Genomic DNA, 72089 nt, shown 5'->3' on the forward strand with positions numbered 1-72089 from the left:
GGGGTGCATCTGTCTTTTTCAAACTGGAGTGCTGCATTCTTAAGGTAAATTCCTAGAAGTGGAATTCCTGGGTCAAATGGTATTTCTATTTTAAGCATTTTAAGGAACCTCCATACTGCTTTCCACAATGGTTGAACTAATTTGCATTCCCACCAGCAGTGTAGGAGGGTTCCCCTTTCTCCACAACTTTGCCAACATTTGTGAGAATCTGGCTATCTTAACTAAATGCAGCCACCGTATGGACTGGGCACCCCAGGGTGCCTTCCCATGTGGACCAGACCTCTCACAATCATTGATTATTTCCAGTGACATCTGCACACCCTCCGTCCTCAGACACAGCCACATTGAAGTGTCTGCCCCCACCCCCATGCCCGTCTCTCTGCTGCTGTGCGGGAAGTGCCCTCCTGTACTATTGGGAGCAAATCTGTGGGCCTTTAAGCAGATTCGGTCACAAAAGCCTTAAGACAACAGCAACGTTTTGAGTAAAAATCTTTCCTGTAAAATCAGCTAGAAATCTTTCCTGTAAAGTCAGCAACAATGAACCCATCCACGCGTTAGAAACAAGTTTTCCCCTATTACTAAGAAGCACATTTAGTGAACTTCTAGGTTAGAGCTAGGGGTTAATTTACCTAGCAACATTTGCATTTCTAAGTTAGAGTTAGTGGTTAGGCTACTTCACAGCATGTGCCTTTTCTGTCCTTTGTTAAGCAAGAAACACCTCCCCCGCCCCCAACACGGCGAACTCCCCGCTTCTCTTCCGGGTCCTCCGTCCCCGCCGGCGCCAACCAAGACCCAATCACCCTTCTACACCTCCCCGCCGGCACCACCTAAGGTCCAATTATCTCCTGACCCACCCCTTACTTGCTACTTGTATAAACTGAGCCTGCAAACAATAAACTGTGCCAGCTTGATCAGACATCCTGTCTTGCTGGTCGTTCTTTGTGTCCCTTGCCCCATTCTTTTTTATTTTTCAATTCTCTCCTCCAGGTCATCGACCCCCGTTGATAGTCCTGCAGGTCGGGACACTGTACCACCCAGGAGTCCGAGGGGTCCAAGGCTGAGGCCTTGTCTCCTGATAGTGTAATCACGTTTCTGTTCATCTCTGCACTTGACCAGAGTTCTGGAGAAGTGAGTCTCCACCACTGGAGAACTGAGCAGGCTCAACAGGACACTTGACAGTCTCTCCATGCAAAGGCCTTGCTTGGGACAGAACCACCTGGAAGGCACATTTCTAGGCAAAGTCTCAGGTCTCATCTCCACACACAACCAGAAGAGCCTTAACTCAAAGCCTCTCATGTTGGTGGGTCCAGTGCCTCCCTCAGCACTTCTCCAGGGACTCCCCCATAAGATGCTCCTTCATCCCACCAGACAATCTGGGGTCAGAATAATCATCTGCTCTCCCATCCTGAGGCTTTAGTTGTTTCTATGGCAAAACTTTACAGACCTGACTCAGTGGGAGACTGGGTGACAAGCCATTGTGCTGGCCACTGGTCCTGCAGCAGGCGTCAGCTAGGAGCGGCTGGCCCCAAGCTGAGCAAAGGTGTGTATTCAAAAGGAAAAGAAATATTGAAAACCTCTATGATTGTGTGTATGTATGCATGTATGGGTGTGTGTGTAAAGCTAAAACAAAGCTATAATTTGGAGTCCTTTATAAGAAACCCTGGACGAAGCTGTGCTTCCAAACCTAAACCCAAAGGCTCTGAATGTGACTTGAAGTCATCCCGCAACAAAATGCATCTTTCAAAAACAATTAGTCCAACAGAGAACAGGACATTCCACATAATGAGGCAAAGTAGAATTAGAGGACTAAAAATAACTTCAGGCGTATTTGGCCAAGCATTCAAAAGGCCATTCAGTCCACAAACCTCCGCTGAGCACACATTGTGTATCTACAGTGCTGGAAGCCCAGGTGAATGGCAGAGTGTTCCTGCAACTCTATTCCCTTAGAAATAAAAACGGAGCAGCCTAACTTAATAAGAGCCATTGATCAGCACCAAGATCAGGGTACTAAGTAGGTGCTAGCTATCCATAGAAAAGACTTCTACAGAGATCAGTCACCCTATTCTTTTCTGAAGCAGACAGGCTAGTAATCCCCAATCAAATGTCAGCAAGTCCATGGGATATATTGAGAATGATAGACACCGAACGGGTGAAACCACCCTGGAGATTTGAAGGGATGAAAAGCAAAATACTAGTAGTATCTTCCAAAACATGTCCCCTATTATTTAGCTCAGCCACTAGAACAGAAGAGCCCTAGGTCCACTTGTCTTGATTGTGGCCCTGGAATTCGACTACCAGGGTCATGGCCAGCTCCCCTCTTACTAGCACTGGGACATCACAGACCCCTTTTTATCTGTCTCTTCACCTGAAAACATGTTTTATAAATAGTCCCTACCTCCTAAAGTGGAAATAATATAAAGTCTATTCAGCACTTAAATCAGTTCTGCCACATGGCAAATGCTCAACAGAGGTTATTAATTGTCAGTGAAGCCTGGGGCTCATCAGTACATTGAAAATCAGGGGGCACAGCTCTGTGGAGGAGGAACCACTGAAGGCCAGTCATTCAGACCTACCACCTCCTCCACAGGGGATCATGCCACAGTCCCACTGCTCTGGGAGATTACATTTCCACGTTTGGGGACCTCTTCTTTGGCCCAGCTTTCAACAGGGTTTTCAGCACATTCTCTTCAATACCTGTAATGGTGGCATATTTGCACCCTAGATAGAATTTTTGGAAAAAGATAAGTTGTTTTTAGCTGAGGCTTGTGATTAAAAAGGCAATTGAGAGGAGTCATATTGTCTGCCCAAAAGTAGATTATGATAATGGCATAATGAAACCAATTCTTTTGGGTGGCTCCAGAGAGCATAGGTTATCTGAGATCTGACCCCAACTAGGCACCTGAATGACTGGTACAACACTGCCACCTGGTGAAGCGTTGGGGAACCACAGGGAAGTTCTTAAAAGGCAATAAACCCTTAGAAGCGCAGAACCAAAGGTGAGCTCCTGGATGGCAGGGGTTCTGGAGTCCCAGAACACTGCGGAGACCTCCTGTTTCACCCTTTGGCCAAAGTGTTCCCCTAAAGTTAAATTAATGTGATCTACTGAACTAAGTCTTTGCCAAACGGTTAATATTTCCTTACATCCCTTTTTTTCTTTTTAAATTCAGACATGTATCATACACATTTTTTAAAAAGTTTATATTCATTGCATGCATGAATCTTAGCTGTACAGTTTGACAAACTGATACACACTTGCTTAATCCATGCTCCAGTCACAATGACGAACACACTTCCATCACCGAGAACGTCCCGGCCAGCCCCCTTCTGGGAGCAGTGGCTCTTCCACTTCCCTTCACTATAGATGAGTTCTGTCTCTTCCATCAGATAGATGGAACCATAGGATGTGCTAGACTTAACTTCTTTCACTCCATACAGTGTGTCTGAAATTCATCCAGGTATCAGTAGCTCATTCTTTTTATTGTTGAGTAGTCAGTCATCCATCATGTGAATATGCAGTAATTTGTTTTGTTTTACTGCTGATGGACATTTGGGCTGTTTCCAGTTTTTGGTTACTAAGAATAGCACTACCTATGAGGAAAATTCTTATGTAAGTCTTTTTGTGGGCAAATGTTTTTATTTCAAGAGTCAGATTTCTGGGTTGATGGGTAGGTACAAGTTTATGAGAAATTGCCAAACCATTTTCCAAAGTGGTGGTAGCATTTCTTTCTTCCTACCAGCAGTGTATGAGTTTCCTTCTAAAGTTTGGAGGAGTCCAATTCTATGTGAGCAGCTAAACAAGGAGAGTAAGTATTCTTATAAACTATTATGTCAGCATTAGGTGAGGCAGATGTTCTACAAAAATCCCCAAACTTCAAAATGGAAATGCTGGAATAAGACATACTACATTTGCTCATAAAAATGTAAGTGCTACCTCCAGGCATCATAATTAAAAATAATAATAGTTCCTCACTAAAAGGAACCAGGATCCTTACAGAATGGCTACTCCAGATTTGGTGCCAGGAAAGAACAAAGTGAGCCCAGAACCCCTGCCATATGGGCAATACTCCAAGGAAAAGGTGGGGAAGCCAGCATGAGGGGTTCCCACTTTCCATATTTCATAACCAAATGATGGGAGGTAAAATTCCAAGCACAGCTATCTAACAAATGACTTGTATCAAGAATATATATAAAGAACTACTACAATGAATTAAAAAGACAGAATTTTCTTAATGGACAAAAGACCAGAATAGTCACTTTTATAAAGGTAGATACCAAATGTCCACTTAGCATTTGATAAAGTGATAATTAGTTATCAGAAAAATGAAAATTAAAACCACCATGAGAGATCACTATTCATTAACCAGATGGTTAAAATTTAAAAGACTAATGTTACAAAGTGTTAACAAACTGGAACTCTCATGCTTTGCTGAAAGAGGGGTGGTAAATTGGTAAAATCATTTGGAAACTGTTTGATACCATCCATTAAACCTAAACATACGCCTGCTCTATGACCTAAGAATTCTATTCCTAGACATATATATCCAAGAGAAAAGCATATGCCTGCCAGGAATGTTCATAGAAGTTGCATTCATAATAGCCAAAACCAAGAAACAATTCAAATAGCCATCAACATTAGAATGGATAAACAAACTGTAGTGTATTTATACAATGAAATACTATACCATCAGTGAAAGAGAACAAATTACATGCAAGATAACTGAAACACATAAGATGTGGAGTAGTGAAGGAGCCAGATACCAAAGAGTACTTACAATATGATTTTATTTAAAAGATGATCAGGAACAGAATAGGTAAAACTGTTGGGTGAGGCACTGTGTATTTTCCTCGGCTCTTGTCCCTGGTGCAGCAAAGAATTGAAGGGCAGAGATACAGTAGTAAAGTAGAGTAAAAGTTTTATTTAAAGTTACTTAAAGAGAGAAAAGGTGTAGGCGACCTCAGGGAGGAGAGGCACCTTGAAAGGTTGGAGAGAGAAAGTTTAAGTTTAAAAGGTTGGGAAAAAGTTAAAGTCATGCACTTATAAAGCACGGGAGACCTCCGAGAGAGGTGTGCACTGAAAGGCTGGGGGCTCCCCCTTTAAAGGGTTTTTCTGGAATGACAAAGGGCTAGGGGTGTGGACTTGTTAAGTGGTCTCAAGATGTTTATTATTTCTGATGAAACGTAAGTTTCTTCTTATCAGTATTCCAGGTAGTTCTGCAAAATTAGCTTAGCACAAGAAATTTACTGCTCTGGTCCCCTCCCAGGATAGCAGCTTCCTGGTTTGGGAGCATATCGATTAGGACTGCCTGCCCAGCACCCCAAGGTGGGCTGAGTTATTGTCTGTTTGCTAAAGAGTAAGTTTCTTAACTTCTTGGATTTTTTTATTTAAATGCAATTTTAGCTTTAGATGGAATCTTCCTGTCTTTATTATGCTGTTTATAGGTGGGCCTTTTAGCAGGCTAGAATAAATCCTACAATGGCATGATCTAATTGACACAATGAAGATATAGGCTGTGCTCAGATACTTTTCCTTTCTGGGGAATACTCAAACATTCAAGGCCAAGTTGCTCCTGACCTTTTGAGCTTTAACTGATGAACTCATTAACTCGGAGTCTTTTCTGGCTTTCTAGTTTTAACTAGTTAACTCTGAGTCCTTTCTAGTGTGCTTTACTGCCCTTATTCTATTTCCACCCTGCTCCTATCTATTTTCCTAACAAAATTAGTTGAGGATAACAGAAATCCAGAAAGTAATTCCCTAAGGGGGCAGGAGGTGAGAGGTTGGGAGGACGAGGTGGGTGGGGTGGACTGACTTAGAGGAAATGAGGAGGCCTCTTCAGATCTGTATCCTGATCTAAAGCTGGTTGGTGTTTACATGGGTTTATTCATATGTAAAAAGTCTTCAAGCTGCATACTGAAGATTTATGCATGTTAGGAAAGTTACACCTCAATTAAAAGAAAACTTGAAAAGAACTCCATGTACCCATGGCGATACTGAATAAACTGCATGGGAGGTGGAGTTGGGAAGCTCTTCTTTTTGTAAGAATGCCAGCTAGTAAATGTAGCAGGTGCAATAGAATTAGAAGTACACCATTTCGTAAACACTCAAGTAATAATTGATTCAGGCAAGGATCATCAATAAAATACAAAAACACTAAGTGAAGGTGATGCCGGGGTTCTTGTGCAGGAAGCCGGAGAATGAGCTTCACACTGAAGGGAGGAGAGCAAGGTACAGGCTTTTATTTAGAGAGAAAGTGAAAAGACAGAGCTCCAGGCTCAAGCCAGGAGGGGACAAGAGAGTCCCTGGTGGTGCGGTGTCTAGGGGTTTTATAGGCAGTTGAGGATTTTTGAGAACATGAAAAAAAGCTTAGGGGTGTGGACTTATTAAGTGGTCCCAGAACATTTAGAATTAAATTAACACAAGCAACTTCCTGCTTTGATGATTTTTACCTGAGATACCAGCATCTTGGTCTGTGGGCATATAAAGTAAGGCCACCTGCTCAGCCCCCAAGGTGGACTGAGGTATTGTTTGCTAAAGAGTAAGTTAAGAATTTCTAACGTCTTAACTTCTTAGGTATTAAAATGCAATCTTATCTTTAAGGTGGAATCCTTCTTGCCTTTTACTGTGTGTTTATGCCTGCGCTTACTTGCTAAATTAGTTGCCCAGTTTGTAAAATCACTTCATCAGATCTGAAGGAAGAAAGACAGCACATAGGCCTGGGCCTTTTAGCATGCTGAGGTGAATCTTACGCACGATTATAAATGCTTAGCATAATAAAGACATGTGCTACTCTTCTTTATCTGGGGTATATTAACTGATCTCACTGAAGAATGACTCTAGAGCTGAATGTTCAACAGTTTTGGTAGGGGGTTTCCTTGCATGTAGTCACATTGCTCTGACTGCAAATATCCTGCCTTGCTTCTTCCGGAGGCCCTCACCCTACTCTGACTATACCCACGGTCCCTGTCTCACAAGGTTGTTGGGAAACAAGATACTCATACATTACTTATTAAGTCCAACAGGAGAGATTAATGATAATGAAGGAATTTGGACATGGGAACAAAATAATCAAACTTAGCATTAGGAATAATAGTGAGACAGGGACTGTGTTAAATTAATTCTAAATATTCAGAGACCACCTAACAAGTCCACACCGCTAAGCCTTTTTCACAGTCCCAAAAATACTCAACTGTCTATAAAACCCCTAGATAATGCACCACCCCGGACTCTCCTGCCCTGTCCTGTGAGCCGGAAGCTCTGTCCCCTCACTGTATCTCTCAGTGAAAGCCTTTCCGTGGCTCTCCTACCCTGGGTGTTTGCTAAGTTGATTCTCTGACTCCATAGCCAAGAACCCCAGCTTCAACAGGACAAATCCAGTCTCGATTCTCATTTGTCAAACTCACTGGACACTTTAAATGGATTAATTTTATTTATGTAAACTATACTTTGATAAAGTTGATTTAATAAAAGGCCCTGTAGGATCTGAAGAATCAAAAGTTAGCAAAAGTACAGCCATCTTAAGGCCTAAATACCACCCCCTAACCCAGAAGAAGGAAAATCATTAGAATCTTGAAAAACAAGTTAGTTAGCCTGTGTCAATTGTAGTGACCTTTAGTTAGCCAACCGTAAATCAGTTAATCATACATGCCTAGCTTATCTTGCTAGAACCACCCTAGACATTCCGAAGGTGATCTCATCTAACCAGACCCCAGGATGTGGCGCCAGCAAAAGATTTATGAGCCTATAGAAAAAACCCTGTATTGTAATTATGGAAAATTTTACCCCTTTTGAAAATGCTATAAAACCTTCTGGCTTTGTGTGCTCTGGGTCCTCGTTGAGACCCGCTGCGACGGGCTGACTTGGACCCCAACTAGTTGGCTTCCGAATAAATTCCTCTTGCTTGTTGCATCAAGAAACGTCTTTGGTGAGTGATTTGGGGCGGCGCCTTCCTCAGGGGAATCCAACAGCCTCAAAGCCAATAAAAATACCAGTAAAATTGACAAATCTCTGGGAACACAATCAAGAGGAAAAAAGAGGTTACAAATAAGCAATTTTAGGAATAAAAAGAAGATAGAACTACAGATAAAAATGGGATATTAAAGAAAATAAAAATATTTGAACAATTTAATGGCAAAAATAAATTTCTAGAAAAGTCTAACTTAAAATTTTTCAAAAAGAAATAGAAAATCTGAATAGCCCTCAACACCAATCAAAACACACACTAGATGCACAGTAATTCCAGTTTTCCAGGTGAATGCAACTGAACATTCAAGGAACACAAACTCTTCCAGGTGTGGGAAAAGTCATTAAATTGGGTAAATCCAGGAAAGCATGTATTCCTTTACATTAGAAAAATCTATCAGTGTAATTTACCACATTAACAGGTTAAAGAAAACCATACAATCACTTCAAAAGATGCATATTTTACTACTGTTTAAGAAAATTTATTTAAAAAAAAAAGATAAAAAAGACACATTCTATTATATTCATTGTAATTTTTACTGGGCTACACCATTATAAAGCTTACATGATGGACAGGTCACAGAAACAACTATGTCTACAATACCCAACAGTTATATAGCACTTTGATGGTTTACAAGTCACTTTGCATCCATTATTAACCTAATCTAGTCATTTTCAAATAGATACTACATTTTAAAAATACATATAAATGAGGAAACAGATTTAAAATGATGAAGTGATTTGTCCCAAATCCCGATTATTTCATTCTTTATTTTGTTGGTTCTCTGTGATATCCTGTGTTATACATAAAATTAAAATGAACAGATACCTACATGTGGATAATACACAATAAGGGAAAACCCCCCACAAAATTTTAAACCCAATTCTCCAGTAGTTCTCACATGCTCTTGGAACAAAGATACTAATAAAAATGATTAACCCTGTAGTTTATATTCTTCATCATACCTATCTTTCCTTCTCAAATTTGTAATCTACAATTAAATTCTGGTGTTTCTTCAGCAACCTAAGTGTGTCCATCAATAGACGAATGGATAAAGAGGTGGTACATATACACAATGGAATATTATTCAGACATAAAAAGGAAAATCCTTCCATTTGCAACAACATGGATAGATCTAGAGGGTATTATGCTCAGTGAAATAAGCCAGGTGATAAAGACAAATACCATATGATTTCACTTATTTGTGGAATATAAAAACAAAGCAAAACAGAAGGAACAAAACAGCATTACACACACAGACACTGAGAAGTGACTAGTGGTTACAAAGGAGGAGGGGACTGGGTTAGAGGGAGGGGAGCTGTTGAACCACTGTGATGTACATTTGATTAAAAAAAAAATCTGGTGTTTCCTCAACTTAAAATCTGTAGTTCATTCAAAGCTAGGTGAAGCTTACAGCCTGGTGATTTTGACCTAGCACTATGGCAACTTATCTTTGGGGAACAAGTGAGCATTCCTTTTAATCCTAACAGGTTATAAATGACTTATATATGCCACAGATCTTTGACACACTTGACCTGCTATTTCAGTGTCAAGTGGAAGGATGTCATGGGAAAGATGACTTTTCCCTATTTCTCTTAAGTACAGCTAAAAACCCTGGATATTATATACAAAACAAGAGAAGTTTCTGAAAGATGGAAAGAATACAGACTGGCTAAGGACCTGGGACCTGAAGAATGACATAGCGCTGAGTTCCGTGGGTCTTCCTTGGGCCTCATCTATCCCAGACCAGGTTTGGAGGAGGCTAGCTACCCAGAAATGCCAATGGGCACAGACAAAAAAAAAGACCCACGGAAAGTCTGCTGTCTCCAGCCTTCCAACCAAAGGACTAAGAAAAGAGCAACCTAGCAAGATGGAAAACTTTTTAGACGATCACCACCCTTCCTCAGCCAGAGACCATAGAGAAAAAAACTATGGCCCCGTCCGCACCATAAAAGACCAAGTCAGGAGCCTATACTTACACCCTCACCAGGTATAATGAGACCCCTCAATGCCCTACCTCCACCCCAGAGTATGTCAGAGAGGGTCAAGGAGGGACAGGATTTTCAAAACCGACCTCTCCCTGCATCCCCCCCGGCAATGTCATTGGAGACCATGTGGAGACTAGGCTTCCAACCCTACCCAGAAACAAGACGTCCTTTCCCTTGCTTACTGATGTGGTGCCAGTGGAGGCCATGAGGGGATCTGCACCTCCCACTCCTGCCCAGCAGTGCTGAGCACCCATCCCCAGGTGTCAGTAGGGGCCAGTGACAAGCCTGCATGTCCAGCACAAATCTACAGTGATAAAACTGTCCCCCCAACCCTTTCTCCCCCAGAGCAGTGTCAGAGGAGGCCTGCTCAAACCCAAGGTTTAAACAGGATACAGTATCTCATAACATAACACTCAGAATGTCCAGACTTCAGTGGAAAATCACTCATCACACAAAGAACCAGGAAAATCTCAACTGGACTAAGAAGACAATCCACAAGTGCCAACACTGACAGAGATGTCAGAATCACCTGACAAGGATTTAAAACAGCCATCACAAAAATGCATCAATGGGCAACCACAAACATGCATGACACAAATTTAAGAAATAGAAAGTCTCAGCAAAGAGATAGAGTACATAAAGAATTAAATGGAAGTAAAATGTACAGCTGAAATAAAAATGATGGGCTCAATATCAGAATGGAAGGGACAGAGGAAAAGACTCAAGTGAATTTGAAGATAGAATAGGAAATAATCTGAAGAAAGAAAATTGCTGTGGACTGAATCGCGTCCCTCACAAATCATATGTTGATGCCCTGACCCCCAATGTAACTAGATTAGAGATAAGACTTGTAGAAGGTAACTGAGATTAAATGGTCATAAATTTGGGGTCCTGATCTGACAGGATTGCTAGGCTTATAAAAGGAAGAGAATTCTCTTTCCACACGCATGCACTGAGGAAAGGCTGGAGGACACAGGAAGAAGGTGGCGATCTGCAAGCCAGGAAGACAGCCCTTATCAGAAACCAATCAGCTGGCACCTTGATCCTGGCCTCCTGGCCTCCCAGCCTCCGGAACTGTTGAGAAATGAAATTTGTTTAGGCCACCTATGCTACAGAATATTATGGTGCTCCAACCACATTAACAGGTTTTAACCCCTAGAAGTGGTGTACTGCTCTAACAAATATCTGAAAGTCTGATGTAGCTTTGGAACTGGGCAATGGGTGGATCTGGAAGAGTTTTCAGGTTCATGCTAGAAATATGGGTGTTAAAGGTCATCTGATGAGGTCTGGTGAAATGAAGAACACAGTACTGGGAACTGGAAGAAAGGTGATCCCTGTTGTAGAGTGGCAACAAACTTGGCTTGAATTGTGTTCCAGTGTTTTGTGGAAGACAGAACTTGTGAGCAACTAAACCTAATATTCAACAAAGGAGATTTCCAAGCAAAGCACTGAGGGTGCAGCTTGGGTCCTCCTACTGCTTACAGCAAAATGCAAGAGGGAAGAGATGAATTAAAGATGGAATTCTTAAGCAAAAAAGAACTAGAACTCAGAGGTTTAGGAAATTGTCCATACTGCCAAATACGATGAAGTGTGTTCTAAAGAGAACTCTATGGGTGTGGCATTTGAAAAAGAGATCATGGGTGTGACACTTAATCAACTCTCTCAGCAGAAGTCAGGGAATAGAAATGGGATTATTTCTACCAGCAGACACACTGCCAGAAGGGATGAAAAAGCACAGAAAACCTAGACAAATGAAGGAAGACTCTCAGACTTCTGAGATCTTACTGGGCCAGACAACAGAACTATTCAGCTACAAAGGTGTGCCATGCTTCAAAAAAATAATGACTCCAAAGTTAACTCAGAGATGTTAGGCTGCTGCCTGTTTCAAAGGGTAGGTATAGTGTCTCACTTTCAATAGGCCAGATGGCTTCCAACCAAAGCTTTGGAAGTAGGGCTGGTCCCTGGAGGCCTGGCAGTGGAACTGCTGTAACAGTGGGTCTGGAAGTTGGAATAATTGCCTTAGTGGATCCAGAAGATAGGGCATCAAGCCAGAGGATTATTCTCAAGACTTAAGATATCATGGAATTTGACTTACTAGGTTTTGTTGGCTGGGGACCCATCACCCCTTCCTTCTTTCTTATTTCTCTTTTTTGGAATGAGAATGTCTATCCTATGCCTGTCCCACAGTTGCATTTTGGAAGCACATAACATGCCTTGATTCACAAGTTCACGACTGGACAAGAATTTTGACTCAGGATGAATTATATCTTATATCTCACCCATATCTGATTTATGTGATATTTAGATGAGACTTTGGACTTTAGACTTAAGAGTTGCTGCTAGAATGAGTTAAAACTTTTGGGGTTATTGAGATGAAGTGAATGCATTTTGCATGTGAGAACATGAATTGGGGGGCTCAGGCAGAATGCTATGGACTTGTGACCCCCTAAAATTCATTTTGAAGTGCTAACTCCTAATGAGACTATTTGGAGATAAGGACTTTTCAGAGGTAACTAAGGTTAAATGAGGTCATAGACTGGGGTCCCAATCAGATAGGAGTGGTAGCCTTATAAATGAGCAAGAGGAGCTTTTTCTCTTTTTCCACATACATGCGTCAAGAAAAGACCTTGTGAGGTCACAGCAAAAATATGGCCTCTTGTAAGCCAGGAAGAGAGCCTGCCCCAGAGACCAGAGCCAACATCTTGATCTCAGCCTTCCCAGCCTCTAGAACTGAGAAATAAATTTCCACTGTTTGAGCCACCCAGCTAGTGGTTATTTTGTTATGGCAGCCCAAGCAGACTAAGACAAAAATATACTGAAACACAAACAAACAATGGAGCCTCAGTGAGGAACATTCAAAGACTGAACATTTGGGTCATCAGAGTCCTTGAAGGAGAGAAGGGGTTGGAGGTGGAGACTGAATATGCATTCAAAGAAATGGCTGAAAATTCCCCAAATCTGGCAAAAGACAAGCCCACAGATTCAAGCTCAGAAAACAGACTAAACTCAAAGAATACCAAGACATTATAGTCAAACTTGTGAAAACTAAAAGCACGGTACTCAAAATGTTTGCAATAACCTTCACATCTTCAGTAAAAAACCTGTACATACAAAGATGCCATCTGCCTGTACTCAAGAGTAAAATGATAAAGAGTAAGTATTTCAAAGTCTTTCCAAGTTTTTCACAGTATGCAATGTCAGTTTGGGTCTAAGGTACAAACTACATATAACTGACGTAAAACTTTTTAAATAAGCACATTCTCAAGTAACTGTAGACTGAAACAGATTGGAAACATCAAGGATCCCTTCTGACTCTGCCTTTCTAGGCTGTCAGTCTTGACTCTTGGAGTTAATGTGATTCTTAGTAGGTGCTATCTCAATAAGCATGGTCCAAAAAAACAAAAAGTGCAGAAGTGTACTGCCAGGATAGCATTCCTTGGCTAAAGGTTGGGAGCTTTTCAACCAACCAACCAACAAGTTTGACTAACAGTTTCCCTGTTGTGGGTACTAGCTGCAGTGGTTATCTCTATCAACAGTTGCTGACTTCATTTCCCCAGGCTTTTTCTCGCCCTTTCCATCTCCCTCCTAAGTGTCCTTCCACTGCCACTCAAACTCAGTGCGGAATCTCAATCTTATTCCTACCCCTGCGATTTCCCTAAAAGAACCACGTATCTCTTTAACACTTCATCTCCTTAGCATTATGAGACTACGTAGCTCAGCTAGTATGTCCTCTTCCCATCATGCCCTATTCTATTTCTCTCTCAAGGATTTGGCAGCTTACATATAGAGTGTTAGAAATAATTTTTGTCTTTCCCCAGGGAAATTCAAAATGTCCTCCATTAGGACATTTTGAAAAAACATAAAGCCCCTTGTTCACATTTAAAGTAACTGTCATATATTAACAATGACTTCCCCATTAATATATTTTTTGTAACAGTCTTAAATTCCTCTGTAGCCCTCACACATGTATAGTAATTGTTCAATAAATATTTTCTAAATGTACTATATCTACATAGTCTTTATCCAGTATGAATTCTCTTTTGCTGGCCAAAGGCTGAATGCTCACTAAAGACTTTTCCATATTCCTTGGTGCTCCCTCCAGTGTGAGTTTTCTGATGTTGAGAAAGGGAAGAACTCTGGCTGAAAGCTTTTCCACATTCCTTACACTTATAGGGTTTTTCTCCAGTGTGAGTTTTCTGATGCTTTGTAAGAGATGAGCTCTGGCTGAAAGCTTTTCCACAATCCTTACACTTGTAAGGTTTCTCTCCAGTGTGTGTTCTCTGATGACGAATAAGGGCTGAGCGGTCACTGAAGGCTTTGGCACAATCATTGCATTTATAGGGTTTCTCACCAGTGTGAGTTCTCTGGTGTTGAGTGAGAGCTGAGCAGTAGCCAAAGGCTTTCCCACATTCATTACACTCATAAGGCCTCTCCCCAGTATGAGTTCTCTGGTGCTGAATAAGGCCTGATCGATCACTGAAGGCCTTCCCACATTCATTACACTTATAAGGTTTCTCTCCAGTGTGAATGACCTGATGCTGGGTAAGGAATGTGCTCTGGCTGAAGGCCTTCCCACATTCATTACACTCATAAGGTTTCTCTCCAGTATGAATTCGCTGATGTTGAGTGAGATATGAACTCTGATTAAAGGCCTTCCCACATTCATTGCATTCGTAGGGTTTCTCTCCAGTGTGAATTATATGATGCCGAATCAGGGCTGAACGGTGACTGAAGGCCTTCCCACATTCATGACATTCATAGGGTTTCTCTCCTGTATGAATCCTCTGGTGTAAGGTAAGGTGTATGCTCTGGCTAAAGGCTTTCCCACATTCATTACATTCGTAGGGCTTTTCTCCTGTGTGAATTCTCTGATGCAAGACAAAAGCTGAATAGTAACTAAAGGCTTTTTCACACTCATTACACTTCCAAGGTTTCTTTCTTGCACAAATTTTATCATGCCTCATTAGATCTGAATTTTGTTTTAAGTTCTTTTTAAATGAATCACAATTATATAATCTCTCTTCTTGCTGTTGAACAAGTAAGGACCTCCGACTAAAATTTCTTCCAATTTCATCACACTGGTAACTTCTCTCCCCTGAAGATTTCTTCTGCATGACAACCTCTTGTATTAAATGTTTCTCATGGTTTTCCTGCTGACTCTCCAAAGAATCCTCACATTCACTGGAAGTTACCTTTGGAAATCTTCCTATTAACACCCCAGAGGCTGATTCTTCAGAAACTTCCTGCTCTGGAATTAGGACCTTGCTTTCTGGTGTTGTCTGCCAGTCTGAAAGAAACACAAACATATATATGTCATTTCCTACACAGAGAGAAAAATGATTTCTGCTGTAGGAAAATAATGCAACAAAAATGCTTACAGGGAATACAAAAATTTGAAGGCTCTCTAAGAGAAAAATGAGGGAAAAAAAAGAACAATGAGAAGCAGCAGAGCTGCAAAAAGGGAGAGGGTGAACAGGTATTCAACATACCTTTGTCTAGCAGGGTAGGAAATGAGAAAGAATAACAGAGAACAAGACTAAACAGAGTGGGTGTGTGGAAATGGAAGATAAAAAACAGTCTCTGGTGGAGACAGGTCTGGGATCAGAGAAAGATGGTCTCCCAGGGATTGTCAACTGTCCCCATGAGAACCTCAGCACCACATGCCATGAGAATGACCATCATTAGCTCATCTCCCCACATCCTAGCTACCAATCTTTACCTTTTCTAATATGCCCCAATCACTGGTAACAGATTAACCTTTAAAAAATCTCTTACACAAAAATCTCTGCTGGTTCCACTGTCTCAAGATGAGACACAAATTCTAGAAGCTAGCACTCAAAGTGTCCAGATCTACATATACAAATCACCACAAAGCTTAGTAAATAAGAAGCAATCGATCATTTCTGACTGCTTTACACCCAACAAACTAGAAAGAGTAAAATATAACCAAGTTTTTAAATAAATGAGTAGTGTTTAAACATGAGGGAAAAGTAAAATCTCCATGTGCTCAGATTGGTTTCCATCCTGTCAGGATATCTGCCACCAAGTCCTAGGCTTCCTAGTAAGAGTTCAGGGGGAAAAGCTTCACTGCTAAAAATGTTTAAATATTTCCAGGCTTAAATAGTCTTCAATATCCATTCCAACCATGACTCTATATGAAATAAATCAATACAAAGACCCCAACTACATATAATTAGACAAGTGTCTGGGATTTTAAAAGACAAACAGCCAGAAAGAGATTAAAGACAAATGGACTTTCAGCTAAGGGGAGTGGAAGAATTAAAGCCCCAAATGTTTGTGGAGAACACATGGTTAGTGGAGGATAGTAAGAGACTTGCCTGTCTGGGTCAAGGGTTCAAGCTGGAGAACAGAGAAAGTAAAGTGGTTGGGCAGGTAGCGTAACAAAGACCTTGAAAGCAGGTAGAGGAATACAGAACTGGCAGAGTCAGCAACTTACTGCAGGGAATCTAGCAATATTATGCTGCCTCAGTTAGACAAGGGTAAGACTAAAGAAGTTATAATTAGCTGGTAGTCTGTTGCAGGAACCAGTTTGACAGAACTGATCGGGTCAAATCCATGACATCTTTTAAAAACAGATTTACAAGGATTTAATCAATAGCTATCATTTGCTTAGCATTGCAGCCAGGTTTTGTTCTAAGCATTTCTCTTGGATTATTTCATTTGATCCTCAAAACAAGCCTATGAGTTAAGTGCTATCATTATCTCCATTTTTACTGGGGAATTTGAGACACAGAAAGGATAATTCACTTGTTAAAGCTCACAGAGTTAGTTAAGTAGTTGAGACTGGCTTTGGACCCAGGAAGATTGGTTCCAAAGTCTGCACTCTCACCCATTATGCTACACTGCTTCCACTTAGGTAGAGAGGAAGACAAGGGGAAGCTCAGAGATCAATTTATAGGCACTGGTCTCATACAAAAAGTCACCTTACCCCACAGAGATAAAAATAACATGAAAAGGCTGGTTTAAAACTTTGCACCCATGAAAATAACAAATATTAAAATGCTGATTTCATTTTACCTTATAGGGAAAAAAGAATTAGTTTGAAAGGGCAGGAAGTACTTATTTTCTAAAAAAAAATTATGAATTTATTAACAGATTGTCATCCACAGAGCATGGGAGTGTGGCATGGAAGAAAGGGACTTCACCTCAACTTTTTTGTGGGTCTAGCAAAATCTGGAAAGGTTCCTCCACAAGCATTTCAAAAGTGCCTTTCCTACTGGCTGTCTGGGTTTTATGTTCACTATTTCCAACAATCACTCACCTGGACAAGTTGCTTTTGAGACTTGTCTCTCCAGTTCTTCCCCACACTCCAACTGAGAGATTACATCAGGCTTGGAAATTGGAAGCCCTTTTCATGGGGAAAGAAAAAGGAGTTTGGTAAAGACCTCAGTATTAGCTCCTTGGTCATTAGGGAAGACAGTATAAAAGAGAGGTTAGTTCTGGATTTCTCCCTCTACAGTGCTCAGAAGGTAGGAAGATTCATATGGGGTGTATCTGAGTTCAGAACAACTGAGTCACTTGATTTTACCTTTCCTTATGAAAACAATAAGCACCCATTTCTTAAGAAGTGCTTTCACTAGAACTTTGTCTCAACATCCTTGGTCAGGGAATAGAGAAGAAGGATGGTACCACCTAGGCAAATGTGATAAAAAAAAGTGTCCATTTCTAACTCTGGGAGTGGTAAACCTATATCCAGAAACAAAAGCAGGAATTGCCTGTCTCAGAACTTACACAGGGATTAAGAATCTTCGCATCAAAGAACCACCTCAGAGCTCCTAAGAACTGAAGAAGCAAAGGTATCATACTGGGTAAATTCACAGGGAGTCGGGGAACCATTCTTACCCAGCAAGACCAGATTCCTATGCTTCTCAGGCACATCTCCCTGAGGATGGTTCAGCTGCTCCCACTGGGTGAAAGCCTCAGTCATGTCTCTGATCATCAATGACTCCTGAAAAACCAAATATGTCAGTGCTCACCAAGGGACCTCCTTCCAGAAGCCTCCAGGAAAGACTTAAACTGACAGCCTAAGAGAAGGAAGATAGGAAGGACAGGAAGGTTAGACAAAATGACCTCTAACATCCCCTCTGACTAAGATTCTCTGGCATATAAGTCTGTGGCTACCCACAGACTTGCCCCTTGCCTCCAGGCATCAGAACTTCATGTTACCTGCAAGTAGGAAGGAACACCTTCAATGTAAAATCTGAACATGCCAAAGTTATTTGTTTTTATACCAATAAATTATATTATAGGACTATAAAAATCCTTACTATTTAGAAATGGAAGAGTGGAGAACATACAATTAGGAACTAAGTATTTTCTTTATGGTATGGTTTTAAAATATAAAAGTGTTCAAGAAAAATGAAATATTGTTCTCTCTAGTTTTCCTTTGAGAATAAAATCAGTCCAGTATATATTAAAAATTAAGATGTTTGATATTCATGTCACAAAATATGTTTATTTGTAAAAGAGTATCAAGTCCAAATTATTAAATTCCCAAAGTGTTCTTGCCATTTCTCCTAATGGCTCTGATCAGCCTGACATCCACCCCTCTCCCAATCTACTCTCTACCCTATCATACATATAACATATTATTCCTCCTGATTCTCTGTGCTCCAGCTGGTGGCTGCCTTTAGCTGTTTGAAATGTGTGCCACATTCCCTTCTGCCCCTTTATAAATGCTGTTTCCTGTTCCTCAATGTTCTCCTTCTGTCCCATCCTTTCAGCTATTTCAATTCTACCTACATTTCGGTTCTCAGCTCAGGTGTTACCTTCTCAGGGAAGCCTTCCCTGGCTGTCTGGGTTGTAGTGCTATGTTCCTTCCCTTCTCTTGGGTTATGCACATACGGAGGGACTTTGTGATTAATATCAGTCTCTCCCATTAGACAGTAAGCTCCACAAGAGCAGAGGCAAGGTCTATTTTTCTCACTGAAGTATCCCTAGTCCCTGGCACAGAGCAGGAACACCATAAATATCTGTCAAATATTTGAATGAAGGAAAGAACACCTGATCAAGAATTAGTAGAAACAGTTTAGATGGGATAGTCTATAAAAGTGTGCATGGGAATAGGAGTGGGGAGGGCAACAGTAATGTATCAGACATTGAAAACATTCCAGGAGTGTTTACTCTAGCCTAACCTTGACCTAGATGATAGGCACAAAGTTTAGACTATCTACTGCAGTGTAAGGAGAGGAAGCACAGTGGGCAATCTCCTTTGAATCTATAGCTGAATCTGTTTACTGCTGGTAAGACAGATATTTAATAATTTTTCTAATTCTATAAAAAAATTTTCTATACAACTTCAATTTAATAAGATACATTAAAACATACCAGGAGGCGGAGCCAGGATGGCGGCGTGAGTAGAGCAGTGGAAATCTCCTCCCCAAAACACATAGAGCTATGAAAATATAACAAAGATAAATCTTCCTAAAATAGAGACCACAGGACACAGGACAACATCCAGACCACATCCACACCTGCAAGAACCCAGCGCCTTGTGAAGAGGGTAAGATACAAGCCCCGGCCCGGCGGGACCCGAGCACCCCTCCCCCCGGGTCCCGGCGGGTGGAAAGAAACCAGAGCGGTTTTTTTTTTTTTTTTTTGGCGAGTGCTTTTTGGAAGCCTTAAAGGGACAGTGCCCCCGTTGCTAGGGAGGCAGGGTGGCAGGACCGGTGAGCAGGTGCCTGGGACTGGCGCCTGAGGACAAAGAATATCCCGCATTTTTCCCTGCGGGACCGGTGGGCAAGTGCCTGAGACCGGCGCCTGAGGACGGAGGAAATCGCGCGTTTTTCCCCTATTTTTTTCTCTTTTTGGCGAGCGCTTTTTGGAAGCCTTAAAGGGACAGGGACCCCGGTGCTAGGGAGGCAGGGCGGCGGGACTGGTGAGCGGGTGCCTGGGACAGGCACCTGAAGACAAAGAATATCCCGCGCTTATCCCTGTGGGACCGGTGGGCGGGTGCCTGAGACCGGTACCTGAAGACAGAGGAAATCGCGCGTTTCCCCCCCCCCCCCTTTTTTTTTTCTCTGTTTGGCGAGAGCTTTTTGGAAGCCTTAAAGGGACAGGGACCCTGGTGCTAGGGAGGCAGAGCAGCAGGACCGGTGAGCGGGTGCCTGGGACCGGCGCCTGAGGACAAAGAATATCCCGCATTTTTCCCTGCAGGAACGGTGGGCGGGTGCCTGAGACGGGCACCTGAGGACGGAGGAAATCGCACATTTTCCCCTTTTTTTTCTCTTTTTGGCGAGTGCTTTTTGGAAGCCTTGAAGGGACAGGGACCTCGGTGCTAGGGCGGCAGGGCGGCGGGACCGGTGAGCGGGTGCCTGGGACTGGCGCCTGAGGACAAAAAAAAATCGCGTGTTCTTTCCTTTTTTTTTTTTTTTTTTCTGTTCCCTCTCTCATTGTTGCTGTTGTTGTTTTGGTTTGGAGAGTGCTTTTTGGAAGTCTTAAAGGGGCAGGACAGGACACTTAGACCAGAGGCAGGGAATCTGGGGATCTCTGGGCACTCTAACCCCCTGGGCAGCAGGGAGCACAGAGGCCACTTACGGAGATAAATAGCCTCCCGGCCGCTCCCCCTCCAAGGGGCTCGACCATTTTGGAGGAGCAGCCCCAGCCAGGTCACGCCCACAGCAACAGCGGAGATAAACCCCATAGCAACCGGGCAGGAAGCAGAAGCCCTGTCTGAAAGCTGCCCAGCACAAGCCACTAGAGGTCGCTATTCTCCCAGGAGAGGAAGGCCACAAACCAACAAGAAGGGAAGCTCTTCCAGAAGTCACTCGTACCAGCTCTGCAAACTATCTCTATCACCATGAAAAGGCAAAACTACAGGCAGACAAAGAGACAGGCAGATCACAGAGACAACACCTGAGAAGGAGACAGACCTAACCAGTCCTCCTGAAAAAGAATTCAAAATAAAAATCATGAACATGCTGACAGAGATGCAGAGAAAAATGCAAGAGCAATGGGATGAGATGCAGAGAAAAATGCAAGAGCAGTGGGATGAAGTCCGGAAGGAGATCACAGATGTCAGGAAGGAGATCACAGAAGTGAAACAATCCCTGGAAGGATTTATAAGCAGAATGGATAAGATGCAAGAGGCCATTGAAGGAACAGAAGCCAGAGAACAGGAACGTACAGAGGCTGACATAGAGAGAGATAAAAGGATCTCCAGGAATGAAACAATACTAAGAGAACTATGTGACCAAGCCAAAAGGAATAATATTCGTATTATAGGGATACCAGAAGAAGAAGAAAGAGGAAAAGGGATAGAAAGTCTCTTTGAAGAAATAATTGCTGAAAACTTCCCCAAACTGGGGGAGGAAATAATCGAACAGACTATGGAATTACACAGAACCCCCAACAGAAAGGATCCACGGAGGACAACACCAAGACACATAGTAATTAAAATGGCAAGGATCAAGGACAAGGAAAGAGTTTTAAAGGCAGCTAGAGAGAAAAAGGTCACCTATAAAGGAAAACCCATCAGGCTAACATCAGACTTCTCGACAGAAACCCTATAGGCCAGAAGAGAATGGCATGATATACTTAATGCAATGAAACAGAAGGGCCTTGAACCAAGGATACTGTATCCAGCACGACTATCATTTAAATATGATGGCGGGATTAAACAATTCCCAGACAAGCAAAAGCTGAGGGAATTTGCTTCCCACAAACCACCTCTAAAGGGCATCCTACAGGGACTGCTCTAGATGGGAGCACCCCTAAAAAGAGCACAGAACAAAACACACAACATATGAAGAATGGAGGAGGAGGAATAAGAAGGGAGAGAAGAAAAGACTCTCCAGACAGTGTATATAACAGCTCAATAAGTGAGCTAAGTTAGGCAGTAAGATACTAAAGAAGCTAACCTTGAACCTTTGGTAACCACGAATCTAAAGCCTGCAATGGCAATAAGTACATATCTCTCAATAGTCACCCTAAATGTAAATGGACTTAATGCACCAATCAAAAGACATAGAGTAATAGAATGGATAAAAAAGCAAGACCTATCTATATGCTGCTTACAAGAAACTCACCTTAAACCCAAAGATAAGCATAGACTAAAAGTCAAGGGATGGAAAAACATATTTCAGGCAAACAATAGTGAGAAGAAAGCAGGGGTTGCAGTACTAATATCAGACAAAATAGACTTCAAAACAAAGAAAGTAACAAGAGATAAAGAAGGATACTACATAATGATAAAGGGCTCAGTCCAACAAGAGGATATAACCATTCTAAATATATATGGACCCAATACAGGAGCACCAGCATATGTGAAGCAAATACTAACAGAACTAAAGAGGGAAATAGACTGCAATGCATTCATTGTAGGAGACTTCAACACACCACTCACCCCAAAGGATAGATCCACCGGGCAGAAAATAAGTAAGGACACACAGGCACTGAACAACACACTAGAACAGATGGACCTAATAGACATCTATAGAACTCTACATCCAAAAGCAACAGGATATACATTCTTCTCAAGTGCACATGGAACATTCTCCAGAATAGACCACATACTAGCTCACAAAAAGAGCCTCAGTAAATTCCAAAATATTGAAATTCTACCAACCAATTTTTCAGACCACAAAGGTATAAAAGTAGAAATAAATTCTACAAAGAAAACAAAAAGGCTCACAAACACATGGAGGCTTAACAACATGCTACTAAATAATCAATGGATCAATGAACAAATAAAAATAGAGATCAAGGAATAAACAGAAACAAATGACAACAACAACACTAAGCCCCAACTTCTGTGGGATGCAGCGAAAGCAGTCTTAAGAGGAAAGTATATAGCAATCCAGGCACACTTGAAGAAGGAAGAACAATCCCAAATGAATAGTCTAGCATCACAATTATCAAAACTGGAAAAAGAAGAACAAATGAGGCCTAAAGTCAGCAGAAGGAGGGACATAATAAAGATCAGAGAAGAAATAAACAAAATTGAGAAGAATAAAACAATAGCAAAAATCAACGAAACCAAGAGCTGGTCCTTCGAGAAAATAAACAAAATAGATAAGCCTCTAGCCAAACTTATTAAGAGAAAAAGAGAATCAACACAAATCAACATAATCAGAAATGAGAATGGAAAAATCATGACAGACTCCACAGAAATACAAAGAATTATTAAAGACTACTATGAAAACCTATATGCCAACAAGCTGGAAAACCTAGAAGAAATGGACAACTTCCTAGAAAAATACAACCTCCCAAGACTGACCAAGGAAGAAACACAAAAGTTAAACAAACCAATTACGAGCAAAGAAATTGAAACAGTAATCAAAAATCTACCTAAGAACAAAACCCCGGGATCGGACGGATTTACCTCGGAATTTTATCAGACACACAGAGAAGACATAATACCCATTCTCCTTAAAGTGTTCCACAAAATAGAAGAAGAGGGAATACTCCCAAACTCATTCTATGAAGCCAACATCATCCAAATACCAAAACCAGGCAAAGACCCCACCAAAAAAGAAAATTACAGACCAATATCCCTGATGAATGTAGATGCAAAAATACTCAATAAAATATTAGCAAACAGAATTCAACAGTATATCAAAAGGATCATACACCATGACCAAGTGGGGTTCATCCCAGGGATGCAAGGATGGTACAACATTCGAAAATCCATCAACATCATCCACCACATCAACAAAAAGAAAGACAAAAACCACATGATCATCTCCATAGATGCTGAAAAAGCATTTGACAAAATTCAACATCCATTCATGATAAAAACTCTCAGCAAAATGGGAATAGAGGGCAAGTACCTCAACATAATAAAGGCCATTATGATAAACCCACAGCCAGCATTATACTGAACAGCGAGAAGCTGAAAGCATTTCCTCTGAGATTGGGAACCAGACAAGGATGCCCACTCTCCCCACTGTTATTTAACATAGTACTGGAGGTCCTAGCCATGGCAATCAGACAAAACAAAGAAATACAAGGAATCCAGATTGGTAAAAAAGAAGGTAAACTGTCACTATTTGCAGATGATATGATACTGTACATAAAAAACCCTAAAGACTCCACCCCAAAACTACTAGAACTGATATCGGAATACAGCAAAGTTGCAGGATACAAAATTAACACACAGAAATCTGTAGCTTTCCTATACACTAACAATGAACCAATAGAAAGAGAAATCAGGAAAACAATTCCATTCACCATTGCATCAAAAAGAATAAAATACCTAGGAATAAACCTAACCAAGGAAGTGAAAGACTTATACTCTGAAAACTACAAGTCACTCTTAAGAGAAATTAAAGGGGACACTAATAAATGGAAACTCATCCCATGCTCATGGCTAGGAAGAATTAATATCGTCAAAATGGCCATCCTGCCCAAAGCAATATACAGATTTGATGCAATCCCTCTCAAATTACCAGCAACATTCTTCAATGAATTGGAACAAATAATTCAAAAATTCATATGGAAACACCAAAGACCCCGAATAGCCAAAGCAATCCTGAAAAAGAAGAATAAAGTAGGGGGGATCTCACTCCCCAACTTCAAGCTCTACTACAAAGCCATAGTAATCAAGACAATTTGGTACTGGCACAAGAACAGAGCCACAGACCAGTGGAACAGAATAGAGACTCCAAATATTAACCCAAACATATATGGTCAATTAATATTTGATAAAGGAGCCATGGACATACAATGGCAAAATGACAGTCTCTTCAACAGATGGTGCTGGCAAAACTGGACAGCTACATGTAGGAGAATGAAACTGGACCATTGTCTAACCCCATATACAAAGGTAAACTCAAAATGGATCAAAGACCTGAATGTAAGTCATGAAACCATTAAACTCTTGGAAAAAAACATAGGCAAAAACCTCTTAGACATAAACATGAGTGACCTCTTCTTGAACATTATCTCCCCGGGCAAGGAAAACAACAGCAAAAATGAGCAAGTGGGACTACATTAAGCTGAAAAGCTTCTGTACAGCGAAAGACACCATCAATAGAACAAAAAGGAACCCTACAGTATGGGAGAATATATTTGAAAATGACAGATCCGATAAAGGCTTGACGTCCAGAATATATAAAGAGCTCACACGCCTCAACAAACAAACAAAAAATAACCCAATTAAAAAATGGGCAGAGGGGTGGGCGGAGCCAAGATGGCGGCGTGAGTAGAGCAGTGGAAATCTCCTCCCAAAAACACATAGAGCTATGAAAATATAACAAAGAAAAATCTTCCTAAAATAGAGACCACAGGACACAGGACAACATCCAGACCACATCCACACCTGCAAGAACCCAGCGCCTTGTGAAGGGGGTAAGATACAAGCCCCGGCCCGGCGGGACCCGAGCGCCCCTCCCCCCGGCTCCCGGCGGGTGGAGAGAAACCGGAGCGGTTTTTTTTTCTTTTTTTTTGGCGAGCGCTTTTTGGAAGCCTTAGAGGGACGGGCCCCCGTTGCTGGGGAGGCAGGGTGGCGGGACCGGTGAGGAGGTGCCTGGGAACGGCGCCGGAGGACAAAGAATATCCCGCGTTTCTCCCTGCGAGACCTGGGGGCGGGTGCCTGAGACCGGTGCCTGAGGACGGAGGAGGTCGCGCGTTTTTCCCCTTTTTTTTTTTTTTCTCTTTTTGGCGAGCGCTTTTTGGAAGCCTTGAAGGGACGGGGACCCCAGTGCTAGGGAGGCACGGTGGCGGGACTGGTGAGCGGGTGGCTGGGACCGGCGCCTGAGGACAAAGAATATCCCCCATTTTTCCCTGCGGGACCGGTGGGCGGGTGCCTGAGACCGGCACTTGAGGACAGAGGAAATCGCACGTTTTTCCCATTTTTTTTTTTTTCTCTTTTCTGCGAGTGCTTTTTGGAAGCCTAAAAGGGACAGGGACCCCGGTGCTAGGGAGGCAGGGCGGCGGGACTAGTGAGCGGGTGCCTGGGACCGGCACCTGAAGACAAAGAATATCCCGCATTTTTCCCTGTGGGACCGGTGGGTGGGTGCCTGAGACCAGCACCTGAGGACGGAAGAAATCGCGCGTTTTTCCCCTTTTTTTTCTCTCTTTTTGCCGAGTGCTTTTTGGAAGCCTTGAAGGGACAGGGACCCCGGTGCTAGGGAGGCAGGGCGGCGGGACTGGTGAGCGGGTGCGTGGGACCAGTGCCTGAGGACAAAGAATATTCAGCGTTCCTTCCCTGCGGGACTGGTGGGTGGGTGCTTTCTGGAAGCCTTGAAAGGACAGGGACCCTGGTGCTAGGGAGACAGGGCAGCAGGACCAGTGAGCAGGTGCCTGGGACCGGCACCTGAGGAGAAAAAAAAAAAAAAAATCGCTTGTTTTTTCCTTTTTTTTCCTTTTTTTTTTCTCTTTCTTTCTGTTCCCTCTCTCATTGTTGCTGCTGTTGTTTTGGTTTGGAGAGTGCTTTTTGGAAATCTTAAAGAGGCAGGACAGGTCACTTAGACAAGAAGCAGGGAATCTGGGGATCTCTGGGCACTCTAACCCCCTGGGCAGCAGGGAGCACAGAGGCCCCTTACGGAGATAAATAGTCTCCTGGCTGCTCCCCCTCCAACGGGGCTCCACCATTTTGGAGGAACAGCCCCAGCCAGGCCAAGCCCACAGCAACAGCGGAGATAAACCCCAAAGCAACTGGGCAGGAAGCAGAAGCCCTGTCTGCGCACAGCTGCCCAGCACAAGCCACTAGAGGTCGCTATTCTCCCAGGAAAAGGCTACAAACCAACAAGAAGGGAAGCTCTTCCAGCGGTCACTTGTACCAGCTCTGCAAACTATCTCTATCACCATGAAAAGGCAAAACTACAGGCAGACAAAGATCACAGAGACAACACCTGAGAAGGAGACAGACCTAACTAGTCCTCCTGAAAAAGAATTCAAAATAAAAATCATGAACATGCTGACAGAGATGCAGAAAAAAATGCAAGAGCAATGGGATGAGATGCAGAGAAAAATGCAAGAGCAGTGGGATGAGATGCAGAGAAAAATGCAAGAGCAGTGGGATGAAGTCTGGAAGGAGATCACAGATGTCAGGAAAGAGATCACAGAAGTGAAACAATCCCTGGAAGGATTTATAAGCAGAATGGATAAGATGCAAGAGGCCATTGAAGGAATAGAAGCCAGAGAACAGGAACGTATAGAAGCTGACATAGAGAGAGATAAAAGGATCTCCAGGAATGAAACAACACTAAGAGAAATATGTGACCAATACAAAAGGAAAAACATTCGTATTATAGGGATACCAGAAGAGGAAGAAAGAGGAAAAGGGATAGAAAGTGTCTTTGAAGAAATAATTGCTGAAAACTTCCCCAAACTGGGGGAGGAAATAATCGAACAGACTATGGAATTATACAGAACCCCCAACAGAAAGGATCCAAGGAGGACAACACCAAGACACATAATAATTAAAATGGCAAGGATCAAGGACAAGGAAAGAGTTTTAAAGGCAGCTAGAGAGAAAAAGGTCACCTATAAAGGAAAACCAATCAGGCTAACATCAGACTTCTCAACAGAAACCCTACAGGCCAGAAGAGAATGGCATGATATACTTAATGCAATGAAACAGAAGGGCCTTGAACCAAGGATACTGTATCCAGCACGACTATCATTTAAATATGATGGTGGGATCAAACAATTCCCAGACAAGCAAAAGCTGAGGGAATTTGCTTCCCACAAACCACCTCTACAGGGCATCCTACAGGGACTGCTCTAGATGGGAGCACCCCTAAAAAGAGCACAGAACAAAACACACAACATATGAAGAATGGAGGAGGAGGAATAAGAAGGGAGAGAAGAAAAGAATCTCCAGACAGTGTATATAACAGCTCAATAAGTGAGCTAAGTTAGGCAGTAAGATACTAAAGAAGCTAACCTTGAACCTTTGGTAACCACGAATCTAAAGCCTGCAATGGCAATAAGTACATATCTTTCAATAGTCACCCTAAATGTAAATGGACTTAATGCACCAATCAAAAGACATAGAGTAATAGAATGGATAAAAAAGCAAGACCCATCTATATGCTGCTTACAAGAAACTCACCTTAAACCCAAAGATAAGCATAGACTAAAAGTCAAGGGATGGAAAAACATATTTCAGGCAAACAACAGTGAGAAGAAAGCAGGGGTTGCAGTACTAATATCAGACAAAATAGACTTCAAAACAAAGAAAGTAACAAGAGATAAAGAAGGCCACTACATAATGATAAAGGGCTCAGTCCAACAAGAGGATATAACCATTCTAAATATATATGCACCCAATACAGGAGCACCAGCATATGTGAAGCAAATACTAACAGAACTAAAGAGGGAAATAGACTGCAATGCATTCATTGTAGGAGACTTCAACACACCACTCACCCCAAAGGATAGATCCACCGGGCAGAAAATAAGTAAAGACACACAGGCACTGAACAACACACTAGAACAGATGGACCTAATAGACATCTATAGAACTCTACATCCAAAAGCAACAGGATATACATTCTTCTCAAGTGCACATGGAACATTCTCCAGAATAGACCACATACTAGCTCACAAAAAGAGCCTCAGTAAATTCCACAATATTGAAATTCTACCAACCAATTTTTCAGACCACAAAGGTATGAAAGTAGAAATAAATTCTACAAAGAAAACAAAAAGGCTCACAAACACATGGAGGCTTAACAACATGCTACTAAATAATCAATGGATCAATGAACAAATCAAAATAGAGATCAAGGAATATATAGAAACAAATGACAACAACAACACTAAGCCCCAACTTCTGTGGGATGCAGCGAAAGCAGTCTTAAGAGGAAAGTATATAGCAATCCAGGCACACTTGAAGAAGGAAGAACAATCCCAAATGAATAGTCTAACATCACAATTATTAAAACTGGAAAAAGAAGAACAAATGAGGCCTAAAGTCAGCAGAAGGAGGGACATAATAAAGATCAGAGAAGAAATAAACAAAATTGAGACGAATAAAACAATAGCAAAAATCAACGAAACCAAGAGCTGGTTCTTTGAGAAAATAAACAAAATAGATAAGCCTCTAGCCCAACTTATTAAGAGAAAAAGAGAGTCAACACAAATCAACATAATCAGAAATGAGAATGGAAAAATCACGACAGACTCCACAGAAATACAAAGAATTATTAAAGACTACTATGAAAACCTACATGCCAACAAGCTGGAAAACCTAGAAGAAATGGACAACTTCCTAGAAAAATACAACCTCCCAAGACTGACCAAGGAAGAAACACAAAAGTTAAACAAACCAATTACAAGCAAAGAAATTGAAACAGTAATCAAAAAACTACCCAAGAACAAAACCCCGGGGCCGGACGGATTTACCTCGGAATTTTATCAGACACACAGAGAAGACATAATACCCATTCTCCTTAAAGTGTTCCACAAAATAGAAGAAGAGGGAATACTCCCAAACTCATTCTATGAAGCCAACATCACCCTAATACCAAAACCAGGAAAAGACCTCACCAAAAAAGAAAATTACAGACCAATATCCCTGATGAATGTAGATGCAAAAATACTCAATAAAATATTAGCAAACAGAATTCAACAGTATATCAAAAGGATCATACACCATGACCAAGTGGGGTTCATCCCAGGGATGCAAGGATGGTACAACATTCGAAAATCCATCAACATCATCCACCACATCAACAAAAAGAAAGACAAAAACCACATGATCATCTCCATAGATGCTGAAAAAGCATTTGACAAAATTCAACATCCATTCATGATAAAAACTCTCAGCAAAATGGGAATAGAGGGCAAGTACCTCAACATAATAAAGGCCATATATGATAAACCCACAGCCAGCATTATACTGAACAGCGAGAAGCTGAAAGCATTTCCACTGAGATCGGGAACCAGACAGGGATGCCCACTCTCCCCACTGTTATTTAACATAGTACTGGAGGTCCTAGCCACGGCAATCAGACAAAACAAAGAAATACAAGGAATCCAGATTGGTAAAGAAGAAGTTAAACTGTCACTATTTGCAGATGATATGATACTGTACATAAAAAACCCTAAAGACTCCACTCCAAAACTACTAGAACTGATATCGGAATACAGCAAAGTTGCAGGATACAAAATCAACACACAGAAATCTGTAGCTTTCCTATACACTAACAACGAATCAATAGAAAGAGAAATCAGGAAAACAATTCCATTCACCATTGCATCAAAAAGAATAAAATACCTAGGAATAAACCTAACCAAAGAAGTGAAAGACTTATACTCTGAAAACTACAAGTCACTCTTAAGAGAAATTAAAGGGGACACTAATAAATGGAAACTCATCCCATGCTCATGGCTAGGAAGAATTAATATCGTCAAAATGGCCATCCTGCCCAAAGCAATATACAAATTTGATGCAATCCCTCTCAAATTACCAGCAACATTCTTCAATGAATTAGAACAAATAATTCAAAAATTCATATGGAAACACCAAAGACCCCGAATAGCCAAAGCAATCCTGAAAAAGAAGAATAAAGTAGGGGGGATCTCACTCCCCAACTTCAAGCTCTACTACAAAGCCATAGTAATCAAGACAATTTGGTACTGGCACAAGAACAGAGCCACAGACCAGTGGAACAGATTAGAGACCCCAGAAATTAACCCAAACATATATGGTCAATTAATATTTGATAAAGGAGCCATGGACATACAATGGCAAAATGACAGTCTCTTCAACAGATGGTGCTGGCAAAACTGGACAGCTACATGTAGGAGAATGAAACTGGACCATTGTCTCACCCCATATACAAAGGTAAACTCAAAATGGATCAAAGACCTGAATGTAAGTCACGAAACCATTAAACTCTTGGAAAAAAACATAGGCAAAAACCTCTTAGACATAAACATGAGTGATCTCTTCTTGAACATATCTCCCCGGGCAAGGAAAACAACAGCAAAAATGAGCAAGTGGGACTACATTAAGCTGAAAAGCTTCTGTACAGCGAAAGACACCATCAATAGAACAAAAAGGAACCCTACAGTATGGGAGAATATATTTGAAAATGACAGATCTGATAAAGGCTTGACGTCCAGAATATATAAAGAGCTCACATGCCTCAACAAACAAAAAACAAATAACCCAATTAAAAAATGGGCAGAGGAACTGAACAGACAGTTCTCCAAAAAAGAAATACAGATGGCCAAGAGACACATGAAAAGATGCTCCACATCGCTAATTATCAGAGAAATGCAAATTAAAACTACAATGAGGTATCACCTCACACCAGTAAGGATAGCTGCCATCCAAAAGACAAACAACAACAAATGTTGGCGAGGCTGTGGAGAAAGGGGAACCCTCCTACACTGCTGGTGGGAATGTAAATTAGTTCAACCATTGTGGAAAGCAGTATGGAGGTGCATCAAAATGCTCAAAACAGACCTACCATTTGACCCAGGAATTCCACTCCTAGGAATTTACCCTAAGAACGCAGCAATCAAGTTTGAGAAAGACAGATGCACTCCTATGTTTATCGCAGCACTATTTACAATAGCCAAGAATTGGAAGCAACCTAAATGTCCATCTGTAGATGAATGGATAAAGAAGATGTGGTACATATACACAATGGAATACTACTCAGCCATAAGAAGTGGAAAAATCCAACCATTTGCAGCAACATGGATGGAGCTGGAGAGTATTATGCTCAGTGAAATAAGCCAAGCGGAGAAAGAGAAATACCAAATGATTTCACTCATCTGAGGAGTATAGGAACAAAGGAAAAACTGAAGGAACAAAACAGCAGCAGAATTACAGAACCCAAAAATGGACTAACAGGTACCAAAGGGAAAGGAACTGGGGAGGATGGGTGGGCAGGGAGGGATAAGAGGGGGGAAGAAGAAGGGGGGTATTAAGATTAGCATGCATGGCGGGAGGGAGAAAGGGGAGGGTGGGCTGCACAACACAGAGAGGACAAGTAGTGACTCTACAACATTTTGCTAAGCTGATGGACAGTAACCGTAATGTGGTTGTTAGGGGGGGACCTGATATAGCGGAGAGCATAGTAAACATAGTATTCTTCAGGTAAGTGTAGATTAAAAATTAAAAAAAAAAAAAAAGAAAGAAAGAAAGAAAAGGGGGATTACTCCTTAACAGGATAAAACTATTGGTAAATCAAAGATCAACGCATGCTTTAAATATCCTTAATGTTGATCACTTAAAGGGTGTCAGATGATCAGCTATGGAGGTACTCTTTTCTGATAATATTCCTTTCTCTTAATTAAAAAAAAAAAAAAAAAAAAAAAAGCAGTTACTGTGTGCTGACCTCCAATGAGTTCTGCACAGTGGTATAGAGGGCATGTCAAAGTGTGGGCAAAGGGTCTGTTTGTTTCTATGCAGAAGATCAAGGCCTAGCTTGGATACCCAGAAAATGAACTAAGATATGATATGAGGAGGAGCTTCCGGCATCAGCACTCTCTGGAGGACTCGTGCCGGGGGATGATCATCAAAAAGCCTCCACAGGGATCCGGACGATGCTGCGGTTGTGGCTGCATCCAGCCCACCGTCTCCTGGACTTGCCATAAGAAGGAGGAGGGAGATGTCTAGGCTGGCATGTGCATACAGTGAGACAACGAATTTGACTGGATCTGTACTGTTGGAACTCAACCAGGAGTTGGGAGGGGTGCAAGTTGTAGCACCCCAAAATCTCATGACTATAGACTATCTATGGTTAAAAGAACATATGGGATGTGAACAGATCCCAGAAATGGGCTGCTTTAATTTGTCTGATGGTTCAAGTACAGTTGGAAAATATCCATCATATCATAGATAAATTTTCACAAATGCCTAGGGTGCCTAAATGGTTTTCTTGGCTTCACTGGAGATGGCTGGTAATTATAGATTTACTTTGTTTATGTCTCCGTATTCCTATTATGTTAATATGTGTGTGCAAATTAGTTAGTAGTTTAAAACCTATACATACTTAAGGCACTATACAAGAAGATATGTCAAAGAAATAATCAATCCTCCCAAGTTTCCTTCATATGCTACATCTATAGCTTTTCTTCTTCCTTCCTAATTACAAACCTTAAATAGAATTCGTGCCTCATATAGAATTTACCGAGTATCATAATTCCTCCAGGTGGTAAAGATACCTCGAGACAAGTGCTGGGCATAGAAGCCACAGGGCATTAATCTGCAAAGAAGTAAAAAGCTAACCTTTGCAAACAATATGGCTTCTCTCTCACTTACCAACTTTACATTTCCCTGTATGGCCCCGGAAGATGACTGGTTAGCCAGAGACGGGTAAGATTCCTCAAGGGAGGAACAACCTAAGACAGGCACAGTCGCAGGGGGGCCATCAGGTGAGAATTTGGGGATCAACAGAGGTGAGGCTCAGAACCTCAACCACCCTGATTTGAGAGAAATCTTCTGCATCCGTGGATGTCTTGCTGCCCTTGTCTAGCCTGGATTAATACTTAGTCCATAGGCACACACCTGATCATCTGATCATCTACATTTGCCCTCTTACAGCACTAAACTATGTTTTCTACCTTTATCTTGCATCTACCTACCACTTCAGCATTTTATTAAAAATAAAAATAATAATAATAATAGGAGAAATGTGGGATCAACATATAAATCAAGTACAAAAATCAAATGAATATTCATATTTGACCTGATGGTTTATAGGTCACATTGCATGATCAAAACCGAAAGTTTCTGTGATGAATGCCCTTGTACTGTTCACCATGTAAGAATTTATTCACTCTGTAAGAATTCGTTCACCATGTAAGAACTTGTTCGTTATGCTTCAGAAGATTGGAGACTGACGAGAATTAGGCTTGAGATGGATTAATGATTGTACATTGAGCATTGACCCCCCTATACTGAATTTTATTGTTGTTAACAACCATTTGATCAATAAATATGAGAGATGCCCTCTCAAAAAAATAAATAAATAAATAAAAAATAAATCAGGATATTAAAAAAAAAAAAAAATGGGCAGAGGAACTGAACAGACAGTTCTCTAAAAAAGAAATACAGATGGCCAACAGACACATGAAAAGATGCTCCACATCGCTAATTATCAGAGAAATGCAAATTAAAACTACAATGAGGTATCACCTCACACCAGTAAGGATAGCTGCCATCCAAAAGACAAACAACAACAAATGTTGGCGAGGCTGTGGAGAAAGGGGAACCCTCCTACACTGCTGGTGGGAATGTAAATTAGTTCAACCATTGTGGAAAGCAGTATGGAGGTTCATCAAAATGCTCAAAACAGACCTACCATTTGACCCAGGAATTCCACTCCTAGGAATTTACCCTAAGAACACAGCAATCAAGTTTGAGAAAGACAGATGCACCCCTATGTTTATCGCAGTACTATTTACAATAGCCAAGAATTGGAAGCAACTTAAATGTCCATTGGTAGATGAATGGATAAAGAAGATGTGGTACATATACACAATGGAATACTACTCAGCCATAAGAAGTGGAAAAATCCAACCATTTGCAGCAACATGGATGGAGCTGGAGAGTATTATGCTCAGTGAAATAAGCCAAGCGGAGAAAGAGAAATACCAAATGATTTCACTCATCTGAGGAGTATAGGAACAAAGGAAAAACTGAAGGAACAAAACAGCAGCGGAATTACAGAACCCAAAAATGGACTAACAGGTACCAAAGGGAAAGGAACTGGGGAGGATGGGTGGGCAGGGAGGGATAAGGGGGGGAAGAAGAAGGGGGGTATTAAGATTAGCATGCATGGGGGGGAGGGAGAAAGGGGAGGGTGGGCTGCACAACACAGAGAGGAGAAGTAATGACTCTACAACATTTTGCTAAGCTGATGGACAGTAACCGTAATGTGGTTGTTAGGGGGGACCTGATATAGGGGAGAGCATAGTAAACATAGTATTCTTCATGTAAGTGTAGATTAAAAATTAAAAAAAAATAAAATAAAGAAAGAAAGAAAGAAAAGGGGGATTATTCCTTGATAGGATAAAACTATTGGTAAATCAAAGATCAACGCATGCTTTAAATATCCTTAATGTTGATCACTTAAAGGGTGTCAGATGATCAGCTATGGAGGTACTCTTTTCTGATAATATTCCTTTCTCTTAATAAAAAAAAAAAAAAGCAGTTGCTGTGTGCTGACCTCCAATGAGTTCTGCACAGTGGTATAGAGGGCATGTCAAAGTGTGGGCAAAGGGTCTGTTTGTTTCTATGCAGAAGATCAAGGCCTAGCTTGGATACCCAGAAAATGAACTAAGATACGATATGAGGAGGAGCTTCCGGCATCAGCACTCTCTGGAGGACTTGTGCCAGGGGGATGATCATCAAAAAGCCTCCACAGGGATCCGGATGATGCTGCGGTTGTGGCTGCCTCCAGCCCACCGTCTCCTGGACTTGCCACAGGAATGAGGAGGGAGATGTCTAGGCTGGCATGTGCATACAGTGAGACAACGAATTTGACCGGATCTGTACTGATGGAACTCAACCAGGAGTTGGGAGGGGTGCAAGTTGTAGCACTCCAAAATCTCATGACTATAGACTATCTACGGTTAAAAGAACATATGGGATGTGAACAGATCCCAGAAATGGGCTGCTTTAATTTGTCTGATGGTTCAAGTACAGTTGGAAAATATCCATCATATCATAGATAAATTTTCACAAATGCCTAGGGTGCCTAAATGGTTTTCTTGGCTTCACTGGAGATGGCTGGTAATTATAGATTTGCTTTGTTTATGTCACCGTATTCCTATTATGTTAATAAGTGTGTGCAAATTAGTTAGTAGTTTAAAACCTATACATACTTAAGGTACTCTACAAGAAGATATGTCAAAGAAATAATCAATCCTCCCATGTTTCCTTCCATATGCTACATCTATAGCTTTTCTTCTTCCTTCCTAATTACAACCCTTAAATAGAATTCGTGCCTCATATCGAATTTACCGAGTATTATAATTCCTCCAGGTGGTAAAGATACCTCGAGACAAGTGCTGGGCATAGAAGCCACAGGGCATAAATCTGCAAAGAAGTAAAAAGCTAACCTTTTCAAACAATATGGCTTCTCTCTCACTTACCAACTTTACATTTCCCTGTATGGCCCCGGAAGATGACTGGTTAGCCAGAGACGGGTAAGATTTCTCAAGGGAGGAACAACCTAAGACAGGCACAGTCGCAGGGGGGCCATCAGGTGAGAATTTGGGGATCAACAGAGGTGAGGCTCAGAACCTCAACCACCCTGATTTGAGAGAAATCTTCTGCATCCGTGGATGTCTTGCTGCCCTTGTCTAGCCTGGATTAATACTTAGTCCATAGGCACACACCTGATCATCTGATCATCTACATTTGCCCTCTTACAGCACTAAACTATGTTTTCTACCTTTATCTTGCATCTACCTACCACTTCAGCATTTTATTAAAAATAAAAATAATAATAATAATAGAGGGAGAAATGTGGGATCAACATATAAATCAAGTACAAAAATCAAATGAATATTCATATTTGACCTGATTGTTTATAGGTCATAATGCGTGATCAAAACCGAAAGTTTCTGTGATGAATGCCCTTGTACTGTTCACCATGTAAGAATTTATTCACTATGTAAGAATTCGTTCACCATGTAAGAACTTGTTCGTTACGCTTCAGAAGATTGGAAACTGATGAGAATTAGGCTTGAGATGGATTAATGATTGTACATTGAGCATTGACCCCCCTATACTGAATTTTATTGTTGTTAACAACCATTCGATCAATAAATATGAGAGATGCCCTCTCAAAAAAAAAAAAAAACATACCAATCCCTGGGATGCTAGCAAATGAACCAGTCTTGTCTCTCTTTGAGTCATCATTTTTGCTATGGCCCCCTGAGCATATATATGAATAAACCAGTTAATCTTGCATATAGTCAGCATGCTAATGTTTATGGTATAACCCTCCAGAAACTGGTAAGACAATTCACATAATGAAAAAAGGTTAAAAGAACTACCTACTTTGAAAATACTCTGCTCAAAATAATTTAACTCTTTATTCTAATACTTGAAGTATGAAATCACTACCCTTTAAGTTTACAGTCGCTTAAGGCCTACCTCACGAGTTATCAACACAAGCAATGTAATTCGTAGTGTTCTTTTTTGTTGTTGTTGCAAACAGTGCTAACAGTAACAGCCTAACTGGTAGTTCCTTTCAGATTTCATTCCCTCTGAAAGCCTCAGCAATCCAACTCATTTCCAGAGCAGCTGCTCAGTGGGCGTGTGCTGAGGGCACAGGCAGACCAATCAAACACTGTCCAGCGGATGGTACTGACTTTCTCTGCCCTCTGCCCTTTTGCAAGAGACCTACAAGCTCAGATTGGACTCAGCACTGAGGTTTTCTCCAGTGTCTCACGTGGACCAGCAGCTCCTGTGTGCTAGGAGGCAGGTACCACAGTAGTCCCAGTGCCTCTACCATTCTCCTCTTAAAGTATTGTTTTTTTAAGAGATTGATAAACTTAGTTTTCAAAGGTAAAAAAAAAATATGGGAGGCAGTTGGTGTGATTTTTCTAATTTAGTACATTATGTCGACAATCACAAGCACTTATTGATCACCATTATATATGTACAGAAGCACAGAAATGATACAGTTTCTGTCCGGGCTACTGTTTTTCTTGTTTTGTTCAGTGCCAGATTTTTTATACACAGATTTACTGTTTGGAAGAAAGTTTAGAATTTGAGGAAGCTTTTTTTCTGGAGGAACAGAAGAGGTTTCTCTTTCATTCTCTTTCTTTCTCCCCTTCCTCCCTTCCTTCTTTTCTTTTTGTCCCAGGCCAGATCCTACAGAAGCATCCTGCTTTTCTCTCTCCAGTCAGTGAGAGAGGCAGGTTGCATCTTGCATGACCTCTAAAAACTTTCATGGGGACTTATCTACCTCTGGAATTAAGACCCAGTGCCAATTTTCCTGTGGTCTACAACATACCTAAGCTTACCTCATCATACTCCAGCCCACCGCACAGTGACACATGTCCCTTGCAGACCCTCAACTCTCTCATCACTTGGAGACTTTTTTGCTAAAGATGTTCTCTCGCAGACTATTCCACTATTTTATTCTCCAACTATTCAGTCTTTTTTCTTTTTCAAAGTGCAACTATTTTCCCAGTATTTTTCCCCAAAATACTTCAGAGGATGGAAAACCTCTTCCAATGCCTTTTATGATTTGTCCATACAGTCATTTCTACATTAAAAAAATGTTTCTTCTTGCTGTTTAATTATCTTACTTATCTGTATCTTCTCTCCTCAGTAAACTTCACAAGTCAGGGGCAACTGGCTTTTATTACTTTGAATCTCACCATGAGGCCAATTACTTCCCTGAAAAGCTAGTAAGTATGCATCAGGCAGCAAGAGGACAGAGAAGTAATGCCAAAGGAAAGTTCTGCACAAGGGGGGAGGAGTTACTGTCAGGTTCATTGCTCATCATTTTATCAGGATGGACCCACTGGTCTAAGATCAGGGCTGAGCAATTCCATGACAGTGGAAGAAATCATATCCATGTTCCGAAAACAGGAAGAAAAAAAAAAGAAATCTAAACCCACCTGGAATGCAGGCATCAGCAGGCCTGTGGTCATGCCATTTCTTTTGGGTTCCCAGCGTGGGGAAGGTCTGAGTCCTCAGAAAGTGACCCTAGAAATGGAAATAGGAGCCATGACGGTTACAGTCGTCTTGTAGTAAACTGGAAGAAACTGCCATACACAGCTACCTGTCACCTGAGAGGAATAGACAGAGGGAACCAAAGAACAATCCCTCAACATCCCTGAATCAAGACAGCCATGACCATTGCTGCCTCAGGCTCCTCCTACCCTCATCTGTCCTTAAAACTGCAGTGGAACCCTGCTTTGAGGATCTGGACACATAAACACATATTTCTATCTCCCATCCGTTGAGTGATAGTCAAAACAATACTCAAAGTCCCTGTGAGTCAATCCATACCTCACTTAATGAGTCTATTCCAGCCTCATAAGTGAAGGAACATTAGTCAAAATCTTTTTGAACCTTGGCTTTTCAGATACAATAGTGGCTTTCTCAGAAAAGCGATAGGTCTTGTGGGAAAAAAAAAAAATCCAGGATTTAAAATAAATCCTGTAACTTCTCAAATCTTCACTTTCTCTAATTTGTCAAGTGGTTATAACAGTCTCCTTCCTACCATCTTTGGGGGCTCCTGTGAGGACAAAAGGAAGTCATCAAAAGCCAAACTGTCAGACCTGTTGATTTGGGGGGCAAAGGAAGCATACATTATCCTAATGACCCTCAGCGCAACGCAGGTGGTGGGCTTTTGCTCAAAACCCCAAGGTGAGACTAGCTAAGAGAAAACGCTCTCACACAGAGACGGGATGCTTCTTCTGAACCTGCCCAGCCAGAGGGCAGCCTTTCTCTTTTTTTCTCCCCAGCAGGCACCGCGGCGCATCCCACCCATATTCTCACCTCTGCCCCCCGGCCAGCGCAGAGAACTAGGGCCCCGGGAGGCGGGTGGGGAGAATGTACAACGGCCCGGGGGTCCAGCGTCTCGTCCACCCAGCGGCCCAGGACACGCGAGCGACCGCCGCCGTGCAGCTGGGAGCCCCTCACTGATCCCTACCGCCGCCCTCCTTCCGGCCACTCGGACTTAGAACCCCGCGCGCTCAGCCCTCCTCGACCCCGGGGTCCACTTCACAACCAACCCAAGGTAAGCCCGGCCTGGCAACAAAGGCATCTGGGGAGCCGGGTGGGACGAACTACAACTCCCAGAATCCTCCGCGGGGCGGGGTTCGCGTCACCGACGCCGCTTCCCAGAGCACCCCGCGGGACGCTGGCCAGCGGCTTTTCAAGTGGGGGCGCGTTTCCCATGTCGGCGCGGGGATCCTGGGCGCGTCGGAGCTCGAGCGTTCGGCCTCTCGCAAAGCACCCTTTCTGGACAGTTGGAGGTCACCCCTTTCCAGGTGCCGATTTTTACTCGGAATATGTACTGGGCCGCTTCAAACCCCGCTCGGAAAAGCACATTTACCGTGCATCCTTAACCGGCGGGTGACTGCGTCCCGCCGCTACGCCGATCCCTCCTCAGCGGCTGTGCCCCACTCGGAGGGAGGCGTCAGCCTCGTTTCCTCTCCTGTTCCTCAACTTTACTACGCCCGTTGTGGCGGGGTCAAAGATTACTTCAAAATAATAAGGGACGTTTATTTCTGGGCTGCACCTTGGAATAAGGTGGAATTTCAGTGCCATAAATCAACCCAGAAACAAGTCCTGAAGTAGTAGTAACTGGTACCTCAGACAGCAAGGATATTTCCAGACTCCCAGGTGCTTATGGAGCTGCCGGCTGCATGTTGGGGGTATCTTTGAGTCGGTGCATGTGCTCACTTATATTCCCACAATACAGTAGCCAAATTATACAGTTCACAAGGAAGAAAATCAAATTAGCCTCACTGTCACCGTTTGGGGGCAAGCCACAGTGTCCGTTTGTCCTTTCTCTTAGTCCCCAAGTTGTAGCTGGGCGTAAGGCTTCCTAGAATAAAGATTACATTTCTCATTATCCCTACCTCTTGCAAGGCAGATGAGAGCGAACCGATTGCTAAAGTGAAGAGGCAAGCCCCTCGCTGCTGGTTGGAACACAGACAAGTCATTGTGGGCCGTGTGGACAAGGTTAACTCCGAAGAATGCCAAAGTAGAAGGAACTGAGCCCAACAACTTGGTGGAATAGATCTTCAGCTTTAAGGTGAGATATAAACTGTTCTTGTGTAAGCCACCTTAATACAGGTTTTCTGCTATACAGATATCTATACTTACCTTCCAACTGGTTTGTACGTTGGCTGCTTTCGGGCTAATCAGCTAGAGCTGGAGGAGAGGGGGCATGTGGTAGAGAACACAGCCTGCCAGCTCAAAGAACAGTTAAGGAGGCCCCTGGACCCTTCCATGAGCAGGAGATACGGAGTGGGCAGTTTCTTTCAAGAAGTGATGTGTATAAAAGGCACCACCAGTTGACATGTCTGGAACACCTGGGAATACGTTTCTTCCTTTTGTTAACTATTCCCTTCACAGAAATCCCCTTTTGTTACCAAATCAGTGGTAGGTTCTTGTAGAATCTAAGCATTAAGTAAGAGTAGAAATAAGTTGGCATGAAAGTAGCCATCTTAAGGGCCTACAAGCCATTTTCTGACGTCCTTTGAAAAGAAAAACTGGAACTAGGTAAGGCCTAGAAAAACAAGTTAATTAATCATGAACACCAGCAGCAGTGACCTTTAGTCAGCTAGCCTCAGTCAGTTAATCATACATACCAAGCTTATCTTGCTGAACCACCCTAACATTCGAAGAGTGATCTTATCTTGCTCTTGCTAAACCCCCAGGATGAAGATGTGGCGCCAGCCGAAAAGTTATGTGCTTGTGGAAAAACACTGTTATCTGCTTGTGGAAAAATACTGTCTCTTTGAAAATGCTATATAAACCCCTGGCTTTGAGTGCTCGGGGTCCTTGTTGAAACCCGCTGCGTCGGGCTGACACTTGGACCCCAGCTAGCTGGTTCCTGAATAAAGTCCTCTTGCTTGTTGCATAAAGAGACGCCTTCCGTGAGTGAATTGGGGTGGCGTCCTCCTTTGGGGAGATCCAACATTTCTTGGGGGCTCGTCCGGGATCGAGCGTTCACCCCGCTTCACTCCGGGAGTCGCCCTTGGAGGAAGAGGTAAGGTTGGTGGCGCCTTGGGTTGTCTGTGTTTCATTTTCTGTCTTTCAGTGCGACCGGTCGGAATTCTGAAGGGGGTACCCTCCGTCTGGCAGCTGTCTCGATCCCGTAAAGGGTTTGAGACCACGGTCAGTAGATGTACTCGGAGCACCGCAGGCTGCAACCCTGGGGGACGCCTCAGGGAGATTAGAGGGCCAGGGACGCCTGGTGACCTCTCACCTGTTTTTTCGGCAAGGTGAATCTGATGAGATAGGGTTGATTTTCGGGCGCCAAGAATATCAACCCTCCGATTCCTTTCAGTTTCTGGTCAAAAATCTGAAGAAAACAAGGAGCGGCCGCTGTGTGTCTAATCTGTGTGTGTCTTCTGTTTTTTGTGTCTTTCACGTGTCTAATAATTGTTATACTGACAATGGGGCAGACAGTGACGACCCCTCTCAGTCTGACGCTAGATCATTGGACAGAAGTAAGGACGAGGGCACATAATTTGTCAGTAGAAGTTGAAAAGACCATGGCAGACTTTCTGCACCTCCGAGTGGCCCACCTTTGATGTTGGGTGGCCCCTGGAGGGGACCTTCGCTCTCTCCATTTTACTAGCAGTAAAAGCTGTTGTTTTCCAGGACTTGCCTCAGGAACACCTGGATCAGCAACCCTACATTGCAGTCTGGCAGGAGTTGGTGGAGAATCCACCGCCCTGGGTAAAGCCCTGGGTGCAACAGAAAATGGGCCCTCGGGTCTTAGTTGCTCAGACCCAACCTCAGAGCAAGAAAAAAGAGACCACCAAAGTTCACCCGGACACTCAACATTTACTCATAGTTGATGATCCCCCTCCCTAGCCTCCTGCCCCTATGGCCCCCCCAGCCCCGGCACCCCCGACACCTCCAGTCCCTGGTGCTGAAGCAGTGGGGCCGGCTCCAGGACCTGCCCGGGGAACTCGGCGCTGCTGAGGGGCTACCTTGGACCCCCTGGGTATTTTTCCTCTCCGGTCTTATGGGGCCCCCATCCTCGGAGAAGAAGGGGACCCACCTTTCCAACCTCTGCAGTATTGGCCGTTTTCCTCTGCCGATTTGTATAACTGGAAAGCTAACAACCCTCCTTTTTCAGAAGAACCACAGAGACTAACTGGGCTGATAGAATCCCTGATGTTTTCTCACCAGCCCACTTGGGATGACTGTCAGCAGCTTTTGCAGGTGCTCTTCACCACGGAAGAGAGAGAAAGGATCCTCCTGGAGGCACGAAAGAACGTGCCTGGAGCCGATGGATGACCATTGCAACTCCCTCATGATATAGAGAGGGGGTTCCCGCTGACCAGACCCAACTGGGACTTTAATTCTCCAGAAGGTAGGGAGCGACTAACCATCTATTGCCAGGCTCTGGTGGTGGGTCTCCGTGGGGCCGCAAGGCGCCCCACCAATTTGGCCAAGGTAAGAGAGGTCAGTCAGGGAGCCACTGAGGCACCCGCAGTGTTCTTAGAACGCCTGATGGAAGCCTTTAGGTGGTACACTCCCTTTGATCCTACTTTTGAAGAGCATAGCGCCTCAGTGGCCCTTGCTTTTATCGGACAATCAGCGCCCGATATTAGGAAGAAGCTTCAGAGATTAGAGGGTCTGCAAGATTTGTCACTGAAAGATTTAGTAAAAGAGGCTGAAAAAGTTTATCATAAGAGGGAGACTGAGGAAGAAAAGGAATTGAGAAAGGAGAGGGAAAGAGAAGGTAAAGAGGAAGAGAGGGACAGGAAGCATGAGAAAAATTTAACAAGGATCTTGGCTGCAGTAGTAGAAGGTAGAGGACGCCCACCCTCTAGTGGCAGAACTAGCAAGGCAGGGTACCTGGGCAACCGGACCCCTTTAGAGAAGGACCAATGTGCATACTGCAAGGAAAAAGGGCATTGGGTGAAAGAATGCCCTAAGAAGCCACTGCGGGGACCTCCGAAGAAGGTGTTGTCTCTGCTAGAGGATGAAGATTAGGGAGGACGGGGCTCGGAGCCCCTCCCCGAGCCCAGGGTAACCCTGAAGGTGGATTGGCAACCCGTTGAGTTCCTGGTAGACACCGGTGCTCAACATTCTGTACTGACCCAAGCTAGGGGCCCCCTCTCTGGCAAAAAGTCTTGGGTGATCGGGGCTACGGGCCAGAAACAATATGCGTGGACTACCCGAAGAACAGTAGACTTAGGAGTGGGACGAGTAAACCACTCATTCCTTGTCATACCGGAGTGCCCCACATCCCTGTTAGGAAGAGATATGTTGACCAAAGTAGGAGCCCAAATATCCTTTCAAGCTGAAGAAACTCAAGTGACTAATCGAGACAAGAAACCTTTGAGCCTAAGTATCCTGACCATAAGTTTAGAGGATGAATACCGCATTTTTAAGGAACCAGAACCCTCCCAAATTGGTCAGGAGTGGCTTGACCAGTTTCCAGGGGCCTGGGCGGAGACGGCGGGTATGGGGCTTGCTGTAAACCAGCCCCCTGTGGTCATAGAACTGAAAGCTTCAGCCTTACCAGTAACTGTGAGACAATATCCAATGAGTAAGGAAGCTAAAGATGGAATTAGGCCCCATATCCAGAGGCTCATGGAGCAGGGGATATTAGTAAAATGTAAATCCCCATGGAACACTCCCTTGCTACCCGTAAAGAAAGTGGGAACAGGAGATTATCGACCAGTGCAAGATTTGAGAGAAGTTAATAAGAGGGTACAGGACATTCATCCCACTGTGCCGAACCCTTATAATCTGCTAAGCTCCCTGGCCCCAGAAAACACCTGGTGTACAGTCTTAGATTTAAAAGACACTTTCTTTTGTCTGCGCCTGCACCAGAATAGCCAACCGCTGTTTGCTTTTGAGTGGAAAGATCCCTCCACAGGAATTACTGGGCAATTGACTTGGACCCGTCTGCCACAAGGATTTAAGAATTCGCCCACCCTCTTCGACGAGGCTCTACACCAGGACTTGGCCTTTTACCGAGCCTCTAACCCACAGGTAACCTTGTTGCAGTATGTTGATGACCTATTAATAGCAGCCCCTACCTGGGAAGCCTGCCAAGAGGCCACTGGAGCCCTTCTGACTGAACTTGCTAAACTAGGGTATAGAGCATCTGCCAAAAAGGCACAGATCTGCCAACCACAAGTGACTTATTTGGGATATTCCCTGAGGGAAGGGAAAAGATGGCTCACTGAAGCCCGAAAGCAGACTGTGACACAGATCCTGGTTCCCACTACTCCACGCCAAGTTTGCAAGTTTCTGGGGACAGCAGGATTTTATAGACTGTGGATACCCGGGTATGCTACCTTAGCCGCCCCTCTGTATCCCCTAACAAAAGGGGTGGCCCCGTTTGTTTGGGGATCTGAACAACAGCAGGCCTTTGATGATATTAAGAGGGCCCTCCTGTCGGCACCCGCTCTTGCATTGCCGGATGTGACTAAGCCATTTGTCCTCTTCGTGGATGAGCGGAGCGGGGTAGCTCGAGGAGTGCTGACCCAACAATGGGGACCTTGGAAGAGACCTGTCGCCTACTTGTCAAAGAAATTGGACCCAGTAAGTAGCGGATGGCCTGCCTGTTTGAGAGTAGTAGCAGCCGTGGCCCTCTTAGTTAAAGATTCTGACAAACTTATGCTGGGACAAAAACTCACTGTGGTTGCTCCCCATGCACTGGAGAGTGTAATTCGGCAACCACCTGAAAGATGGATGTCGAACGCCAGAATGACTCACTACCAAACCTTGCTCCTGAATCACAATTGTGTGGAATTCGCCCCACCCGCCATCCTAAACCCGGCTACCCTGCTCCCTAACTCGGGGAAAGAAGTGCTTCACACCTGCCAGGAGATCCTGGCTGAAGAGACAGGGACCCGCCGGGACCAGGACTCCTGACTTGGTACACAGACGGGAGCAGTTACATCATGGGAGGTAAGAGGATGGCGGGATCATGTGGGCCAGCGGACTTCCAACGGGCACTTCCGCACAGCGAGCAGAACTTGTTGCCCTGACCCAGGCTCTAATGATGGCTGAAGGTAAGAGACTTAACGTCTACACTGACAGCCGATACGCTTTTTGCCACTGCTCACATACATGGGGCTATCTATAGACAGAGAGGGCTATTGACTTCTGCTGGGAAAGATATTAAAAACAAACTGGAAATTTTAGATTTGTTAGAAGCCATCCATAGACCCAGGGAGGTAGCGATAATACATTGCCCTGGACATCAGAAAGATGAATCTCTAATAGCTCAAGGGAACCGGAGAGCAGACCAAGCTGCCAAACAGGCAGCCCAGGGAATGAACATCTTACCCCTCCGGGCATACCTGGAAGACACATGTGTTAAAAGCTTCCAGTATACACCCGAGGATCTCGCTCGGATGGACAAGCTGGGGTTCCAAAAATCCTCACCCCTTGGAACATACGAGTCAGGAAGTGGGAAAAATATTCTGCCCCAGAAAGAGGCAGGAAAATACTTAAGGCAACTACATCAGTTGACACATTTGGGAGCCAAGAACCTAAAAGCCCTGGTTTGAAACTCCCCTTATCACATCATTGGCTTGGGAGAAATGGCAGACAAGGTGGTGAGAAATTGCGTTCCTTGCTAATTGGTAAATGTGAACAAACATCAAGTAATATACGGAAAAAGGCTCCGCGGGGATCGACCAGGAGCTTACTGGGAAGTTGACTTCACTGAAATTAAGCCTGCTAAGTATGGACATAAGTACCTCCTAGTCTTTTTAGATACCTTTTCAGGATGGACAGAAGCTTTCCCTACCAAGACCGAGACAGCTCAGACAGTGTCCAAGAAGATACTTGAAGAGATATTTCCAAGGTTCGGAATCCCAAAGGTAATCGGCTCCGATAATGGTCCTGCCTTCGTTGCCCAGGTGAGTCAGGGATTGGCCAAGATCCTGGGGACCGATTGGAAATTGCATTGTGCATATAGGCCCCAGAGCTCAGGACAGGTAGAAAGGATGAACAGAACTTTAAAAGAGACCTTGACTAAATTATCCATAGAGACTGGTTTATGTGATTGGTTAGTCCTCCTTCCCTTCGCCTTATTTAGGGTCAGGAATACCCCCGGCCGCTTTGGACTAACGCCCTTTGAGATAATGTTTGGGGCCCCAGCTCCGCTCCAATCGGCTCATCTTCATACATTCCCCGAATGTGCAACTAATAAGTTTCTGCTTGAAAGGTTACGGGCCTTGGAAGTCGTGCAGAAAGAAGTGTGGGCCTCCATCAGGGAAGCCTATCGGCCAGAGGACTTCTCAGTACCTCATCAGTTCCGGGTGGGAGACTCTGTCTATGTGAGACGACACCGAACGGGAAACCTTGAGCTTTGGTGGAAAGGCCCCTTCATCGTCCTCTTGACTACTCCCACAGCTGTGAAAGTGGATGGCATCTCCTCCTGGGTACACGCTTCACATCTGAAGAAAGCACCCCCACTGGACCCAGACTAGCGAGTAACTCGGACTGATAACCCACTTAAGCTTCGTTTGTGTAGAAAGAACCATGTTATTAGTGATTCTGATGCTCCCGCTACTTCCAACCCTCCAGAACCCCAACCCCCATGAACCCAGGTGGCTGACATGGCAGGTTTACTCTCAGACAGGAGAGACAGTGTGGTCTGTTTCTAAGGCTGCCCCCCTTAAGACCTGGTGGCCGTCCCTGCACCCTGATGTCTGCGCCCTACTTGCTGGGTCCGAGGACTGGGACATACCCGAACTTCCCTGGTACCAGGCCAACAGACCCGACCCAGTAGCCAACCAGACCCGAGAGGAGGATCGACATACCACACCAGGGGGAAGCATGCCCAGAGCCAGAAGGGCTCAGGGGGCTTTGGGTGCAAAGATCCAGCCGCACGCTGTCAGTTGAAAACCACTACTTTCTATGTTTGCCCCCGTGACGGACGAACCCACCAACAAGCCCGACAGTATGGAGGCTTAGGATCCTTTTATTGTAGCTCTTGGAGCTGTGAGACTACGGGTAATGCTTATTGGAACCCTGTGTCTAGTTGGGACCTCCTTAAAGTAGTCCAGAACCACACATCCCCCAACTGTGAGCAGACAGGGCTATGCAACCCCTTAAATATCACGTTCAGTGATAAGGGACGCCAGTATGATGGATGGATTATTGGACGACAGTGGGGGCTTAGATACTATAAATCTGGATATGACAAAGGCCTCATATTTACTATCAGACTCAAAGTTGAGACCCTTCCGGCTGTCCCAGTGGGACCCAATACTGTCCTGCGAGATCAGCCACGTCTCCCAACCCCAGCCCCGAAGCAGGCCCTAGTTCCACCAGTGGGCTCTGCCACCACTTTCTCCGTCCCCACTCCTGACCAAGTAACCCCCTTTTCTGGCACCAGACAACGCCTCCTCAACCTCCTCGAGGGAGCTTTCCAGGTTCTAAACACCACCAACCCCAATACCACCAAATCCTGCTGGTTATGTTTTTCTTCTGGACCCCCTTATTATGAAGGACTGGGGCTGTTGGGCAGCTTTAACAGTACAACTAGCCACGAAATCTGTAGCTGGGGCAGCCACAAGAAGCTGACCCTGACTGAAGTGACCGGGAAAGGGAAGTGCCTAGAAACGGTCCCCTCGACTCATAAGAATCTGTGTAATGAGACCATATCCATAGCCCCCTCAGGTGAAAACAGATATCTAGTCCCTCCTCCCCAGGGGTGGTGGGCTTGTAATACTGGACTGACCCCGTGTGTCTCCACCTCAGCCTTCAATTCCTCCCACGATTTCTGTATTATGGTCCAACTAGTGCCTAGGCTGATGTATCATGATGATCTCTCATTTGTAACAGAATTTGAACCCAGACATAGATATAGAAGAGAACCAGTCTCGTTGACTCTAGCCGTATTATTAGGTGTAGGAGTTGCAGCTGGAGTAGGAACGGGGACAGCCGCCATTATCCAAGGGAATCAAAATTACGAGGGACTGAGAGTAGCTATTGATGAAGACTTAAGGACCATAGAACAATCCATCACTAAACTTGAAGAGTCCCTAACTTCCCTTTCTGAAGTAGTGCTACAGAATAGGCGAGGACTAGATTTACTGTTCTTAAAAGAAGGAGGATTGTGTGCAGCCCTGAAAGAAGAATGCTGCTTTTATGCAGACCATTCCGGAATAGTAAGAGATTCAATGTCTAAACTTAGAGAGAGATTAGATCAACGGAAAAGAGAGTGGGAGGCCAACCAAAGTCTATTTGAATCCTGGTTTACTTGGTCCCCATGGCTTACAACCCTGATATCCACCCTGGCAGGGCCCTTGCTTATTTTCATATTACTCCTCACCTTAGGCCCCTGCATTTTAAACTGGCTAATAACCTTCGTTAGAGAAAGAGTAAGTGCTGTGCAGATACTAATGCTGAGACAACAATATCATTCACACAGCAAGAAGAAACAAACATTCCATGATTGGAATGTCCAAAAAGAAAGTGGGGAAATGTAGAATGTAAGCATTAAGTAAGAGTAGAAATAAGTTGGCATGAGAGTAGCCATCTTAAGGGCCTAGAAGCCATTTTCTGATGTCCTTTGAAAAGAAAAACGAACTAGGTAAGGCCTAGAAAAACAAGTTAATTAATCATGAACACCAGCAGCAGTGACCTTTAGTCAGCTTGCCTCAGTCAGTTAATCATACATACCAAGCTTATCTTGTTGAACCACCCTAACATTCGAAGAGTGATCTTATCTTGCTCTTGCTAAACCCCCAGGATGAAGATGTGGTGCCAGCCAAAAAGTTATGTGCTTGTGGAAAAACACTGTTACGTGCTTGTGGAAAAATACTGTCTCTTTGAAAATGCTATATAAACCCCTGGCTTTGAGTGCTCGGGGTCCTTGTTGAAACCCGCTGCGTCGGGCTGACACTTGGACCCCAGCTAGCTGGTTCCTGAATAAAGTCCTCTTGCTTGTTGCATCAAGAGACGCCTTCCGTGAGTGAATTGGGGTGGCGTCCTCCTTTGGGGAGATCCAACATTTCTCAGCCCTCCTTTCGCTTTACTTATCAACAATAGTTCGTAAAACAGAATATTCCCTCCTGGAAACACTCCCTCCTGTTCCTTCTTGACTGGTCACTCCTACACAGTCTCCTTAAGTAGTTGCTCTTCTAGCCAGTCTCTAAACCAGTGGTTCTCAAACTGTAACATCAGAATCACCTGGAGGATTTATTTAAAAATTCTGAATTACTAATCAGGATTTTCTGGGGTGGGACCTGAATTTGCATTTCTAACAAGTTCCAAGTGATGATGTCTTGCCAATGGGTTTCAGCCCCGGGCAAGTTTGCTATGGATCCAATGTGACCAAAGGAAATGACAGCAAACGTTCTCTGGGGTGAAAGGGTTTATTACCCTGCTTGTTCTCCCTATGGTAGGTCAAGCACTAGCGTCTCTGCCCCTGCCCAGAGCACTGGGCAGAGCTCTCTGTATAATACAATAATAGCTAATTACCTAAAGGTGTGGAAGCTGTGGCCTAGCAACAGGCCAGTTGCATCATCAAGTGGTTTAAGTTCAGTGAGGATCCTGGCTATAGGAACCGCAACTACCCCACAGATGCTAAAGCTGCTCACTTGTGAACCAGCTAAGTGCTGGAATATCCCAGGGCTCAATCCTTGGGCCTCACCTTTTTCTATCAACACTTACTCTTTAGGAATCTTGTTCAGCCAGATGATCTAAATACCATCCAAATGTCAACTCCCAATTTGTATCTCTAGCCTGGGTTTCTCCCCTGACCTTGAGCTGTTTCCTCAACCTCTTTACTTGGAAGATTCATAAATATCTCTAATGTAGAATGTTCAGAACTAAACTTTGGATATGCTTTCTCTCCACTGCCATAATTCTTCCACCTGCAGTTTTCCCCACCTGCATTTTTCCTCAGTGTCTTGCCAGTGGTTTTCAGCCCTGAACAAGTTCACTTAGAGCAAATCTGCTGCAGCAAGCCAATCTCTGCCTCTGGGCCTCTCCACCCCTGCAGCTGTCTCAGTTTCTGTCCTCAGTGCTGCCACCAGTCCAGTCTCTACTTTCCTGCAGCTGTGCAGCCATGCTGCACAGAGCACTGGGCAGAGCTCTTTATATAGACAATAACAATGTATTGCCCACATGCGTGTAATGAGCAGCCCGACCAGGGCCAGGTCAGAATTCTGGCCATAGAAACCTTCACTTTCTCTGCACACAGTAAGTGGCAATTCTGTCTTCCTGGTTGTTCAGTTCAAACACCTTGGAGTCATCATTCTTTATCTCACAACCCACATTCAGGTCCTCACAAGTTGGCTCATTCTCAAAATACATGCAGAATTTCATCACTTCTTATCACCTCCACTGCTTCCACCCAGGTCTAAGCATCCATCACCTGTTACCTGGACCATTGCAAATGCCTGCTGACTGGTCTCACTCCATCCATACCCCTGCATATTCTATTCTCAACACAATTACTCCCCTGTCTTAGAACAAAAGCCAAAGTCCTTACAGGGGCCCACAAGGCCCTTCAAAATCTGCATCAATCCACACTCAGTAACTCTCTGATCTCATCTTCTACTACTTTACCCTCACTTACTCTGTTGCCACTATACTGGCCTATTGGTCACTGTTCAGTCAAGTGAAGCATGCTTCCATTATGAAGGCTTTGTGCTTGTTCCTCTGCCTGGATTTCCTTCCCCCAGATATCTACATGACTTGCTCTCTAAGCCTTTGTACACTTCCTTTGTGAAGTCTTTTCTGACCACAACTTCTTTGTTTTAATGTATCTCTAACATATACTTATTAATTTTGTTTATTGGGTATCTCCCAACACACATCAGAGATTAAACTTCTTGGAGAAGAAGTACCCAAGAGTATTTTCTGGTACTTAGATGATCACTAACTGAATGACAGTATACACTTCTCTGAGATGGTATAAGGGCCTGAAACTAATATGGTCTTCATCGCTTTTCTTGGCTTTCATTCATGTGCTTTTGGAAAACTTGGACTTCCTTCATAACCCTGCTTTTATTTATATAGGCTTCACTTTAGAATAATGTAGCCCTTAACACTAACAGCTGGTCCATGCTCATAAATTGGGGTTGCATACAGTAGAGTGGAGTTGGAACACCTTGGGATAAAAATCCATTGACCCCTAGTGAATCTTAAGGATGGACTTGTTAGGGCAGAAAGACATGAGCAGGATGAAAAGAGGGTTGGACCCACCAATAAATTAGGAAGTTAATCAGACAAAACCAGAGAGTCAGAAAGGACTCACAGAGTTAATGCCCTTTGCAATCTGAGTTCATTCCACATGCTCTGAATCTGGGCTGACCTTGAGACTTGCTCTAGCTAATGCAGGTGAGATAGAGCAAAGACATGGCATAAGCAAAATGATTAATTTTTGTTAAAATGCCTAGATATGAATAGCATAGTAAGAACAGGAAGGATTTATCTTAAGGCTCAGATTCCATTTTAAAAGCAGAGTTGGGAAGTTAGATTTCTAACATATTCTTTGGTAATACGCCAACAATCTAACGTAAGGCAAGGCAAGCAATCTTAACTGGTATGTTCCCAGTGCTTGCAGGTTGCCACTGAACTTGGACAAGAACCGAAAGTTTATCCTACAGAATTATCTGAAGGACCAACTATGGATAATAACATATTGTCTCTCACCAGAGGTAGACATCATGAGACGGCATGACAAGCCTATGCCCCCTGACCCTTTACCTTTATCCCATTCTTGAAAATCTTTAAAAGACAGAATCCCAACTTTTAAGTATGCCTCGACTCTGAGTTTGCCCGACCTCCCCTTTCTTGGAGTGTGTATTTTTAAAAGACGTCTTACTGCTCAACTTACTGTGTTTTGTCTCTGTGCCCTTCCAGTGGTGTCTTTGTCACTTTGCTATTTCATTCTATTTTCCAGACTTTAATCACAAGTCTTCATTGTCTCTGTTCTACTTCAGATAAGTAGGGAGGGGCTACAGAGAGCTATAATTCCAGCTTGCAAGTTCCTGTCAGTGAGCTTCTCCTTCCTCTCTGCTTTATTCAAGTAAGCCTGCCTTTGTCTACCTTGACTGGGGCCCATTCCTCCCTTAGAGTGTATTCAAATAAAGCTTCTGGTCTGCCTCACTACTGTGTCTCTGCCCTTCAATTCTTTGTTGTGGCAGGGACAAGAACTGAGAACAGACTCAACCCTTTAACACACTCTCCTTGAATTTTCCTAAATTTAATGAGGGCCTCTGTTTCCTTCTAGTCTGTCCTTATGTTTGCCACCATATCCTGCCAAGAAGGCATCCTTGCCTTGCTTAAGAAGCTACTTTACTTTGATATGAAAGTTGATGTTAAGAGAGGTAACAAGGAATCTGTTCGTCACCAGGGAAGAGGGCAAAATGAAAAATGTAAAGGTGGGATTTGGCTGGTATGGTAAAAAGGAGATTTGAGGGACATGAGTTTTAACAGAAGAGAGACGTGCTAAAGGTCTCAGGGAGTGAGAGAGGAGGGCAGACTTGAGGCAGGCAATCAGGCTTGGAGTAAAATAGCGAAGGGAATATATCAGGTGTGAGTTGCGCCTAGTCACCTTACCTCTGGGCCCAGTCAGTTTTTTTACTGTACCACTGAAGATGGACAGTTATCTGCTTGGGAGTGCTATTCTCTACCCCTTGCTTGCCATAGGCCAAACAACTTTCTGGCTCCTTGCACCATTTCAAGCTTGTTGAAGTGCCAAACAATGGATTGTGAGATCTTGCTTCCCTAGGGCTGGCTGGATGATGCAACCTGAAACTGTGAGGGAGACAGAAGGAATCTGATGAGATAAACCCCTTCTGCTTCTCTTTTCTCATCAACTGCTCCAAGGCATGTTTTCTCTACAGCCTGGAGACCTCTTACAGAGCCAAGCAATGGCCTTGCTAAATAAATTACTGTCTCTCCTCTCAGTTTGTGAAGCAATAACCAATGGGTACTTCTTCCCATCCCTCCCTGCTTCACTTCTTATAAAGTCCTAGTTCTTAATCTTGGCCTCAGGCTCTGACTCCTAGGAAATTTAGGCTAAGGCTGGGAATGTGGCCTTCTCTGACCCCCTGGTCCCTCTAATGGCCCAGTTGTTTCAGGGGAGAACTGTGGGTCATGAGCATTGTGATTCATGGTGGAGCCAGGAGCAATTCTTTGGGCTAGCGGGTGAAGGTGGAAGCACAAACTGAGACTTGGATCAAGGAAATAGGAGCATGGGGATAACAACTGGGAGAGAACAATAGTAGGTCTCTTGTCCTAGCACAAGGAATTTAAAGGATGCAAATACATTAGTGTCAGTGGCTAGTATGTATACAAATGTACATCACAGTGGTTCAATTGTCCCTATGATCAACTTACATTGTGATTGCAAATTATTGTGCCCTTTTATCCACCCTGCCTCTCCCCATCAACTGAACCAACCCCTCCCCCTTGGTAACCACTAATCATTTCTCAGTATCTATGAGTCTACTGCTATTTTGTTCCTTCTGTTTTGCTTTGTTTTTGTATTCCACAAATAAGTGGAATAATATGGTTTTTGTCTTTTTCCACCTGGCTTATTTCACTGAGCATAATACCCTCTGTAAGATAAATTCTAGCTGAAATAAACAGGCAAAGAGAGGCAACAAAGGGCCAGGTAGTTCATTTGAATGCAAATTCCTGGGTGATGTTCCACGGTCTGGCTATCACAGGCTGGGGAAGTCACACTCAGCAGGGCAGGCATCGAGTTTTTAAAGAAGGTAGGGGGAGGCAGAGCTTAGATTCACAGCAGCACGAGGATTGACTAGCCTAAGGCACATTTTTCAGGTTGGGAGGAGGCAACAGCCGGGGACTTTGGCACGTCATCAGTGTCTGACGTGCTCACCCCTACCCCCAGTGCCTTCAACCTTACATTCCAGCCTTTTGGTCATAATGGGCGATGACTTTTGACTGACAAGGGGCATCGTGGTGGGGGGGGGTTTCATAGCATGTAGTTACATTGCTCTGACTGCAAATATCTTGCCTTGCTTTCTCCAGAGGCTCTCACTTTATTCTGTCTAAGCTTATGGTCTCTGTCTCATTTTCTCCTCTACAGATAGAGACTCTAGCTGCTGCCAGGGAAAAGGGACAATGACCGCTCTGGCTGCTTCATGCTGAGAAAGGGGTGCAGTAAAGGGTGCAGCTAGGTTTTCATCACTGGTCAGTTGAGAGGGCCTCAGAAGGTTGGTGCTTCTGTTGGATTCTCCCAGAGGAGGACACCACCCCAAATCACTCACGGAAGGTGTCTCTTGATGCAATAAGCAAGAGGAATTTATTCAGGAACCAGCTAGCTGGGGTCCAAGTTAGCCCGAAGCAGCGGGTCTCAACAAGGACCCTGAGCACACAAAGCCAGAAGGTTTTATAGCATTTTCAAAGGGGGCAACATTTTCCACAATCACAATACAGTGTTTTTTCATAGACACATAAATCTTTGCCTGGGGCCACATCCTGGCGTCTGGTTAGATAAGATTACCTTCGGAATGTTTAGGGTGGTTCTAGTAAGATAAGCTTGGTGTGTATGATTAACTGATTTGAGGTCAGCTAATTAAAGGTCACTACATTTAACACTGGCTGACTAACTTGTTTTTCAAGATTCTAATAATTTTCCTCCTTCTAGGTTAGGGGGTGGTATTTAAGCCTTTAAGATGGCTGTACTTATGCTAACTTTTGATTCTTCAGATCTTACACTTCTATTCTGGAAGGACAAACTTGATGAGATTAAGAATGCATGGCTGAATATGAGAACTAGAAATCTGAAGAGTCTAATTGAGAATCATAGCCAGGTATCATGGGGAAACTAAAATTCTGGATTGAGTTTACATCTGAATGACTAGTATTGGGATTTAGTATAGATAAGACTGCATTATTGAAACAATATTTTTCTCTAAAATCACCCTCATTTTTATTAGAAGTAACCAGGTTAAGGAAATAATTAACACTTGGCTTAATTATTTGCATAAGTGCAGCAAGAAGAACAATTGATTACATAGGCTCTATTAAATGTGCTTTGCTGGAACTTTTTGTAAGGAATTTCAGATTAAACTTTTAAAGGCCTCTTGAGGCCAGACAGCCAAGCCAGACTTGCCATCAGGTTTTGCCTGCAGTGACTGTAGATATGGGTGAATTCCTCTCTTCTTGAGGTCTCCAAGACATCCTGAGGTTCCTGCACCTGCCAGGAAGTGACTTTCCTTACTCACCTGGCAAGGCTGCTGGGAACCTTGTAAGCAAGGTACCAGGCCAGTTCTTCCAAGGGGCTTTGTTGGCTTTATAAAGTCAACCTTAGTTCCTTAAAGCTGTTCATATGTGAGTTTATGCACATGTCTCTCAGGTATGATGTTCCAGTTAAAGCTTTGGTAATATAACTAGTGTTTCTAATTGGTTTTCTTACAAGGAAAGCAGATTCTTATTGAACTTGTGAAAATAAGCATACTGCTGTGAAATATAAAAATAGTCACTGAGAGTTTTTTTTAAAATTCTGGAGGGATCAGGTAGAGAGAAAGATAAAGTTTCAATTCTGCTTATAAAGGCAGTCATTTACTAAACTGTTGTCAGCTCAAGAGAAGAAGCTTAAAACACTTTATCAGCAACATATGAAACAAAAAGCCACAAAATCATCTTCTTTAGTTTACTTAATCTTATGTAACTAATACCTGTTCTGCTGAAATCTAGTTTTTTGCTAGTTTAGGAGTAATAAAACAGTGACTATAAATGACAAAAGACTTACAAATGACAATGGTTAAAGATCTGATGAGAGCTTACTGTAAGACAGTTGACATAAGGAAATTCTGATATTTCTGTAATACAAAACATTCAGTAACAAAGTTTAGTATTATTCTTTTTGACAGTGCTTTCTAGGTAATTAAGCAGGTAATTATATATCAGATAAGTAAGCTAAATTAGCCAAATACTTTCTCCAATGAGAAAAAGTTCTTCTGACATGTTCCAGGGGCCCTCTGAAAAATATCAGGGTTAACTAGAGGTAGAAGTACCTTTTTGAATTTGATTTTGGGAAACTGTTAAAAGTTTTAAGGCACTTAGTTTTAAGGCTTAATTAGGATTATAGGTTGCTATGAAGCAATACTTATCTATTTAACCAGAATGACAACAAAATACCTCAGAGGCAAATAAAGAAGGTTATACAGTTGTTAGCAAACTTTAGCTTTTAGTCCTTTTAATATTAAGATCCCATTTTCTTAAATACTCCGACAACTCATTGAGACTTTAAGCATGAGAAACTGCTTTGATAAAACAATTAGAGAACTTTTTGCAATTTTTCAATATTAAGAGCAGACTAACAGTTAAGAAAACTTTGTCTTTTTAACTGAAAACAAAATTCTAATTTTGCTGTGTACTTTATACCAAGACTCATTTGCTTTAATTTTATATAGCATGACCATATTAAATTCTTCTACAAACTTTCTACAACCTTTTTACATTTATATTTTTCCCTCTAAATAAACAGCTGTACTTTAGAACAAAGTTACTTTCTTTTATCAAAAGACACATTCTTTAGCATGCAGAAATGTTTTCTTTATTACTTTAAGTAGTTTTAATTAGAACTTAAAATTATTAGGTACCTTAATTTTTAGTGAATACTGAGAAGTAGGCTATTATAAACTGTTACACTAGCATTCTTTGGATTGACAAATTTATGAACATTTTATAATTTCTGTTAACTAGGAGCTTTACAACACAATTTCTCACTAAGCACAAAGTATATCTTTTTAACTCAGCAAAATTTTAAGGTTTTAGGTTACTATAAAGATTTCTAGGCTGTAGATAGGTATACACACTGTAACACACAATAAAAAAGGTGTTCACTTGCCACACTTATTTAGTTCACTCATTTGTAACAACTATGCTAGATTACTTACAAGACCTTTACTGAATATTAGACAAAGCCAAGCCTTTAAGCATTTTATTCTTAAAAGATTTAGCAGATAACATCAACTTAAATGACCTTAGGTAAACTTAGGCAACTGTTTACTATAAGGACATGCTCACCTCAGCCAAACCCAAATTAGCATTAATGCTTATCATTTTTAATCAGATTTTCTGAAAGTTTTAGAATGCCTAATTTTCACAAGCGCTTGTTTTTATATCAATTTTTATTAATACCATCTGGAGGTAGGAAAATATTTTTCATTCATACACCTAGACACACAAACATACAAATTGAGATACAATGACTATAGTCAGCAACACCCCCTACATAAAAACATATACACAGACAGACAAACCAATATAAAGACTTGAGTCACTGATATCTAATTGCTTTCCCTCTCTTTCACTTCTTGTCCATGGCTTCCAGAACTAGAGGGCGGGAGGAGTGTGTTCTGGTGAGGGAAGAGGGTGGTGAAGATGGAAGGAGAGGGGGAGGGGGGTGGTGCAGCCACCAGAAGAGAGCAGGACAATGGCATGGTTGAGAATGTAGGACTTTAAGATGGTGGCAACACGTGTGAAGACAAAGGACTTAAAGATGTTGGTGGAGAGAGGGGGAGGGGATTGCAAGCTGAGGGAGGCAGGTGACTGAGGTCTTCTGCGGATCTGAAAAGGAGGAAGGATTGGGCAGAGTAAGAGGCTGACAATCTTTAACTGGAGATCGGGCTAGAACCTGAGTCATTGAACACTTAACATAAAGGTCTGGGCGGGATCGCAAAGTCCAAAAAGCCTGCACATATGGGATTTCACTCTACTCTCTGCTTCAGTGGCAATAATCAAGTCGGTGAGGAAGTCAAAACTGAAATTTCCCTCAGGGGGTCAGCAAGATTGATTGTCTAAGGGATACTGAGGCCAGGCCTCAGAGCAAAGAAAGACTAGCTTCCATTTGCGAACTTCCTGGGACAAATATAGAGTAGCCAAATTAGAAATGAGACACCGCAATGGGGTCTAAGCCTCTGCTTTTGAGGGCTGGTTCCCCATGTCTGCACCACTTCCCAACTAATCCCGCTGAGAGGAGCGCCCAGCGTCCCAAGTGCACCAAGTCAGGGGAGATGGCCTGGGAGCCTGGATGAGGGATGTCTCCCCGACTGCAGGGCCAGGGGCAGGTATCCCGGATACCCACAATGGATGGGCTGGATGCTCAAACCTGGACATATATACGATTTCAGATGGACTAGGTGAAACGGAGTTAGGAAGGGAAACAGACTGGGGGAAACTGAGGGACTCACTGGAAAATAGTCCATGCAGCAGAGAGCAGGCTGAAGTCCCGGGTCAGGGAAGGTGGGGGCGGGGCCATCGGTGGCTGGTCAGGGCCCCGCGCTCATGCTCCTTCCCGGGATTTCAGCACCAAATGTAAGATAAAGTCTAGCCAAAATGAGCAGGCAAAGAGAGGCAACTAAGGGCCAGGTAGTTTATTTGAATGCAAATTCCTGGGTGGTGTTCCGCAGTCTGGCTATCATAGGCCGGGGAAGTCACACTCAGCAGGGCAGGCAGTGAGTTTTTAAAGAAGGTAGGGGGAGGCAGAGCTTAGATTTACAGTGGTGCGAGGATTGGCTAGCCTAAGGCACATTTTTCAGGTTGAGAGGGGGCAGCAGCCAGGGACTTTGGCACATCATCAGTGTCTGATGTGCTCACCCGTACCCCCCAGTGCCTTCAACTTTATACTCTCTAGATCTATCCATACATCTAGATCTCTAGATCATCCATACATCTATTGATGGACACTTAGGTTGCTTCCATATCTTGGCTATTGCAAACAGTGCAGTAATAAACAGAGGGGTGCATATATCTTTTTGAATCAGGGATTTTGTTTTCTTGGGTAAATACCTAGAAGTGGAATTACTGGGTCAAATGGTATTGCTATTTTTAGTTTTTTGAGGAACCTCCATACTGCTTTCCAGTCTGTTGCACCAATTTGCATTCCCACCAACAGTGTAGGAGGGTTCCTATTTCTCTGCATCCTTGCCAGCATTTTTTGGTTCTTGTGTTTTGAATAGTGGCTATTCTAACTGGTGTGAGGTGATATCTCATTGTGGTCTTTTTTACTGGACCTGACATCAAAGATTTATGAAGGGCCGTTCAGAAGGAAGGTTCCTGCAGCTATGCTGTATGGTGAGGAAGGAGAGAATCTAGTATCTGAAAGGGTACTAATGAGTATTTACTACAGAGCCCATTTTCCATCAGAATGGGACCAGTCTCCAAGAATTTCTGTATTTTCCTGAAAGTTATCTACATTACATCTCTTGCATTTCCCTGATGATTAGTGATGTGGAGCATCTTTTCATGTGCCTGTTGGCCATTTGTATTCTTCTTTGGAGAAGTCTGTTCAGGTCCTCCACCTATATTTTTACTGGGTTATTTGTTTTTTGGGTGTTGGGCATTGAGTTCTTTATAAATTTTGAATGTTAATCTCTTAACAGATGAGTCATTTATGAATATATTCTCCCATACCATAGGCTGCCTTTTTGTTCTGCTGATGTGTCCTTTGCACTACAGAAGCTTGTTAGTTTGATGTAGTCCCACTTGTTCATTTTTAATTTTTTCCCCTTGCCTGAGGAGATGTGTCCAGGTAAATATTGCTCATGCTTATATTCAAGAGATTTTTGCCTATGTTTTCTTCCAAGAGTTTTATTGTTTTATGACTTACATTAAAATCTTTAGTACATTTCAAGTTTGCTTTTGTGCATGGAGTTAAACAATAATCCACTTTCATTCTCTTACATGTAGCCATCTAGTTTTGCCAACACCAGTTGTTGAAGAGGCTGTCTTTTCCCCATTGTATATTCATGGCTCCTTTATCATATATTAATTGACCATATATGTGTGTTTGTATCTGAGCTCTCTATTCTGTTTCATCCACTGATCTATGGGTCTCTTCTTGTGCCAGTACCAAATTGTTTGGATTACTATAGCTTTGTAGTAGAGCTTGAAGCTAGGAAGCTTAATCCCTCCAGCTTTGTTCTCCTCGCTCAGGATTGCTTTGATTACTAAGGGTCTTTTGTGGTTACATATGAATTTTAGAACTATTTGTTCTAGTTTGTTGAGGAATACTGTTGCTATTTTGATAAGGATTGCATTGAATCTTTAAACTGCTTTGGCAGTATGACCAATTTGACAATATTAATTCTTCCTATCCATGAATATGGGATAGATTTTTATTTATTGGAGTCTTTCTTAATTTCTCTCACAAGTGTCTTGTAGTTTTCAGGTATAGGTCTTTCACCTCCTTAATGAAATAGGTTTATTCCTAGGTATTTCATTCTTTTTGATGCAATTGTGAATGAAATTGTTTTCCTGATTTCTCTTTCCGCTAGTTCATTGTAGTACATAGGAATGCAACAGATTTCTGTGTATTAATTTTGTATCCTGCAACTTTACTGAATTCAGTTATTAGTTCTAGTAGTTTTGGGGTGAGTTTTTAGGGTTTTCTATGTACAATATCATGTCATCTGCAAACAGTGACAGTTTAACTCCATCCTTCCCCTTTACCAATCTGGATGCCTTTTATTTCTTTGTGTTGTCTGATTGCCATGGCTAGGACTTCCAAGACTATGTTGAATAAAAGTGGTGAGAGTGAGCATCTTTGTCTTGTTCCTGATCTTAGAGGAAAAATTTTCACCTTTTTGCTGTTAAGCATCATGTTAGCTATAGGTTTGTCATATATGGCCTTTATTTTGTTGAGGTACTTGCCCTCAATACCATTTTTTTGAGAGTTTTATCATGAATGGATGTTGAATTTTGTCATATGCTTTTTCAGCATCTATTGAGGTGATCATGCGATTTTTGTCCTTTTCATTGATGTGCTGGATGATGTTGATGGATTTTCAAATATTGTACCATCCTTGCATCCCTGGAATAAATCCTACCTGATCTTGATGGATGATCTTTTTATATATTTTTGAATTTGGTTTCCTAATATTTTGTTAAGTACTTTTGCATCTATGCTCATCAGGGATATTGGTCTGTAATTTTCTTTTTTTGTGGTGTCTTTGCCTGGTTTTGCTACTAGAGTGATGCTGGCCTCATAGAATAAGTTTAGAAGTATTCCCTCCTCTTCTATATTTTGGAAAACTTTAAGGAGGATGAATATTAGGTCTTCTGTAAATGTTTGATAAAATTCAGCAGTGAAGCCATCTGGTCCAGGAGTTTTGTTCTTAGATAGTTTTTTGATTACCAATTCAATTTCATTGCTGGTAATTGGTCTGTTCAGATTTCTCTGTTTCCTTTGGGGTCAGTCTTGGAAGGTTGTATTTTTCTAGAAAGTTGTCCATTTCTTCTAGGTTATCCAGTTTGTTAGCACATAATTTTTCATAGTATTCTTTAATAATTTTTTGTATTTCTGTGGTGTCTGTACTGATTTTTCCTTTCTCATTTCTGATTCTGTTTATGTGTGTATACTCTCTTTTTTTCTTGATAAGTCTGGCTAACGATTTATCTATTTTGTTTACTTTCTTGAAGAACCAGGTCCTGCTTTCATTGATTCTTTCTCTTGTTTTATTCTCCTCAATTTTATTTATTTCTGCTCTGATCTTTATTATGTTCCTCCTTCTTCTGACTTTGGACCTCATTTGTTCTTCTTTTTTCTAGTTCTTAGCCTCAATTTTTTTAACTATAAAATGAATTATATTAATGATGTTTAAAGTCTCTTCCAGCTCTAACATTAATATATCCATGAGAGCTTAGCCTGACCAACTGGTTCTCAAGTCAAGAGAAAAACCGTGATGACTGTACAAGTAATAGAGGACACTTGGAAGAACTGAAACCAAATGAAGAAATTTAGTGCCCCTTGGAAAGAAAGATAACAGTGTGCCCAACTAGAGGATTCAGAATTTCTGTATTTTCATGAAAGTTCTCTATATCCTCCCTGAGCTCACTGCTAGGGGCAGAGCTCAGCAGTAATGGTCTGTTCCTTGACCATTACAAACTTATGATGGGACCTGTCATCAAAGCTTTATGAAGGGCTGTTCAGAAGGAAGGTCCCTGCAGCTATGCTGTATGGTGAGAAAGGAGAGAATCTAGAATCTGAAAGGGTACTAATGAGTATTTACTACAGAGCCCATCTTCCACCAGAATGGGACCAGTCTCCAAGGCATTCATCCTATAACTGGCAAGGAAGCTCCAGACTGAAGAAAATCCAACTCATCTGCCATCTGGCTGTTAGGGACACAGCTTCCATTCTCTCTTCTGTGATCTCCTGGAAAAGGCCTGATCCAGAGATGGCAGAGCTAGAGAAGGAAATATGAAACAGACAAATCCCATTTTGTAATTGTGGACTCAGGATAAAAATCTCTACATATCAGGTAGATGTGAAACAGCCCTTACTCCCAATATCATAAGGGAAAAGCAAGCCTACAGTAAAAACTCACCCTTTCCCAGGGGATGGATATTACAGATACCCCCACAACCATGTTCCTGAGTTAGCTGATTCCTGGGAACAGAACTCTGCTCCCACATCTGAAAACTGTTAAAAATCAAATAGTTTACTCTGAAGTTAATTTTTACCCCATTGTATAAACCTACAATTAGCATTGTGCTGTCTAATATTTTGACATAAGTAAGCAATTTAAAAAATAACTAAATTTGACTTTTAAATTCAATATGACCAAGAGGATGCTTATTGCTAACATTTTTTTAAAGCTAATGTGATGTCCACATAGTCAAAAATAAAAAAAAGTAAAAGCAAATAGATGAATGTATATTAGTCAATTTTTTTAAATTCTAAGGACTAGAAATATATTCAAGCAGGTGCAGGTAAATGTGTTATTTTTAGGACACAATGGACATTATAAGGACATTGTAATCCAACTGCACCCAGCCTCATGGCATTTGTGGCCCCTACTGGGGTTGGAAGAACATTTGCCTCCCATCTTAATTCCCTCCTGATTGCCAAGGGTCCTGTGTACAGGTTCAAGAAACTGACTGGGTCCTATCCAGCCAAGAAAGAGAATAAGAAGTCACATGGTAGAAATTCCAACCAGTTTCTTAGGTCATTTAAAAAGTTTCTGCAGACTTAGGGGGCTCTACTCAAAATGATACCCAGTATTCAATGGTCAGTCTCAGACTGAATACAACTGCTTCTCCAGCAAGAGAAAAAGGGCAGCAGGGCCAACAGGATGCTTGGACTGACCACTGTCCCTGCAGCACTGGCTGGCATCACAGAGGACTTTGGGAGATAAAGTATTACCCAGAAAGCTAGGGTTCCTAGAGTGTTATGGTCACCTGCAGAGGCAGATGGACTCCACCCAAAGCTTGGTCCTGATGCCAAGACTGATGACACTCCCCCCCTCCAGGAGTATGAAAAGGTTTATTACTTATATAATTGAAGTTTCTGGGGAGAGCAGGGCAGGCCTCTCAAGCAGTTCCAAAATGGCTTGAGAGCAAGGAAAGGGAATTGGCCTGGGTTTTTATTGTGGTCAGTGGGTAGGGCTGGGGTAAGTGTTCCCACATGTCCATAGGAAGGGGCTTATATGGTTTGAATCTTCTGCTTATGGTAAAGGAGAGCATTCTCAGGATTCTTTATCAGCTTGTCTAGGTGTGGGGCACAAGGGGAAGAGGGAGAAATGAGACTTAAAAGCTCTCTGAAGGCAAACATCAGAAAAAGGAGGCAGACTACAGAGTATATCTGGGGAAGGATGGAGAATCTCTGTCCCCTTCTCTCCAGTCCTTTGCAATTTCAGGCCTGGTGTGGAGCCAACCTTACAACAGCACCTGGAAGACACAGGAGTCAGTAATATGCTTAAGGGAAAGATTTGTTCATCTGATGTAAGTTTTCTGAGAATCTGAAAGACCCTTCCAGGAGTGGAGGTGGGAATAATGGTCAACTGAGGCTTGCCCACAATGAATGCCAGGACAGTATTCTCTTGGACTTTTATCACAAAGCCTATTGCAAGATGTAGTTAGTATCCAGGAGGAAGGGCAGAAGGGTAGAAGACAGAGGGGGAGGAATGAGGTGTAAAGGGAACCATCAGTAACCATCTGGGGCTGACTCTATGTGATACAATGCTCTACAGTCCAACAGAACTAAGTCATATTTGGCACCATCTTCTGAATTCCAATTATGGTTGTGATCCACTACCAATTAGGTTTTCTTTTGTTAACAGACTTGTGTGCCCTGCAGGATACTGAAGGGGTAATGATGCTATACATCTTTATCTCTTGCTTCTTGAGATCTCTGGACAGAGGACCAGGATATGTTATCTTGAACATTTTAGAATGGCCAATAGCAAGATTATATTTATATTTTCTGTATGTGCAGGGCATTTGACATCTCTTCATCTCTGAAGAGAATGTTCTCAGGGGAGAATGTTCTCATTCTCCTCTGAACAGACAAGGTTCAATGAGGTCTTTAACTTCCAGTCCTCCTGGACTTACTAATGTAGTGGTACCCACAGTTAACTGGCCATGGTCTCTATGTCTCCTACTTGGAATTCTCAAGACACTATTGGATGTTGGCCATTGAGGGACTAAAGACCTTAGATCATGATTCCACCTCTCCCAATCAGCTGTAGTGAAGAAGCATGAATAAGAACAGTTCTCAGAGAAAGTAACTATGGCCTGCTACTCTATAATATGTAGTTTTCTTACTAGCAGTGTTTTGAGGTGAGTGGTAGGCAGCATCAGCAGCTATTATTCCATCTTGAGCTCTGCCAACACTTCATGTTCTTCAAGGAAATACCTTTACCCACATCCACGTTAGTAAGAACTGATTGCACTTCCTAGACAAAGCTGATTGGCATTTGACCCAATTAGAGTCCTTTTCTGGAATTCTGGAAGCAGAACCAAGAAAAACAGGTCAAACTCTTCTCATGATGCTCTACTTGAGGCCATGAAAACTTGGGAGCCCCTAACAGTTACATTTTGTCTTGCCATTTGAAAGAAGAAAAAGCCAGTCAGCAGTGACAGGGAAACTTGAAACATAAATGCATACAGAAATAGATGCAAGGGGTTAAGAGATGGTCCTGAATTTGTTCTGGTCTCTGGTTCCAGTTTACAGGGATACGTGCAGTCTTCTCCTTGGGTTCCATGACCGACCCAAGTATCCTCAAGATTAATCCCACTTACATTAGTTTGAGCAGGGTTTCTGTAACTTGCAACCCAAAGAGACCCAAGACAGGTAGCAAAAACAAGCTTTTACCCCCCAGTTCCTCACTATTCATGTTCTGCCACCATCTTGACCTTTCATCTTTGAGCTCTCTCAAATTCTGGGGGTAACATAAGATACAGCATCCAATCTGGCTTCCAGAAACAAAAAAGTGGGCATTAATCTTAACATACCTACCAGTGTCATGAAAACAAGGTAGGGATGCTTCCAGCCAAGCTTTTAAACTCCTTTCCAATCCACTCCCAAATGAATCCATATCATGAAATAAAGTCAGGATCATTAACTTCTTTGAACTCTTAGATTTCTGTCTCAATCACCCAGTCTGTGCTATCTTATAGTTATCTGTGTCTGTTTCACCTTTTTGGGTAGATGATGAATCTTGGAAGCCAAATCTTGCTTTCCTTTCATTAGGAAAGCTATTCCCACATATTTGGTACTCCAATATTTGCAAGGCTAATTGAAATACCAAGTTTTGGAAGAAAGTCTGGCTGTTGTCGGAAAGCAGCACTGAGAATCAGAAGAGAGCGCCTTTGGGCAGCTGCAAACAGACCGGGTGAAAGGGATCTAAACCCTGCACGGGTCCAGGGAACCAGGAGAAATGAGCAGTCCGAGGTGCTTTCCAGGAAAGATGAGTCGGCAGGATTCAGTGGAGTCATTCAGTCCAGGTGTCCTGAGTCACTCAGGCGGCACAGACCACCCGGCGGGCTCCGGTCAGAAAAGCTGCGGAGGAAATGTGCCATACGCACTGTGGAGCGCGGCCCCGCGCATTTCAAAGCTCGTCCTGATCTCACTTCAATCACCGCCATGTCGTCACCCTGAGTCTCGTTGGGCCGCGGCTGGCATCCCCTCCCCTGCCCAGCAGGAAGCCTGTTCCAGGGCAGCCCCGGGGACGGCGACCACCAAGCTTTCAGAAACACCCCATTGCTGTTCCACCCGCACATTACTGCACTTCGCACCCCTCCCTTACCTCCCCGTCCCTTACCCCTACACCTCCCCGCTTTGGCCGCCGCCTGCATCAGACGCAACAACCAGGCCTCAATTCAAGTTCCAACCTGGCCGCGGCGGCTCGAAGACCGAGGGCGCTTGCGCAAAATGCCTCCTGAAAACTACGATTCCCAGAAGGCCTCTGGAGTGGTGGCGGGCCCGAGGCACTGCCCACGTCCTTAGGCGCCCTCCCCAGGTTCAAGCAGGGGACCGCGAGGCAGCTTTTAAAAGGTGGAACTGCGACAGGTGTAGTCAAAGTGGAGGGAAGCGGACAGAAGAACCTAAGCGGACTCACAACCCAGGTCGCCTGCCCCAGGTGGACCAGCCACACTACCGCGGATGCCTCTTTTTCCTGGGCGGCTTCCTATCCAGTTACCCGGAAAGATGTTTTCAAACCATCTTTACTTTGCTTAGGCACCTGCAGCTTACTTCTTGGCTCTCTCACGGGGTGGGGCTGGAGGAGATAGGGAAATAGCCTCAAAGAGAATTCGCGTATTTGCCTGTAATCAAATCTACAAGTTTGCCTTCTTCACATTCATTCTTAGGCCATAATTTTAACAATAAACAGAGTTACACCTGGGCTTTGCAATTATTATCAGTCAGTAAAGTCCCTTGAGGCTTAAGCAAACTGAGGAGGCATTTTCCGTCTCCTAGACCTGAAGGCATCCTGAGAAATTTTCACATCTCTTCACATTTTAAAAGAAATCTTCCTTCAGTCACAGATCCACCCCCGCACCCTCATCTGCCAACTACAATTCTCTATCTTTCCTTCTTATCGAAGCAAAACTACTCATTTCGAGTACTTACATTCTGCCTTTCACTTTCCACTCATTCCTTTACCAAATTCATTCCAGTATGGCTTTGGTGCCACCATCCAGTTTACTGACAGATACCAGTGGACATTTTGTCCTTGATCACTGGGCAACTTTGAATGCTTTTTATAATTCCCTTTCTTAAAACTCTTTTCTCTTAACTTCTATGGCACTGCTCTCACTTTCTCTTACCTCTCTATCCTCTTCTATTTGCTCTGCCTTTATAGGCCCTTCTGTTGGGGACTCAGTTTGTTCTTGGCTCTTGTACCTGCCGCAACAAAGAACTGAAGGGCAGAGACACAGTAGTGAAACAGAATTGAAGATTCATTAGAATACACGCCAAAGGAGGAGGTGGCTAGAGGCAAGATAGATAAAGGCAGGTTTATTTGATTACATTCCAAGGGAGGATTGGGCCAGAGTCAAAGCAGACAAAGGCAGGTTTTTTTCAGGCAAAAAGGTACACCCTTGAAGAAAGGGGAGTGTGGGCAACCTCGGAGAAAAGGTGCACTTAGAAGATTAGGATTCTGTCTTTTGAGGCATTCAAGAATGGGATAAAACTAAAGGATTAGGAGGACATTGGCTTGTCATGTTGTCTGTCTCCAGTGAGAGACACTGTCATTATCCATAGTCAGTGCTCTAGATAATTTTGTAGGATAAACTTAACACAAGGAATTTACTGATCCTGTTCTCTCCAAAACAGTAGTTATCCCCATGCACTGAGAACAAAATAGTCAAAACTGCTTGCTTGCCTTAAAGTAGATGTTGGCTGATTACCAAAGAATGTGTTAGGAATCTAACTACCCAACTCTCTGTTTTTAAAATGGAATCTTAGCCCTAACATAAGTCCCTCCTGTTCTTACTATACTATTCATATCTCGGCATTTTTAGGAAAATTAATCATGATGCTTGTCTCATGTCTCTGCCCTATTTTACCTGCATCAGCAAGAGCAAGTCTCAAGGTCAGGGCAGATTCAGAGTATGTGAAATGAACTCACCTTGCAAAGGGCATTAACTCTGTGTTTTCTGGGTCTCTGGTTTGGTCTGGTTAATGCTCTGAGTTCTTGGTGGGCCCCTCCCTCTTTTCATCCTGCTCATATCTGTCTTTCTAACACTTCCTCCATGCCCCTTAAATCTTGTTGTTCCCCAAAGACCTGTCTTAAACCCCAGTCTCTTCCTATATTACACCTATTTTTCTTTTAAGGTATTATTGATATACACTCTCATGAAGGATTCACATGAAAGAACAATGTGGTTACTACATTCACCCATATTATCGTGTCCCACCGTACCCCATTGCAGTCACTGCCCATCAGTATAGTAAGATGCCACAGAGTCACTATTTGCCTTCTCTGTGCTACACTGTCTTCCCCATGATCCTCCAACACCATGTGCACCAATCATGATACCCCTGAATCCCCTTCTTGCTCCATCCCCACCCACCCTCCCATAATCCTCCCCTTTGGTAACTGCTAGTCCCTTCTTGGAGTCTATGGGTCTGTTGCTGTTTTCTTCCTTCAGTTTTGCTTCATGGTATTCCACAAATGAGGAAAATCATTTGGTACTAGTCTTTCTCTGCCTGGCTTATTTCACTGAGCATAATAACCTCCAACTCTATCCATGTTGTTGCATATGGTAGGATTTGTTTATTTCTTATGGCTGAATAATATTCCATTGTGTATATGCACCACATCTTCTTTATCCATTCATCTACTGATGGATACTTAGGTTGCTTCCATATTTTGGCTATTATAAATAGTGCTGTAATAAACATAGGGGTGCTTACCTCTTTTTGAATCTGAGAAGCTGTTTTCTTTGTGTAAATTCCTAGGAGTGAAATTCCCAGGTCAAATGGTATTTCTATTTTTAGTTTTTTGAGGAACCTCCATATTGCTTTCCACAATGGTTGAACTAGCTTATAGTCTCACCATTTGTGTAGGAGGGTTCCCCTTTCTTCACATCCTCGCCAGCATTTGTTGTTCTTAGTCTTTTCGATACTGGCCATCCTTACTGGTAATGAGGTGATATCTCATTGTGGTTTTTATTTGCATTTCCCTGATAATTAGTGATGTGGAGCATCTTTTCATGTTCCTGTTGGCCACCTGAATTTCTTCTTTAGAGAATTGTCTGTTCATATTCTCCGCCCATTTTTTAATCGGGTTATTTGATTTTTGGGTGTTGAGGCATGTGAGTTCTTTATACATTTTGGATGTTAACCTCTTGTTGGATATGTCATTTACAACTATATTCTCCGATACTGTAGGATGCCTTTTTGTTCTGTTGATGATGTCCTTTGCTGTACAGAAGATTTTTAGTTTGATCTAGTCCCATGTGTTCATTTTTGCTTTTGTTTCCCTTGCTCGAGGAGATGCATTCAGAAAAAGTTCCTCATGTTTATATTTAGGAGATATTTTGCCTCTGTTGTCTTCTAAGAGTTTTATGGCTTCATGACTTACATTCAGGTATTTGATCCATTTTGAGTTTACTTTTGTGTATGGGGATAGACAATAATCCAGTTTTGTTCTCTTGCATGTAGCTGTGCAGTTTTGCCAACACCAGTTGTTGAAGAGGCTGTCATTTCCCCATTGTATATCCACGGCTCCTTTATCGTATATTAATTGACCATATATGCTTGGATTTATATCAGGGCTGTCTAGTCTGTTCCATTGGGCTATGGGTCTGTTCTTGTGCCAGTACCAAATTGTCTTGACTACTGTGGCTTTGTAGTAGAGCTTGAAGTTGGGGAGCATAACTCCCCCAGCTTTATTCTTCCATCTCAAGATTGCTTTGGCTATTTGGGGTCTTTTGTGGTTCCATATGAATTTTAGAACTATTTGCTCTAGTTCATTGAAGAATGCTGTTGGTATTTTGATAAAGATTGCATTGAATCTATAGATTGCTTTAGGCAGGATGGCCATTGTGACAATATTAATTCTTCCTATCCATGAGCTCGGAATGTGTTTCCATTTATTGGTGTCTTTTTTAATTTCTCTCATGAGTGTCTTGTAGTTTTCAGAGTATAGGTCTTTTACCTCCTTGGTTAGGTTTATTCCTAGGTATTTTATTATTTTTGATGCAGTTGTGAATGAAATTGTTTTCCTGATTTCTCTTTTGGCTAGTTCATCATTAGTGTATAGGAATGCAACAGATTTCTATGTATTAGTTTTGTATCCTGCAACTTTGCTGAATTCAGATATTAGATCTAGTAGTTTTGGAGTGGATTCTTTAGGGTTTTTTATGTACAGAATCATGTCATTTGCAAACAGGGACAGTTTAACTTCTTCATTGCCAATCTGGATGCCTTTTATTTCTTTGTGTTGTCTGATTGCCATGGCTAGGACCTCCAGTGCTATGTTGAATAGAAATGGGGAGAGTGGGCATCCTTGTCTTGTTCCCGATCTTAAAGGAAAAGCTTTCAGCTTCTCACTGTTAAATATGATGATGGCTGTGGGTTTGTCATATATGGCCTTTATTATGTTGAGGTAATTATCCTTTATATCCATTTTGTTGAAAGTTTTTATCATGAATAGATGTTGAATTTCATCAAATGCTTTTTGAGCATCTATGGAGGTGATCATGTGGTTTTTGTCCTTTTTATTGATGTGGTGGATGATGTTGATGGATTTGCAAATGTTGTGTCATCCTTGCATCCGTGGAATAAATCCTACTTGATTATAATGTATTCAGTATGCTAATATTTTGTTAAGTATTTTTGCATCTGTGTTCATCAGGGATATAGGTCTGTAATTTTCTTTTTTGTGGTGTCTTTGCCTGATTTTGGTATGAGGGTGATGTTGGCCTCATAGAATGAGTTTGGGAGTATTCCCACCTCTTCTATTTTTTTGGAAAACTTTAAAGAGGATGGGTTTTATGTCTTCACTAAATGTTTGATAAAATTCAGCAGTAAATCCATCTTGTGCAGGGCTTTTGTTCTTAGGTAGTTTTTGATTATTTCATTGCTGGTAATTGGTCTTTCAGATTTTCTGTTTCTTCCTGGGTCAGTCTTGGAAGGTTGTATTTTTCTAGAAAGTTGTCCATTTCTTCTAGGTTATCCAGTTTGTTAGCATATAATTTTTCATAGTATCCTCTCATAATTCTTTGTAGTTATGTGGTGTCCTTAGTGATTTTTCCTTTCTCATTTCTGATTCTGTTTATGTGTGCAGACTTTTTTTCTAGAGAAGTCTGGCTAGGGGTTTATCTATTTTGTTTATTTTCTTGAAGAACCAGCTCCTGCTTTCATTGATTTTTTTCTATTGTTTTATTCTTCTTGATTTTATTTATTTCTGCTCTAACCTTTATTATGTCCCTCCTTCTAGTGACGTTGGGCCTCACTTGCTCTTCTTTTTCTAGTTTTATTAATTGTGAGTTTAAACTATTCATAAGGGATTGTTCTTCTTTCCTGAGGTAGGCCTGTATTGCAATATACTTCCCTTTTAGCACAGTCCTTGCTGCATCCGACAGATTTTGTGGTGTTCAATTATTGTTGTCATTAGTCTCCATATGTTGCTTTATCTCTATTTTCATTTGGCCATTGATCCATTGGTTACTTAGGAGCATGTTGTTAAGCCTCCATGTGTTTGTGGGATTTTTCATTTTCTTTGTGTAATTTATTTCTAGTTTCATATATTTGTGCTCTGAAAAGTTGGTTGGTACAATTTCAATCTTTTTTAATTTACTGAGTGTTGTTTTATGGCCTAGTATATAATCTGTTCTTGAAAATGT

The 72089-nt window shown here is 42.6% G+C and overlaps 1 protein-coding gene across 3 annotated transcripts; it reads right to left on the reverse strand.

Moving 5' to 3' along the window:
• Nucleotides 1-8428: 8428 nt before the first annotated feature.
• Nucleotides 8429-39630, reverse strand: ZNF892 (zinc finger protein 892). Of its 3 annotated transcripts, none has more exons than XM_073240609.1 (5): nucleotides 39584-39630; nucleotides 38462-38549; nucleotides 17810-17915; nucleotides 17229-17315; nucleotides 8429-15233 (listed from the first exon to the last, which is right to left on the reverse strand). In XM_073240609.1, the coding sequence occupies exons 2-5, from the start codon at nucleotides 38492-38494 to the stop codon at nucleotides 13966-13968; spliced, it is 1494 nt and encodes a 497-aa protein (XP_073096710.1). In that variant the 5' UTR covers nucleotides 38495-38549; nucleotides 39584-39630; the 3' UTR covers nucleotides 8429-13965. The 3 variants fall into 3 exon arrangements, with proteins under 3 accessions (XP_073096710.1, XP_073096709.1, XP_073096715.1); XM_073240608.1 differs by lacking the exon at nucleotides 39584-39630 and adding an exon at nucleotides 39348-39472; XM_073240614.1 differs by lacking the exons at nucleotides 38462-38549; nucleotides 39584-39630 and adding an exon at nucleotides 19295-19338.
• Between the last annotated feature and the right edge of the window lie 32459 nt (nucleotides 39631-72089).

The sequence above is a fragment of the Manis javanica genome, chromosome 1 (genome assembly GCF_040802235.1).
Source record: "Manis javanica isolate MJ-LG chromosome 1, MJ_LKY, whole genome shotgun sequence".
NCBI lineage: Eukaryota > Metazoa > Chordata > Mammalia > Pholidota > Manidae > Manis > Manis javanica.

Bases quoted from the DNA above. Each gene is read 5' to 3' on its own strand.
- ZNF892 (XM_073240609.1), bottom strand. From the start codon at position 38,494: ATGACCACAGGCCTGCTGATGCCTGCATTCCAG. The intron at 17,916-38,461 runs GTGGGTTTAGAT...TTGGTTTTTCAG, and splicing joins TGCTGATGCCTGCATTCCAG to GAGTCATTGATGATCAGAGA. The intron at 15,234-17,228 runs GTGAGTGATTGT...TGTTTCTTTCAG, and splicing joins CTCAAAAGCAACTTGTCCAG to ACTGGCAGACAACACCAGAA.